This window comes from Stegostoma tigrinum, chromosome 43 (genome assembly GCF_030684315.1).
Source record: "Stegostoma tigrinum isolate sSteTig4 chromosome 43, sSteTig4.hap1, whole genome shotgun sequence".
Lineage (NCBI taxonomy): Eukaryota > Metazoa > Chordata > Chondrichthyes > Orectolobiformes > Stegostomatidae > Stegostoma > Stegostoma tigrinum.
The window spans coordinates 4,739,833-4,811,921 of NC_081396.1; the positions used below are offsets into that span (position 1 = coordinate 4,739,833).

Genomic DNA, 72,089 nt, shown 5'->3' on the forward strand with positions numbered 1-72,089 from the left:
AAGAAACACATTCGTTGGACAAAAGGAGATGTTATTCAGACGTTGGCCTCAAGTGATGGAGGAAAAGTTTTTCCGATGGATGGAGAGGGAACACACGGCGTCTGTCTCTCTCTCTCTCTCTCTCTCTCTCTCTCTCTCTCTCTCTCTCTCTCTCTCTCTCTCTCTCTCTCTTTCTCTCTCTCTCTCTCTCTCTCTCTCTCTCTCTCTCTCACACACACACACACACACACACACACACACACACACACACACACACACACACACACACGTGGAAGAGAGAATGAGAAAGAGACAGAAAAAGAAATCTTGGCTGTGTCAATGTACCTCAGAAGTATGTTTTCTATTCATAATAACTGAAATCACTCTGGTTCTGTAAATTTAAAACTTCACATTTAAAAAGGCCTCACATCAATGACAATTGGAATCCATTCAGTCATTTATATTTTTGGCGCGAATTTCTACTGTGTCTGTGGGCGAAAATAAATTGCATTTTTGCTGTTCTATAATCTATTCTGAGACATCTATTTCTGTGCTTATTTGCATCAATGCTCAGTTGGTTTCAAAGGAGAGTTGATGGTGACAAAGCCAGATGGCCGAAGTTATTTATTGATTCGTTTCAAATCAAAACAAGTTTATTTTTAGAATGTTAACAGTTCGCAGAAATGAATACCAATATTCTGAAAATCACATGCAACAGAGGTTACTTATTTCCAACATATACTCAAAAATTTAATGTTTAAATTTGGTTATGAATTAGTTCATGGAAATTCTGCAGTCACTGTAAATGACACATTTCTCTACAACTAGATGAAGTCAAAACGTCTAATTGTTTTATATGTTAACCCATTTTGATCAACTCAGCTCAAAATGCATTTTTGCATTTTCAAAAAAAAAACTTGAAACGGACATCAGGAACTGCCACAGCAATTTAAGTTAATTGTTATAGTTTCGTGAGTTTTAGTCACACTTATATCTTATTTTGTTCATTCATGGAATGTCGATGTTACTGGCTCGGGCAGCAATGAGTCACTGTCCCAAGTCGCCCATTCAGTAGGTAGCCAGTGCTACTCCAGAAGGCAGTCAATTACAATACATTGCGTAGGGAGTCCCATGAAGTTCAGACAAAGGAGAGCACACAGATTTCCTTTCCGAATGGACATGAACAAACCCTTGCTTTTGGATTTTCGATTGATTCTCGTCACACTGTCATTATGAGACTTGCTTTTTCCATTCCAGGTTTTATTTGAATTCAGATTTCACTCACAACAAAAAGCGGGATTCAATATCCGGTCAATTAAGCATCACGCTGGATTTTAGAATTATTGGGTCAGTGAAGTTACCACAGCGCTCTTGATTGCAAAAATGTCGTTGACATGCACAGAAAGCTGCCACAAACATAAGAGAAATAAATCTGACATTTTAAGTCTGAAGTAAATAATGGAATGGAACACATCATAAAATTCTTTCGTGTTTACACGATCACAGCTTACGTTGCATTCAATAATCGACCTAAAAACTATTTATGATTCTCTCTCTGCAGAACCTGAACTACCAACAGCGTGTTTCCAACGTTCCTATTCTGAATTTATTTCAAATTTCTATTCTCCAGCAAACTTCGCACTTTATGAATTCTTGCCTGAAATATGAACATGTTAATCACATATCACAAGAATGTGGTCATCGCTGACCGTTTTGCGATGCTGCTGTCTGGCAAGGTTAATATTGACAGATCGTTCTGCAGATGTTTTAATACAAATGATTGTCTTGATGTTCAGGTTCAGGATTCTAAAGGAACAGCCACGGTATTGTGGAACAAGTAGGCCAGGCCAGGTCGAAAGGACGGAATATCTCTTCTGAAGGCGAGTACAGAACCATATGGGCTTTCCCAAATCTTTGGTAAGTATGTGATTATCGCTGATTCAGCGAATATTTTTGTTTCAATTCCATGAACGAATTGAAGCTACCATGGCAGAAATTGAAATCCCACCTCTGGGAATTAAAATAAGCTTTTGAATGCCAATCAAATGCTCACAATGCCTCCTTAATCACGTGATCAAACTGTCAAGTTAGCTTCAAGGATCTTTTATGAAGTTGACTGGTTGAATACAGGGTTCATTATTTCCTGTCACTCGTTTCACTAAAACAGATGTTGCAGTGCTGCCTGTCCGAAATGCAGGTCCAAAATGTCCCTCAGGAAGGGAAATTCAGGTTTTTTTTATTCAGTCACTGTGATGAATCAGTGGTGAACTTCCAAGCCAGGATGGTGAGTGACACGGAGGGTAGCTTTCAGTTTTTGCTTTGCTGGGTATCTGGTGCTCTTATCCTTCGAGAAGGAAGTGATAGTGGGTTAGGAAGATGCTGTCTCAGGATATTGATAAATATCTTGTATCAGCTGCTTACACAAGCTGCTCAGTGCCAGCTTTGGAGAAACTGGATGCTCGTGGATGTACTGCCATTCAAATGAGCTGCTTTGTTCTGGTTGATGGCAAGCTTCTTGATTGCAACTGACGCAACACCCATTCAGGCACTTGGGAAGGCATGCCATTCCACTCACGGGTTTTGCCTTTTCGATGATGTATGGCTAAGGGAAGATACAAAGGTGGGCTACTGATCACAGTAACCCTGAGTACTTGTCTGTTCTTGTCACCACTACGTTTGTACGTTGTTTCCATTTCAGTTTCAATTGGATAAGAAACTCCAGAGTGTTGAGTTTGGAAAATTCAGTGACAGTAGCACCATTCAATGTCAAGTGGCTGTGGTTAGATTGTCTCTAATTGTCAATATTCATTGTCTACCAGTTTTGAGGTCTGAATGCTCCTTGTCAATTGTCAGTCCACGTCTGAATATTGTACAGATCTTGTATTAAAATGGAGATTTCCACTATATCTGCAGAGTTGTGAAAGATGGTGAGTATTCTGCCATCATCAATGGTGCCCATTTCACATCTCATCTAATGGTAGAGGGGAGATTATTAATTAAGTAGCTGAAGATAATTGGACCAGTGAAGCTACTGGAGATAATTGGGCCAATGAAACTGCCTTCACAACCTCTGATGGAGATGTGCTGGAGCTGAGACGAATTACCTCCAGCAACGGTATCAGTCTCCCTTTGTGCAAGTTGTGTCTCAAGGTAGCAGACAGTTTATCACCTGCCATGCATTGATTTCAGAGTTCCCAAAGAACAATCGATACCACACTCATTTGAATGGGACTTTGATGAGAAATGATATCACTCTCCCCTCTATTGTGAAGTTCAGTTTTTGGCCATCGTTGAACTAAGGCTGGTATTCAGTCAGGAGTTGACTGGCCCTTGAATAACCCACACATTGCGTCACTGAGCCAGAACTGCTTTCTCGCAATATCAATGGCAACTCAAACATCTTACTGATGGCTAAGAGTAACATGATAGGCAGTAATCAGCTGAGCTGGATTATTTTACTGTCTGGCCAATTTTCCACATTGTCCAGTTGGTACAAGTGTTGTAGGTTAATTGGAAGTGCTTGGCGAGTAAAGTGGCAGATCTGAGCTCATGTTATCAGTATTGGTGACAGAATTTTGTCATGTCCTATAACGTTTGCATAATCCAACACCTCCAATCGAATGTTAAGATCCTTGGAGAGAATCTAGTTGGCTGAAGACTGGTATCTAAAATGTTGCTAACCACCGGAGGAAGCCAAGATGGATCATCCATTTGGCACCTCCAGCTGATAATTGATGTTATTTCTTCAACTTTGACGTTTTCACAGATATATTCGGCTCTTGCATCTTGAGGATGGGAATATCTGCGGGGATTACTCCCCAAATGACATATTTATATTCCTTCTCAAGCCATGACTTGATGTGACACTACAGAACTGGTCTTGTCTGATTTGTTCACTATCAGTTCGCTTAGCTCTGTCTATCGCGTGCCATTTATGCTGTTTGGCATGACAATAGCCTCTTTGTGGCAGATTCACCACGTTGAATCCTCTTTTCCTGTGATGTTCCTGGGTTGGCATCCTGCACTTTCCATTAATTCAGCAGTGGTCCCTTCTCATGGTTGTAATGTTTGGAGAGAGAATATGCAGAACCATGAGCTTGGGACATTGAGCAGGAAAATATTTCTCACTATTTTGGTTGCAAATCACCTGATTAATGGCAGATTTTGAGTTACTTTATCTCAGCCATTAAGCGTACTCTCAGTGTCAAACAACACAATGGACAGTGTTCTTAATGTGAAGCTGAGGCTTCGTCTCCACAACATTTGACGGGTTGGTCACTGTCATTGATGTTGTCATTTACAGATGCATCTGTCGCCGGACTATTGGTTAGGATGAATTCAACTGCATAATATTCCATCTTGTTGCTTCCCTCAGCAGGCACTATAGACCCACCCTAACAGGTATGTCCTTCAGGACCCGACCAACTCGATCAGTAGTGTTTCTATGCCCAGTGGTAGACATAGAAATCCCCTCCAGAAGTACGTTTTTATCCTTTCCACCTTCAGTGCTTACTTCAAATTTTGTTCAGCATTGACCTGTACTTAATCATCAGCCGAGGAAAGGTGGTACATAATAATTAAAAGGTGTTTTCCTTTCCCGTGTTTAACGTGAATCCATCAGACTTCATGGGTCCAGAAAGAATATTGACGGCTATGAAAGTAAGTTCCTGCCCTCTGTCTATCACAGTGTTGCCACCTGTGGAGGATAAGCCCTGCTGAAGGAACATGGTGTATTCAGGTGCAGTGATGTTTGCGTTATTTTCGTTTAACCATGAATATATGACCAGGCTGTTGCTTGACCAATCTCTGAGAATGCTTTCCCAGGTTTGGCACTAGCTGCTCGATATTTTTAAACGGTTTTTTGCAAGCTTGACCAACCATGTTGCGCCAACATCTCCTCCGGAACCTTGGTCAATGTCAGATTGCCCATCTACTTTCACTGTATTTTTGCTATTTTTCAGCAATTGGAAAAACTGAGTGGCCTTCGAAGCCGTTTGAGAGTCAACCACTTTGCTTTGTGGCTGGAGTGACATTTGCCTCAGACGACATGAGTCTGGCCATCTTCCTTCCCTAAATGATATTTCGGATGTTTGTTTTCCTGACAATTGATAATGATGCCATTGTCTTCAGTAGACTCTTAGCTCCAAATATGTTTTCAAATTTAAATTCCACCATTATTTCTGACCTCAGAACAAATACAAAATTCATGAGGTGTTCGCTGCTACCTGAGGTTATTACTAAATGCAATTTTGTGGCATGGCATCAGATCCAGGAACTCTTTGCTCTTTCTGTCAGAAATTTACCTGTTACATTTAATCAAATAGACAATGTCTTTTTGCAACTCAAATACAACAATATCTTACTTCTGCTTGAAATCATGTGCGAATAGAAAAAAATTATTACCAGAGAAAATCAACGGCAAAAAGATCTGATCGCGAATGCAACCTCGCCTTAATTTTTACCAGACACAGCACCAAACTTTAAATTTTATATTTTTAAAACGAAGTTTTTGTCCGAAACACACTACCATTTCGCACCTTTTACCAGTGATAACGCTCAGCTTTTTTTTTCACTCACGGTCCACATTGCATGGTTTAAGTAATGGAATTTGTTTAATCTTGTACCCTTAAAAAAGGGAATGGTATTGCATAAAATGTTGAAACCAACAGCAATCTGCACGGTTGTTCCAAAGGCTTACAGTATACATTGTCCCTCAAAGGCAGGACGTTTGTTTGCGCTGACAACATGAAAATAACTCCCAATGTATAATTCTCATCTGACACACAACTTCCTCTTTCTCTGCGCAAGTGGCATGCCACACATGTCACATTTGAACAGAAAATAAAGCTAAACAACAATCTGGAGGAAACATCTGCCTTGGCGACGTATATCCGGACAGAAAGTGGGAAGTCATCGATCACCCTGAAGTGGCAAACACAAATCGACATTTTGTGTTCTGTTCAACGTTCGATTCCAGAATGTCGTTGGATGAGTCTCAGGACCATGTCCTGAAAGTATTCAATTATCTATATTTTGAGACACATGTTTTGCACTTTTAAAGTTTTGATCATCGTATTTTTTTAACTTTTTTTATAATTTAATATTCATTTCATCAGTTTTCGATTGGTATCCATCTTGTCCCCATCCAGACACATTCTGTTTGATATAATTCTGCGATTTTAATGAACTAGAAAAATGCAAAGAATACATTAATTTGCACAAACGGTTGTGGCCGTGCATCAGATCACAAAATTAATACACATGGAGTGCCCCTTTTCTGTAACTACTTTGAGCATCATTGTGTTCAAACAAAAGCCTCTGGGGAGGGACAGTGACTCAGTGGCTAACACTGCCAGTGGTGCCAGGGCCCAACATTCAATTCCATCTTCAGGCTACTGAGAGTGTAGAGTCTGTACGTTTTTGCCATTTCGACAGGTGCTCCAGTTTGATCTCGCAATTCAAAGACATGCAAGTTAGGTGGATCAGCCATTCAAACTTGCCCAGAGTGTCCAGGGATGTGTGGATTATCGTGTCAGCCATGGGAATATTCAGAGCGGTGCGCCGTTTGCACAGTTGTTGTGATCTCTGAGTGCCAAATAGCCTGGTTCCATGCTGTAAGGGTACTCCTGCAATCGAATTTCATAATTTGGAAATCCGATCTCTTTGAGCGAGTTTGTTCCGAAGGTTGATTATTGTCCGAATTCTTTCAGAAACCATAGCTACTTAAAAACCCTTACTTTGAACAAAGATTCAAATGTTATTCAAGTTTGTGGTAATGACATTTCCTTTGGTGAAATTCTTGTGTTTTTTCTTTGGTATACATTGCTTCTAGCCGAAGATTAAAACACTGATATCTCCGAGTTACCTGATGTGGCCCTTGCGTATCGATAAAAATTGCAAGCTGTTCATAAGAACCAGAATGAACAGATTGTTTTTGATTCCTGTGTCACTGGTTTTTTTTGAAATGGACATTTCTCTCTGGCCAGCATACTGCCCAAACTTAGTTGACTTTGAGAGAGAGATGGTGAGCTGCTTTTTTAAATCACTGCTGTCAAAAATGCCACTACCAAGGGTATTCTAGGGTATTGGCCCACTGGCATCAAATTAACGGTGATACATTTACAAGTCATGATGGTGAGTGGCTTGGTGGGGAAATTGGAGGTTGTGGTGTTCCTGCCCATGTCTTTCTTGTCGGAAATTGTTGAGGGTTTGGAAGGTGGTGTCTGAATGTTTTGTTCCTCTTGCAGATAGCACACACTGATGCGACTGAGCCTCAAAGGCGGTGGGAATGAAAGTTGGTGAATACAACATCAATCAAGAGTGTTGTTTTTGCCCTGGATTGTGTAAAACTTGTTGTTGAGGCTGCAGGCATTCAGGCAAATGGGGAGCATTCGGAAACACTTCTTAATTCAGCATTATTAATGTTGGAAAGGCTTTGAGAAGTAGGGAAGTGAGTTACTCGCTACTACATTCACATCTTCTCACTTGTCTTGGTATGATTATGATTCTATGGTCAGTTCAGATGTAACTCCTGGTCAATGATAAGACCCAGGATTTTGATTTGAGGTATTTAATGATGGTGACACCACTGAATGCCAGGTACCAGGAGATAGATCGTGTTTTATTCGTGATAATCACAAATTAATATTTGTGTGGTGCAAATGTTAATTGCAACTTATCTGCACACACCTGTATACTTTCAAATCTTGTTGCATTTGAACATGCCCTGCCTCAGTGCGTGAAGATTCCAGTTTGGAACTGAACATGTGCATTAATCTTTGAACATCCCCACTTCTGACTTTATGATGGAGGGAAGGTCATTGATGAAGCTGATGAAGATGTTTGTGCTCAGGATAATATCCTGAGGAACACGTGCATAGATGCCATGGAACTGAGATGACTGATCTTCAAAAACCATGATTATCTTCCGAAATGTCAGGTGGGCATCCAACTTCCGGAAATTTACCCAACTCATCTGCTTTCGTTTCAGTTTTGCCAGGGCTCTTTGCTGCCAAGTCCAGTCGAAAGCAGCCTTGACGTTAAAGGTGGTCACTTTCAGCTCACTTCTGGAATTCTTTCTTTTGCCCACATTTGGACCAATGTTGCAATGAGGTCAGGAGCAGAGTTGTCTTGGCAGAACCCAAACTGGGCAAAACTAACAAGTTTAGTACCGAGCAGGTGCTGCTTGATAGCATTGTCGATGCCACCTTACATCAATTTGCTGATGATCGACTGCAGACTGATGGGATGGTGATCGGCCAGACAGGTCTGTTTATGTGCATGACGTACTTGTTCAATTTTCCTCATGGCCTGAAAGCACAAATCTTTAGTTCTATTGCCCAAATGTTATCACATGGAGCTGAGGAAAAGGTGAGGATGGCAGATTTCCCTCCCAGCAGGGCATTAGTGAAACACAATGTTCTTTTTTTCGACAATCAGCAATTAATTCTGTTCTCAGTCGATTATCATTCCAGATTGTTTCAAATTCAATTCCATTTCTACCATATTTCGGGTCGGGAGATATTCTTAGATGTCATAAACACCAAGCCTCTGATTCGTTTTGCATCAATTGTAACAACATCAATTATGAGTCTCTCACCTAGTTTGGGCCATTTCATTTGACCTCTGATACTTACCACAAAACTGTGCTCGGCCTTAAACTGTCAAATCGTTCTTGCTCTTTAATTTCCTCCTAAAGTCGAATGTATGTAATGTTCACTGCTAACTGTATGTAACATCAGTGATGATTATTGACATTCCAGGTGCATTTGCACACTTTCTCAGGAAGTGCAGAGTTCTTTCACATCTCCACCAAGAGAAATAATGTCTTCTTCAGGAATTAGATGGTATTTTCAATGTTTTATCACACATAGGAAGTCACACATTTTTTGTATGGACATGCTGCAAAGAGAAGACCTGTCTTTCCTTCCGTTTCTCTTTCCTCACTGTGAAAGAAAATGCAAAACAAATCAATTCAGAATTAATTATATTATACCTTTCCACTGTGAAAATTTACCCGTTCAATGTACAATCAACATAATAATAAGCCTGTGGCATGACGATGGATTCAAATTCTCAAATACGCTCTGGCTGTTTCCACTTTTTCATAGCCTTGTTAAAGGGATACCTCACACACCTGCTGGAAAAAGTGAAATGTCAGAAACATATTTTTCCATTCAGTGACGCCAATTTTGATCAAGTGTCAGTGCTATGTTTCATTCAATGATGTTACCTGAACTGCAGGTTTAATTACAGTACTTTGTCTTTTCGAATTTCCGTTACTCGGGGCCTTAGGCGTGTTATTGAAAAGTAAACTTCAATTCATTAATGTTGAAACAGCATTTGTTTCTATTAAACGGAGCTTGGAAATATGATATTAATGGCCTTCACTCTCACACATAAATGTATCAGGCTGACACTTGACTTGATTGCACTAAATACTGACTTTGTCATCATCACACTATATACTGTGATCTGTTAAGTAATGCATTTAGGATTCTCTCTGTGATATTCAGAAGCAAATATTATGCTTATTCCAATCAACGTCACTGTCACATGTGTCCACTCTTCTTGTGTCAGAATCTGGTACTGCATTGGCGAGGATAAAGTCAAAACTTCCATTCAAATGTGACAAAAAATATGATGACTATAATGTTTGTCTTTATCAGATTGTAACAAGCAAGAAGTTTGAGGCAAAGATAAAATTTGACACTGCTTCTATTGCTCCTCCCCTTTGCTCCTCCCCAAGACATGTTTCAGTTGCAATTTGACACAACATGTCTTCAATTAAAATTGCATATTGACTTGTTGGTTCCAAATATATATCTGACTCTTGCTCTATTATTTCTGGTCGTAGCTGCATCCTTTATTTAACCCTTTTCTGCAGCTGTAATTTCATGACATTGCAGAACCAGTAAATATCTGTGGCTAATCAGCACCAGATCCTGCCGTAGCTCTTATTGTAGGAGTCAGCATCACTTGTTATAATAACCGAGATTCATTCTGGTTCAATACAGAATTCGCCTGTGTCTTCCTTGATATCAGACCACATTCTATTGTTTTATGAGTATGTTAGTAAACCTTTCTGTTCATATTGCAGTGGAGCCAGACCTGTTTAACCAACGATTGCACAGAACAGACAAAAAGAGTTAAGTCAATCATGAACACAAATGTGGAATACTTCTCGTTGATATTCTGAATACCTGGGTCATAATAACATAAACGGTACAGTGTAATGTAAAATCTGCCAAAAACAGCCAATAAGAGAAATAATGGAAGTAAAGCCTCTTGTAACAGAGCGTGATGGATATGACATACAAAAGGCAGAGGGTGACTCAGGTTAGATTACGGAACTTCATTGTGTAATATTAGCTACGACATGATTCAGCACAGTCTTACAAAAGGATGGTAAATCAAATGTAAAGATGAATTTGGTTCAACGCTGTCTGAACTGAGACTGAACTTATAACAGAAACAACTGAGAAATGACCAAGTCAAGGCCTTGTGGAATGCATTGTTTTTGTCAATGCTGTCAAAACCACCCATGTCAGTCATATCATGTGGCATTTGCGTTGCATGAATGGAATTACAGTGTGTTTGGAAAACATTATGAGACGTCCTGCCCTTCTTGTCTTCTTTTATCTTCTAAAGTCAATCGCTTTCATTTTTATTGAGATAATGAGCAAATTCCTTCTTGATATGTAAAGTTCCTGCTGCCAAAGCTATATTTTTGATCAGTAATGCCAGAACAGAGCTGCATACTGTCTTATATAGTTTAACTTCCTCATATACGCATTAGCTCTTTTGACACTGACTTTATTTTGGTGCATTGTACTTGCGATCTTGACAGAAAGGGGAATGGTTCCCATTTATCTCTTCGTTAAAGCCCCTCATTATTTTGAACATATCTATCAATCGCATCTCATACATTTCTCCCCCAAATAAAACTGCTCCAACGTCTACAGCACGCCAGTTCATGAATGCTCCTTCAGTTGGTGTGCAGTTTTGAATCTTGAAAGCATGCTCTATCCTTTGATTTGAATTTCGGCCCAAATATGAACCGTTGTTTCAAGTGAGGTCTAATCCATGTGCAAGATAGGTTTTAAATATCTTCCTTGCTTTTAAGTGATAATACATATATATTTGTGTACATTGTTATGTATTGTGTCTCCATGCTCTTCCTCCATAAATTAATCAGGGGATAAACCTCTGCGCTAAATTTCATTTGTCGCCCGTCGACACAATCCACAAAGCTCAATAGATCCTTCAAAAGCTATGAGCTGTCTTCCTTCAGTTCAGAATTGTTGCAAGATTCTTGTTGCAGCAAATTGTGAGGTAATGCACTTTACGCAACATCATATTCAAAAACATAAATGAAAACATTCACACGTCAAAGCATTGACACCTGCATAATAGCGCTTTGAACCTCCCTTGAATACAAAACACACATAACTGTCCCTTTTGATTCATGATTTCTTCAATTTACTCGGATGTTTTCAAATAAGTTTTGAAATACACATGGAAAAGAATAATCACATGAGGACAACAACTAGTGTGTTAATCCACAAGAAAAAGCAAACAAATTTGTTCACATGAGTGGCGCTGAGAAATCCATAAACGATAATTTAAACAAAATAATTTCCAATGATTTGAGGGATCATCCATTTTCTGTGCAGTGTTTTGAACCTTAGGTTACACTTAATTCCCGATGAACCGAGCTTGCTTGTGTCAAAATAAGTTGAATACTATTAACTTTGCGAATACCTTTTGGCTCTTCATCGCTGAATAAAGGGATGTTGCCCTGGGCATCACCTGGGGAACATTAGATAATGATTCCCTGAATGGTCAGATTTTAATTTTGTTGAAATATTATATGATTGAAACGAAATGTAGGGACATTTCCGATATCAATCAGATGAAATAGAGCCTCTGAATTTGACAAGCATGGATTTAGAATTATGGAAGATGGCACCACAGCGAAAAATCACTCTTCCCATTGAGTGTCTATAACCGAAAAACAAGACCTTCAAGCTTACGCATGTTGTGTTGCGTATTGTCCATAACAATGAATATTATAGCACTTGAAGTACATCTTCAAATACATTTTTCTGTCCCTGTCTTCACCATTCCTTCAGCAACTAAGTTTCTTGAATATGCCCTGCCATTTCACTGCCAATCACTGATACGTAAAGGCATTATTTACCCAGCTCTCCCCTCTGTCATTGAGGTTTTTCTCATTTATTTTATCCAGCATGAAATCGGTGTACCTCTCAAGAAAAATCTACCCGAAAATTCCTGTTTTCAACCACGAGCAAATCCAACTAAACTAAAATTTCCTATGTGTTGCTCTTTTTTCACAGTCTTCGCATAATCGTCCTAATCTCAGCAAACATAAAATGACGTGCGGTCCATGATGTTTCTGGCTGTGCGTATGGTCACACAATGTCTGTGTTGGTGCGTTAATTTACTTCAATTGTTATTGTTCTTTCTTGTTCTGGTAAACATAAATTGATAGATCATTGACGAATCCTTCATCAGGATTGGTGGCAATGATTCGATGTACCCGGGTATTTTTGTCAAAATATAACTCAAACATGGAAGAGGCAATGAACAAACATTGCAGTTAGAACAAAATAAAGTGCATTGGGCCCAATCCATTTTACATCACAGGTATTATCTCCATTGCTGGAAATGCTAGTTTATGGTTAAAATGTGGGGGCGATCATTGCTTGTGATAAAATAGACAGATATTCCAAACAGTTCATGTAGCCCTGGGAAACTGAATGGCCAATCTCTAAACTTGGCGTTTCGAGCCATCCGAACTATTCCAGACTTACTTATCAAAGTCACCTGACATAGAAATTAATCTTCGTACATTACGCAGATGCACCACCAGCAATGTTTGTTTATTCAACCAAAATCAGCCTCATAAATTAAGAAAGATAAGTACACATGTCTTTCAGTGATTTATTGCTGACAACGAAGTTTTCTTGTAGTACAGATCAATTTGAATGTTACACCGTTCTCTGGTGTCACCTTGTTCTTGTGAGCAAGAGATGCTTTGCAAATTATATTCAGTATGTCACTGCAGGTATTTCAAAAGGCACTGTGTACTCAAGGATCTCCCAAAAAATAAAAATCAACAATGTGGTCTTGACACGGTCATCTACTCCCAAAAAATAAAAATGAACAATGTGGTCCTGACACGGTCATCTACTTTTGTGATCGTGTCAGAAACAAAATCAAATTGGCCATCAACGGAAGGGCAATTCCCTTTCAGTTCTTTGGAATAGTACGACCGGATACTTTATGTGCATGTGGGATGGCAGAGGATATTCAGTTTAACACCACCAGAGAACATCAGTGGACAGAGTCACAGATGGAAATCCAGATAATTACTGTCATTGCACATGCGCATTGATATAACATCGATCAATTGAACATTCGATAGTCAATGTCTGAACTGTAACTTGTGGATGCCTTGGCAACTCAGACTGACTGTGCATCTCCTTGGGATCACCCTTGTGAAACCTTACTGATCGTATAGGGAGGATGTTCCCAGTGTTGAGTGTGTCCAGAAGCAGGCTTCAATATCTTACAACTCTGGGCAGAGAATGAGGGATGGAAATGATAGGAAATTTCTGCATCTGAAGAGTGGTGAGACTTTGGGATTCACTACAAAAGGAAGGGGTTGATTCCAAAACGTTGAATGTATTAACGAGTTGGCCGGATATTGCACTTATGGCCACTGGGATCAAAGGTTATGGAGAGAAAGCACGATTGGACGACTTCATTGGTTGATTAACCACGATCATGATGAATAGCTGAGCAAGCTCAAACGGGAGATTGGACTTCTCCTGTTCGAATTTTCCAAGCTTCTCAAGGAGCTAACTGTGAACCTGGCCTTGAAATCAACTCCAAATTATCTTTAATGTTCTTGAATTCCATGATAAAAATCAAAACATGTCATGGGTCTCACCTAGAACTGTACAGTAATTCAATGGAATTTTCATCAAACTGCTTTATCTTCTTTAAATAAGCATTGCTTTTTATCAGACTACTGACTGGAGGACAAAAATTGATTGTGATGCACCAATCAAATTGAAGTGATGGCAATGTTAACAATCATTAATCGAATGGGAGAAAACAATAAGTTCCACGGTACCAATTGTTTTAGAAAATGGAGAGCTGTGGAACTCTGCATGGAGGGATTTGGCGCATGATTAAAGAAATGCTAATTTCTTATTGATACTTAGTCCGGGTGAAAATCTGGAGAAGCGTGAATTGCTTTGTAATATGGTAGACTGTGAAATAATGATGAACTGGAATTGTGTCTTTGCTCGTATTTCCCACCCGCTACTATTCATTTGTTGCCAAAACAGTTATTGCTGGCAGTTGCTTTATGAAGGCAAATTAAACTGCACATAAATTGATTTGACAATCTCAGGATGTGGGAGAGAGCCTCTGAAAGTGAGGAGCAATTAGTATTGATTAGGTTTGCAGCTGTTCACTAAAAGAAAACCCTTCATAAGATACTGATCAAGAAAAAAATGTTTATTTTCTTTGCCCTGAAACATTCAAAAGGATGGCCTATTTTCAATGAAATTAAACAGAAATCTGCCGAACAGGTTGTTCCTCAATATTTTCGTGTGGATGCTCTGTTGGAGGCATGCCCCATTATCATACCAGGCGTGCGATGATCAAACAAATCTCAAAACAGAGGGGCAATTGCATGAAAAGAGGCAAATTGATCACACGTATGCCACAGCATCAGTACAAGTATAACAAGCATTGTCCTAATGATGTGCACTATTTTTGCTGTGAGAAGCAAAGTGGGTGAAGATATGTTGAGTGTTCTGTTCTATACAATGGAACCACATATTCGAAATATTTACATGGGTCCTTCTGAATCCAGGCAAGTGCTCGATTTGTATCTCTCAGATGACGATTTACAATCAGCAGTGAGCAATCATGAGTGCCATTTGGCAATATTTCAGTTTCTATGAATAAATTCCTTTTTGTCACTTCCAGAGTAGAACAAACTGACACATTTTTGATAATTGACCTGCCTCAAATCGTGAAGCCAGCAAACAAAAATTTGAATTTTGGCGAATATTTCTTTTTCAGGTTTCCATGAATCATTAAATCTCTCTATTCATGCTGTCTGTCTGTCTCAAATTCTATTCGTCTATCTAATCACATGGCATTCAGGATGCCAATTCGATGCACAATTGGGTAAACGGCAAGGGACAGAGAGTGGTGATGGAGTGTTCTTTTTTTCGACTGGTGGCTTGTTTCCGTTCATGTTCCACAGGGATTGTTCCTGGGTGCACTTTTGTTTAACATTTATGTGAAAGACTTCGATGAGAAACTCACAGGCCTTGTTAACATGTTAATCGTTTCTAACAGAATTGCAGGGATAATGGGCAATGAAGAACATTATTTAAGATTGCAGACTGATCAATAGGGTGATCTATTGACTGGATCAATAGGGTGAGGAGTGCAGAGGGAGTTCAATAGAACAGGCAGGCCTCGTGGTTTAGGAACATGATACTTCGGCAGTGGCATCATCAGATGTTGAAGAAGGTGTGTCGTACGCTTGCCTTCATTGATCAATCATTTGAGTAGCAGAGTTGGGAAGTCATATTCAGGACATTGTCGAAGCCTCACCTGAACTAATGCATCCAGTTCTGGCCTACTTGTTATTGGAAAATATATTATTTAGTTGGAGAGATTTGAGAAACTATTTCCCAGGATTTTGCTCGGAATGGAGGACTTGAGTCATCAGGTGCGACTTGTGCATAACTAAATAAATCAGAAAAGTTTGGAAGGATATGGGCCAAGCACAGGCAGGTGGATCTCATTCAGTTTTGAATTATGTTCAGCATGGACTGGTTCGGCCTATGTGCCTGTTCCTTTACTCTTTTATTATCTGAATATCTATCTCTCTGTCTGCCTGTCTGTCTATCTGTCTGTCTGTCTTTCTGCCTGTCTATCTATCCATCTGTCTGTCTATCTATCTGTCTATCTGTCTGTCTGTCTGTCTATCTATCTATCTATCTATCTATCTATCTAACTATCTATCTATCTATCTATCTGTCTCTCTCTCTGTATGTCTGTCTGTCTGTCTGTCTGTCTGTCTATCTGTCTATCTATCTATCTTTCTATCTATCTGTCTGTCTATCTGCCTGCTGATCCATCTCAAAATGACAATGTGCTGTCGCAATCCTCCAGTGAATTCATATTTCCATAGTGTCTGAAACTCTGCAAATGCTTCCTTTCACGATAAAGGTACACAACTGAAAAATAAACCTGAATCTAACAATGTTGCGAGGCATATTTGTTGATGCACGGGTGATGGTTTTGTTTTGAAGCCAAGCGGTCAACAGCGAGGAGAAGCATTTTTGATTTACTGCTGACACTATCAATGTTTCCGGTACATGAACATTTGAAGTCCAGGATATTTTCTGCAATTGGCTTGATTGCTGTCGGACATTGTGCCTCACAGATTAAAGGCATATGAATCAATTAAAATGGAGCTTCACCAAAGTCACTTTTTTATTTCTTTTCCAATTGCAGGCAAAGGATATACATCACTTGACATGTCTTCCTTGAAAGACTTCACCGAGTTCAGCGCTGACTGTGTGACTTTGAAAAAGACTGGAAATTTACTTTGCACCAGTTATTTCTAATACTTCCAAATAAAAGTCATTCTCGTTCGTTGTTTATAAACTAATTTGCTGTCATGGACTATTTCAAAGCTCAAGAACGTGAAGCCAACTGATCCACATTTGCATTGCAGGGGCATTTGTGATCACCTCAAACTAAATTTACAAAATTTAATTTGTTTGAACTCGCATGGATTGTTGCCACATTCTCTTATCATTTAAACTGTGTGAGCAATTTATATATGGCTGGCGCTGATTTCGTGTCATGCTTAATTTCTGCCGGTGTCTCTTTTTTGACAGTGCCTGTCAGAGCTACCAAGGAACGGAAGAATGATCAGTTTATGACCTGCGTCAGTGGCAATCATTAGAATACTCTCGAACTGACCATACACTCATGATGTACCTGCACAGTTACCTACAATTATTTGGTTGCTGGGGCAATTTTGTGTTTTTATTTAGCTTGTCGACTGACCTGTTCTGATTCATTAGATTCTCTTTCAAAAGCTGATTTGAATGTTGCTTTTAACTGTCAATTCGCTGTTTATTTATTAGTCATGCAGTTTTCCATTATTGTGTATTTCCAAATGATTATGTTGAGGCAAACCAATTTGAAAAATATTAAATGAGAGACGTTGTTTAAATTAACAATCTTTTTCTCATCCTTGAGTTCAGAAACTTGGAGTGTCTGTAAAAAGCAATTTTATTGGCTGATAATGTTATTGAATATTTTACTCGATTTCTCTGTTTGTCAATGAAGTTCAAGAAATAAAGTGAGTTCATTTCGAATTGGGAATTTTACTGTCTTAAGTAAAATAATGAAAACTGTCATCTGATCAATACCTCACGCTGCTTAACTGCACATTCGCCATTAAAAATATGCGAATACGTCTCATCAATCTGTACAACAAAACAAATAACACAAGACAGAAAAATGTCCATGTTAAGAGTAACCTTTCATAAATTTATTAGCCCATCTGTGAGAGCTGTAGCAGGTCATATGAGGATTCAGTCTCAGCCTCCAGCAGAAATCCAATGGGCGGAGCCTGTGAAACGTCCCCCTCTGATGGGCATATAAATTCTGGTCACTGCACCGTCATTCAACACTCCTCAATCTGGGGTTTGTTTCGAAAGCTCTTGACAGAAACATTGTTCCCAAGTTATCAGAATGGTGACGACGACAATTTTTCTGAATTTGTTACTGACCTTCTTATCCTGTAAGTACTTATTCTTCAAGTTTCTGTTTGTTGTTGTCCCAATGTCAGTTTACCACTGTCATGTAAAAGATTCAGGAATCAGTTCAGCAGTTAAAATGATGATTTTTTTTTTGCTTTATTTCTGAAGGTGTCCAGTCGGAGGTTACATTGGTTCAACCACAGGCAGAGACTGTCCGTCCTGGAGGCGCCATAAGACTGTCCTGTAAAACCAGCGGATTCGATCTTGGCAGCTCTGGCATGAGTTGGATCCGACAGGTGCCTGGCAAGGGGCTGGAGTGGATCGTTTACTACTATAGTTCATCGTACAGTAATTATGCGCCAGCGATTAGAGACCGATTTACTGCGTCCAAAGATATTTCAAAAAACATCTTCGCGTTGGAAATGATGAGCCTGAGGATCGAAGACACTGCCATCTATTACTGTGCAAGAGACCACAAAGCGAGAAACAGCGGCTGGACAACTACAAAAACAGCTCGAAGAGAATCTTTGTACATTCCAAAGTAAAATGACGATTAGTACATGGTTTTCACGACTGTATTGTAAAGTAGACCTCAAACTGCTTCTGACAACACAATCGCAAAGGAAATGAGCCATTCAAACGAACAAACCAATCAATAAAACAGGGAAATGTTTCGGACATGTCTGAAAGCTCCATTACTTAAAGAGTTGGACACAATGTTAAATTTAATATATCTGACGCTTCAATAAATCTCGGTCAATTGTTTTATGTAAACGATAGCATTAATTCCACAATGATCAGTACTAAATATCTATTTCACATCAAAATTGAGAGAGAATTTTGAACAGAGATTAAGCGCAGCTTCTGTGTGGATTTACATCACTGTGATACTACAGTGGGTCACAGTGATGTGCACACCGACATCCGCATTCAAAAAACACTGACAAGTGTTTCATTCAAATTGGCAAATACGGCCGTAGCAGGAGAGAAAAATAATGTGAGACTTCAATAAAATGCAGTCCATTCACGTTCATTTCTGGAAATGTATAAACTTATTCTACTTTTTTTCGTGTTGGCAGTCAAGTTAAATGTACACCAAACTTTAAATAATCTTCCAAGCGACTTTAAACACATAAATGGGGAGTACACGCTGAAATACTGCACTGAATCATTCTTCAAGGAGTTCAAACCAGCATTTTGTTTTATTTGTTTGTTTTTATTTGAGGAAGCAATGAAATTAAGTATCTGCATTTTACAGATCCACAATAGTATTTGATACAATGTTTCTCAACGTGACATACTGGGATGCACTGCAGTTATGATCAATACAAAAGCCCGTCCAGCTCTAATTGTCCGAAACTAAGTTAGTGCTTACGATCACAAAACTTCTAAACGCGCTGTGCAGTATTATTTGTGTTGCGTATTACTCACTTATCACGATTTAATTTGTAATAACGAAATAATTATTGATAACCAGTTGGTGGTTTTGACAATCAGTTAATGTATTATTCTGTGAAGTGTAAATCATTAGAATCATTTGTGACGAATGAGCAGAATGCACTTGCACAATCTCAACAGACTGAAAATTAGCCTTGATTTTATTTTACCTCTGGTTGGGAATATTAAAATAATGACAGCTTTTATTTGTTTTGTGCAGAGCCGTTTATTGCGTGACCCCGTCCAGGGAATGTAACATTGTGTCTACTTTGCTGACTGGGGACAAGGAACCATGGTGACCGTGAATTTAGGTAAGAAATTTGAATGTTCTCAGCAACCGGTATATTTGTTTTACTGACTTAAGTAATTCATGAGTTAAATGAAACTCGGATTCTGGGATGTGTTTAGTTTGGTTCCAATTGACTTTTCTGCAAAGTGATGATAAGCTACATTTAAGTCTCAGCAAATAAATAAAGTGCTGGTGAGGGATTCAGTTACTCAGGGTTTCTCTCATTTTCATTAAACAGTGAAACTGTCTCTTCAATTCTATGACGTTGAGACAATGTTTAATGCCATTGACGCCCAATATCTTCGAGATAGTATCCACAACAGACGTTCAGAATTTGAAGATGTTAAAATATTCCCAAGCATGAACAAAATGTGCTAAAATATTATTAACAATTTCTTGATAATATTCCACGTGCAAAATTCTGATCTTGTCGTGGCTGCATTTTGTGGTGTAGTATGTTATTTTAGTTGATGACAAGTACGTTCATATCTGTATTGAATTTTCCTTGCCGTGCCCCAGTTCACTCTGTTGATTTCAGTTGAGCAGTTTGATTAACACAAAGGATTTTCCATCATTTCAATCGATTGATTCAAACTGTTTGGATTCTGAGTTTGTTTTACTTGACACTGTTGAATTTTTTTGCTTTCATTCTGAATTTGTTTCATTTGATTTTGTTGAATTCAGTTGATTGAATTCTGTTTCTCTGTTGAGGAGACTGTCCATATGCATTACTTTTAATTATTAATATTGTTTGAAGTTCTTTGCTTTCACTGCATCGTTTCTGCACTTGCTGAACTCAATTGGCGACATTCAGCTTACTGATTGATTTAAAACATTATATCCGTTTGCAATTGTCTGAATAACTGACTTAATGCAGAAACACAAAAGATTTGAGGATTAAAACAAAAATGCAGCATTTTCGTGCATTGTTTTGATTTAAAGTCAATTGTAGTAATAAAGTAAGTTAAGTCTGATCTTACCATCCTCAATCAAAATACAATTTGGTTCCAACATCTCAAAATGCCGAAATGATTAGCCTTCATGACTGATTGTAAAGTTATTATTAGTACAATTATAACGCGGTAATAGGTGGACATTGACCTAATTTTGTTTCTAACTGAAAGTGATTAATCAATGTATGCATCTGATCGGTCTACTGTAAAGTGCTCGCAATTGGCATGAACGGGAAGGAAATACAGATTGGAATAAATTGAATGTCTGCTAAAAGCGTGCTCAAATTTGTATCTTGTTAAGTTAGTCAACTTTCAATTAAGCCTGCTGTTTTGACTTCTCATTTCAATATAATTTACTAATTAGCGTGTTTGATGGTGCGCAGCTTTCATGGATTCTAGTTTGAGATTTCATTCACGATGTTACAGTTCTGATGAAAATGCGTGCAGAGTCAATTCAGCTGCAAACACATTCCTGTCCCTCACTGTTGTGATTTGGTGATTTCTGCTCTCTTGAGAAGATAATTCGTCCGGGGGTATCAAAGTTCTGACATTTGTGAAGCGGTTTCTGGTCTCGACAACGTTTTACCATTGTTTACATGATTGGTGACAGTAAAACGGTCGAGTTTTCTCATTGAATGCAAACAAAATGCAAGTTTGCTCGCTGAGTGAAAAGGATGGTTTTCAGACGTTTCATCACCATTCTAGGTAACATCATCAGTGAGCCTCCGACGGGCTTCGTCGAAGGCTCACTGATGATGTTACCTAGAATGGTGACGAAACGTCTGAAGGCTTCGTCGGAGGCTCACTGATGATGTTACCTATAATGGTGACGAAACTTCTGAAGGCTTCATCGGAGGCTCACTGATGATGTTACCTAGAATGGTGACAAAACGTCTGAAAACTAAGCTTCCAGCTCAGCGAGCAAACTCACATCCCGAACCTCAACCTGAGCTACAAATCTTCTCAAAACTCGCCAACAAAATGCGAGTTGAAGTTTCCTGAGGCCTATTATTAGGAGAAAGGCAGACGGCAATGGTTTGGAAACTGAGGAGAAACAGATAACCTAAGGAACAATGATTACTTTGATGTCAGTGTGGCTGATTAAATATAAACGATGACTTGCAATCAACTCTTTCGATCACAGGATCTTTCATTATATAATTCAAAAGTCACCGAGGAATACGAATCGAATTTCAAAATTTTAATGTTCCAATCTTGGTTGTGAGCAACAAAAACCGTAACGGTGATCAAGAATCAGCTCCCCACTCCGTCATGTATTCCAAACATATTTTCTGGATCGGAAAGTTAATTGGCAAAGGATAATTAGCAATTCTTCTGAAATACTGAGATGAAGAACAGACCTATTTCAATGCTTTGAACAGTTTTACAAATAACTGATATTATTTAATCGTTATATCCCTGATTCAACAAGATTTGTAGGAATAAAAACAAAACTTTAACTGAGTGATTTCATCTGCACAGCTGTCTACTTTTTCCGAATCCATGTAGTTAAAATGTACCCAGTTGTAACTTACAACGTCATGTCAACTCAAGGGTCACTCATTCAGATTCAACTGATGTCGTGGATTATATGACCAAGGCTAGAGTTTGTATTAATTACACTTATCCAAGCATGAACGCATCATGTGAAAGCTTGAGCAAATGCATAAAATGCCTTGTATATCAATGTGTTGAGACATGTGCAGAGTTTACTATTTTCCGGAAGCAATAAGTACAGAGTGTGAGAACACATTGCTTATTTCAAACAGTAAAATTGAACGTTATTTCCTTCAATTAATGTACTAGAGAAATTGTTGCAACTTAGCCATCTGAAGGATATTGTTCGCATTAGTTGAATGCAATTATCATTTATTTAGAGAGCAGGTAAAGTGGGCAACTCCCAGCAGAAACACCTTTTAAATTCATACATTTTTTTTAAAAAAACGTATCCTTCACTGAAAAGCAGCTCATCAGACAATTAACTCGGCATTGCGAAACGAACCTAACAGCAAATATTTTTTCTTCGTTTTTCAACAGAAATTGTTTTCCACAATATAACGCAATTTGTTTCTGTGCAGTGTGTGCAAAATCTCCAAATTTAAAGAACTGTGTCAAGAAAATACGAAATTAATTTCGATAATTAATCATTTCCTCTTGACTTTTGCTTAAATTAGTCAAATGTCCCGTCTCAATAATTTGGTTTATCATAATGTCTTATGAAATGTATTGAAGGAGTAGGTAATCTCTATTCAATGTGAAAGCATTCCCTTTCCTGTTAATACTTATCTGCGGACCAGTTTCTTTTAACAAAGTTAAATTAGAGTTAATCTGTAATATTTGACATGGATTAAATAGATTTATTAACGAGGTTCAAAACTGTTGGATGGTTTGTGCATGTGCTATTTCTGACCAACTTGATAAGTGGCCTTAACCTTTGTCAATCTTCTGGTTTGGTCTCCAGTAACTGAAGCAATTCGTTTTCATCTGGTGCTTCAAAACTTCTTTTATCTGCCATTAATATCATATTTACTTGGCCCCTCGGAAATGAAAACCCTGACCAAATCACTAAAATTAGAGCGAACAATACAGAAATGAAAGACAGACTGCAGGTGTTTTGAAATCGTTTGTTAGAAATAATATAACTGCCTTTTGAGTTACCTTTAACTGAGCGAGGCAGTTGAAATGGCATGTGATTTATTTCATTCCTCCCTCAGTTTTCTGTTCCCTGTTTGGGGGCACAATGTAGAATCAGCATTCATTGTGCATCTTATTATTGGAGTACATATCATTGGCTGTTCATGTTACTGGTAAAGGTTAAATTAGGCTTCAAAGGATTTTACTGCATTTGCATTCGAGCAGATCATTTGATGCAAAAACGCAAATTATTCTATTGGAAAGGGACTTCCCCAGGTTTGAAATCTAATAAAACTGATTTTATAGCAATGGAATTGTTAGTGTTAGATTAGATTCCCTACAGATTCCCTACAGTGTGGAAACAGGCCCTTTGGCCCAACAAGTCCACACCGCCCCTTGAAGAATCCCACCCAGACCCATCCCCCTATAACCCACACACCCCTGAACACTATGGGCAATTTAGCATGGCCAATCCACCTAGCCTGCACATCTTTGGACTGTGGGAGGAAACCGGAGCACCCGGAGGAAACCCACGCAGACACGGGGAGAATGTACAAACTCCACACAGGCAGTCGCCCGAGGCTGGAATTGAACCCGGGTCCCTGGCGCTGTGAGGCTGCAGTGCTAACCACTGAGCCACCGTGCCGCCCCATATGTTATTCCATAGTAGCTCCTCAACAGTTTGTCTGATTCAAGAGGACTATCAAAGTGCATTTAATTAATTTGTGAAATATTATTTCTACCGTGAAATGACTCTACAACTATTCGTGGTTGCTGAAAGGTGTTAATAGTTAACATGGTTTGTGTACTGTCAAACAGTTGGTCTGTATTGTCCTCGTTAGTGTCGAGCTGATGGTATTCTGCTGCCTTGTGGTGTGGAGGTGGTGTCCCTGAGTTTGAGATATGTGGCCCGTGTTCAATTCCAAACTGTTGCAGTGGTACATAATGCCATCTAAATAACAATTTAAATTGGAAATTAAAAACACTTCGATTTCTTTGAGTGTTGACGGAATTCCAAAAACAGATGCCTGCTTCAATCGCTGACTTACACAGTAGATGGAATTTGGGTGGGGAGGGGGAATGGGGGTGATAGTTTTATATTAAATAAAAACAATGTTTGGCCATGGGATTTGAGCGTCACGAGTGGGGTTAATTCAGTTCTGCCCCACAGAAATACCAGCTTCCGGCTTGCTCTTCTATCAACAGCATTAGTAAGAATCCCACTGTTAATGGTCTCAAAGAATACTTGAGGTGATAATATTGAGCTTATCTTAATTTTATTCAATCGAGCATTCTATCTGAACAGGAGAGTTAGATTGTTCAGGAGGATAAGGTTTCCACTGTATCCATCACTTGCAGCGAATAGTCGCAGATATTCAGTTAATCTTCAGATTATGCCTCAGTTCGTCCAGTACCTTTCCTTCGAACACTTTTTTTACAGCAGAAACCATGTTAACACATTCAGAGTCGAACCCAGTCGGTGTGAGTTCCCATGCCAGGAAAAAATGAAAACGTTTTGCTGAAGCAAGGTGTACTGGGCTCGAAAGTGTATCTTTTTGTTCTCTCTTTAGGAGCTGCGGGAACTGCTGAGTTTCATCAGCAATTTGCTATCTTCATTTTGTTTCAGATGTCGAGCATTTTTGTTTCTTTTTCAAGAAAAAATTCTCTGTTGTCAGTGAAACGGTGTAAGTTGTTCACAGAGAAAATATGACAATAAACTAAGCATTTTCAGTGATATTTCATATCTGATAATCATTGAATTTAAGTAACCTAATCGGGAACCGTAGTTTCAGAAGAAATATTGTCAAAAAATAGCAGAGGTTGGCGGCTGCTATAATTGTGCAGAAGTTATTTTGACCACTTAAATGGGGAATGTCGATGCTTCTATTCCAAATAATCAACGAGAATTTTTTTTTAACAAAATGTTTTCAAGCATTGTTTTGCTGAATATTTTTCGCAAAGATTCTGACTGCCAGTGACAACCTGACATTTGGCACAATGATAGGAGGATAGTGACAGACGTAGGGCAAACAAACTCTCAAACACGTCCACTATTTAATCAAATCTTGTTGGACTTGTGTCCAAACTCCATGTGCCTGCATTTTGCCAAAAAAATTAACATTTGATCATCAAAGAAAATCCATCCAAAACTTATTGATTAGATTGCATTTAACAAAGTGTCGCGCCATTTCTGAATGACATTTCTCTGATTATTTAATTTTCCATAATGAGGCTCTGTTGAATTGCTTATGAGAAGAAACTTTAAATTTCTGACAATTTCCGATTTTAACATCACAGTCAAGTTCGTCAGAATATTTTAATTAAACATTGTATTTATATATTACTGGCAAGAGTACTGTATGGTTACAAGGCCAGAAATGAGGAAACATTCATTCCCATTAAAGAATGAAGAAACTATTCTGTTCCTTCAGTAAAAACATGGTGAAACCACACAGAAGGAAACCGACTAGCGTGTCATCCTTGAATGGGCGTTCAACAAGTCCCTCAAATTCGTTTCAGTCCTGACAATGGGTATTTCTGTCTCTCGAGAGATGGGCAAGTGTCAGAACTCTTACATCTCCTTGAGAAGTTTGAAGTCAACAGCCTACACAGAATTGCTACTCTTGATATGACAACAGTCTGTCTGCAGCATTTTAGAAAGCGAGGTCAATAATTGTGATCCTGAAATAGGAAATGTCAGAGAAATAATTGCAAGCGAGTTATGAGAAGATTTGTAGTTCAGGTTGAGGTCCTGGATGTAAGTTTGCTCGCTGAGCTAGAAGTTTCGTTTTCAGACGTTTCGTCACCATTCTAGGCAACATCATCAGTGAGCCTCCGGTGAAGCACTGGTGTTATGTCCCGCATTCTATTTCTGTGTTGAAGTTTCGTTGGTTTGGTGATGTGATGTCCGGTGTTGATGTCATTTCCTGTGTTGGTAAAGAACAGGAAATGACATCACCAACACAGGAGATGGCACCAACACAGGAAATTACGTCACCAACTCAAGGAAGCCGAAACACACAAATAGAAAGTGGGACATCACACCAGCGCTTCACTGGAGCCTCAGTGATGTGACCAAGAATGGTGACGAATCATCTGAAACCGAAACTTCCAGCACAGCAAGCAAATTTACATACAAATATTTGCAAGTTAAATCAAGTGTGATTTCGAACTAAACTTTCAAGTAAGCACTTGCTTGCTCGTGCGCTCTTGTCCTCAACATTTGCAGCTTTGAGACGTGCTGCCAAAAGAATATGTGGAGATACTAATTAGAAGTCGATGAAGGTCTCTTAGATACTTTAGAATTCCAATCATTTCATAAGACTATGATACTTCTTGTGCTCCACAGTCCTTCTAACGCCCCATAAAATTTAAAGTAGCTGTTTACCATACGAATATAGTATGGTGAACCTCTGGAGTTTTCTGCCACAGAAAGTGTTTGAGGCAAAAAAAATGAAATACTTTCAAGAACGAACTTTTTTTTCAGAGATGAAAGAAACAGTGGGTCTCAGCTCAAATATGAACAGAGCATAATGTTCAATAACGAAACTTGAAAACATTGAATGATGTGGAAGCTTGGAATGACAGCAAAATTAGGCGTCAGGTCGGGCGTGAAAAGTTCTCTAAAAGCTCAACAGGATTATGATTAGCAGGATCAATAAGCAGAAGAATGACAGGCAGAGATTACCTTAAATGAATGCGTGGTGTCGTATTTTGGACATGAATAACACAGTTAATGGTTGGGTACTGAGGAGTGCAGTCGAAAACCGGGAGCGAAGAGTTCAGGTACATCGTTCCTTTGAAGTGTTGCTACCAATGGACTGCTGATGAAGGCGCTTTGCACGCTTGTATTGATTGATCAGAGCATTGACTGTCAGACTCGATGCGTCAAGTTCCTGCTTTACCCGACATTCGTGAGGCCACGTTTAGAGGACTGCATTTCGGTCTTGTCACCGTGCTGCACGAAAATTCTTGGTAATTGAGAAAAAGTGCAGAAATGTTTTGCCAAATGTTACTTGAGGTTTTGAGAGATGGGATGAGGTTGTTCACGCTGGATGTTTCTTTTAATCCATTGATTTTAGAAAAATAATTTGTGAGTCGAGAGACGTTTGTATCATCACCGGAGAAGCAGATAATCAGAATAACAAAGGTTTCCTATTCTCCTATTTCAAAGGAGATCAAAATTACATGCCTTTGCTTTAAGTTGGAAAAGGAAGTTTTAAAAGGGACCTGTGGGAAACCTTTTTCAAGCAGAGGCTGGTACGTATATGAATGAACTGGTAGAGGAAATGGTAGATACAGGTTCAGTTACAACTTTGAAAAAAAAACATTTCAACAATACATGCACCAAATGCAGGCGAATGGAATACCTTTAATTTGTGAATGCTGTCGGCATGCGTGATTTGGACTGAAGGGTCGGTTGTTATACTGTATAACTCGATAATTCTCTGACTCAGTTATAGAACAGGCTCGACATTCGAAACTGATGAGTCAGTGAAGGGATAGAGTGTGAGCTGGTCGGCTTTGATGTGTTGAGTTGCTACTGCATGAGCTGGCACGCAAATAGCTTGGCAGTTCAGAATCCAGGCAAACGACTATGATTATGAGGAAACGGTTTCACTGAGACGTGCTAGTAAGTGAGTGTGTCAATTTACTGGAAAACTAGTCACTGTTTAAGGTGCCAAGCTAGTTTGTTGACAGACCAGCAGTATGTGGGATTGTTTGGATGATAGATGATGACAATAATGAAATGGTAGGAGGTCATCATGCACAATGTGAAGCTCGCAGTTTGTCAAAGTGTCAGGCGGTAAACAACGGATGAGAAGAGAGGTGGGATGGAATGTTCGCGGCTAAGATTGGAGTTAAATTTTCGAGGTTTTGAGATCATGCATAAAGAAGTTGTGTCCTCACTTCGGTGAAAGGTACCTGACAGGGGCAGATACAAATGGACCATGTGCAGAGTGGCAGAAGGGGAATTAAGGAATCGTGTGTACATGTCCAGCTGGAATAACGATTATCTTGGAATGCGTGGTGTTGCGTGGAAAGGATTTCATGCATGGCAGAGCGAGTGGATTTGTGACAGTATGGGGGTTATCAGTGCCAGGGGAGGTTCAAGACAGAGTGAGAGAGAGTGGTGATCTGACTGAGAAATTCAGAGCTTTGCAGTGAATTGAGTGTCAATTGAATCATTCCTTGCGAAATGTTTCACAGTAAACCATAGTTCACCAAAGACTCTGATCATGAATGGAGGAACACATGTTTTCAGAGGCCTCCAGAATTCAGATAATTGCCCATGATCACTTTGAACTTCTATTCAATTGGCATGAGGTCAACTTTGACACATATTCTCAGAATTCGCATGCTCCGCTCCTCTTGGCGCTGCTGCAGCAACGTTCTTCTGTGATAAAAATATTCTGACTTGCATTGACAGTAGAAAGAGAGTTTCCCAACGCACTTGTGCCAAGGATATTCACTCTCCCAGAAGAGTGACTTTTAATATTTCTCTTCATAATGTTATTGTCACTGCTGAATCCTGCATCGTCAAAATACTAAGGGCTGTCATTTTAAAAAAAGACATGAATTCCCATGCAGAAGCTTTGGCGAAAAGAGCAAAATATGTGCTAGACATTTTCAGCAAGTCATTTTTCTGCTGTCTACAAATGCCTGCACACCATCGACAAGACACTGGACAGTAATGAGTCGGAATAATGTCTACTCCTGTGGATGAGTGGAACTTGAATAGTGTTTAATAAACGTGCAACATTCAGAACAATGGAATGCACTTGTTTGCAAGCCCATTTATCATGTGCAATATTCACTTCTTTTCTTCAAATGCAGTGGGACCGTTGTGGGATATCTACGAGCTAGACTGTAGAAAATCAGCTAGTTTCCTTCCCTTGCAGATTTTGATCCCACCACCTATAACACCGTGAGGAATGGGGCAGCAAATGAAAGACATCACAACCAACTGTAACTCATTCTCTCCGTGTAACAATATTGGGGCTTCTTCACAACTGTTAGGCCAAATATTCTACCACTCCCGTCCAAGGAATACCATGAGTACCTGCTTTGTAAGGTCTATAATGGTGGAAGAAAGCAACTGCCCTGCACATCCCCATGGATAAAAAGAAACATGCAAAGAATGTGACTGGAGACAGCAATGCCGACATCACATGCACAAAACTAATCAAACAATATAAGGGCCAAATATTTTCTTTTACAAACTCGGCAGTTGTCTGTCCTTCACTGCTTGTCTGGTGTTGCACTTTGAAGTCTCTACCATGAGGGCATATACTGCCAACACAATATTCTCTATCTATTCCACTTGGTGTTCAAACTGGAAGAACGTTAAATTATCAGTCAAGATTCTGTGGCATGGCAGCATCAAACAACAGAAAGAGCGCGGCATCACTGATTTACTTCCTTAATCCAAGACACTTAATGGAGTCAGGAGTCATTGTTGATCGCTGCCTTGCAACTCTACCCCAACTGGCTGGCAATGCCCTGCCACTTCAGATGGATATGTCTGGCAGATGGAATGGGTTTTTTTTAAATGGTAAAACAGATCAAAGTTGTTGGCTTGCAAACACCTAATTTCCTTGCAGACAAATCACTTTTCTGTAATGTTAGACAGGAATTAGTTGGAATGGGTTCACTGTGAGTCACACAACACAGGAAATGATAAAAGTTGCTTCAAAGTCTTACGTCATCAGGTTTTTATGATTGTTTCATTGTGATCCTGTAGTGGGGATTACCCAGTCACTTGTCAAGTTTCGTCAATTTAAAGATCTTTGGGCGCATGGGGAAACTGATGTCGTATGAGAGGCAGTGCTCAATTTTAACAAAATGCTCACACAAGCACAGTCATAGAAAGGACAAGACAATTTAACTTTCACAGAACTCGCTTGATTGAGAACTCTCTCTCTCTCTCTCTCTCTCTCTCTCACACACACACACACACACACACACACACACACACACACACACACACACACACACACACACACACACACACACACACACACACACACACACACACACAAACACACACACACACACACACACTATGGAGAGTAATCAGCGTTCTGAGGAAGGATCACCGAACCAGAAAATTTAAGAACTCTCTCCTTGGATGTTGCCAGAGCTGCTGAGTTTTTCCAGAAATTTCTCTTTTGGTTTCTCATTTGCAGCACTTGTTGTATTTTAGGTTTTATTCAATTGAACTCCTCCTCTATTCAGTTGTAGTCCCAACTGAAATATCAAACTTGTTCTTGAGAAATTATTTTAAAACTGAATGGTGATGGGATTCAAGTGTTTTTATTCCTTCGTTAAAACAGATAAGACGTGCTCCTGGAGAGCAAAGTAACAGATCATGACCAACAAATGACATAAAGCAAAACTAAGCTGAATTTATGCTGCTCAAGAGAACCAGTCTCCCTTTCATCCTTGGGCGTCTGTCTGTGCTGATTTTGCACATTCTCCCCATGTCTGCGTGTGTTTCTGCCGGGTGTTCCCGTTTCCATCCACAGTCCAAAGTGTCCAGGTTAGCTGGAACGGCCATTCAATATTCCTCAAAGTGCAAAGGGGTATGTATGTTCGGTGGCTTAGTCATGAGAAATTCAGTGTTAGTGGGGAGGTGACTGGTTCTAGTTGTGCTGCTGTTCGGAGCGGCAGTGCGGGCGTGCTGCACTGAATGATCTGTTTGCACACTGCAAGGATCCTATGAATTAACAGAGTCTAACTTGCTTAATCCGACATTCTTTCCCAGTGACTCCATCTTCCCCGACGCTTTATGGTCTAGTCTCCTGTCGTGAACACAGCACTGATAACTCTGTGATTTTTGGTTGTTTGGCGATGGACTATTCCCCCGACGTCACTACTGTGACCTGGAAGAAAGATGGGACGCAGATCACGACTGGATTTAAGACATACCCATCGGTGAGAAACAAGAAGGGAACTTATACCCTGAGCAGCCAGTTAGCACTGACTGGTGCAGACGCGCATTGTGGAAAAGTCTACTGTGAGGTTCGACACAGTGGGTCCGACAAGAGCACTGAAATACAATGTAAGTATTGTGGGAAAGTGGTAGACAGATATGTGTGCTTTACGCAAATATGGTCTTATTCATAACACTTTTAACAGAATCCTAGGATCTATACAGCAGAGAGGATGGCCCCTCGGCCTATCTCGTACATACAAAAGAAAACTACCCATCTATTCCAGCCCATTTGCCCACACAGAATGTATTGCCTTGTTGAATTAGCATTGCAAGTGTAGGCTTCAATATTTCTGACATGATATGAGGGTTTCAGCTTCAACATGACTCACAGGCAATAGCTCCAATTGCAACATTGTCTGGATGATTTATTCCATTCAAAACATCTTGCCTTTATCTCAAAACTATGTGGCTTATTGTGAAGTTTGGATAATTTAAGTTACTGGGAAAGGCTCAGTTCGATCCATTAATTTCCCAACAGATGTTAAGTCTGGAGACCTGACAGAAGATTTTTTTTAAATCATTAGCAATATAGACAGGGTGAACAGTCAAAGTTTTTTTCGCCACGGTCGGGAAATCCAAAACTAGAAGGCATAGGCTTAAGTTCAGAAAGCAAAGATTTAGCAGGGACCATGCAAACAGTGATATGTGAATGGATTGAGGTGCCAGAGGAATTCGTGGAGTGCAATGAGATAATTTAAAAGCTATCTGGATGGGAACATGAATAGGAAGCATTTAGATGAACATATGCCAAATGCTGGCAAATGTTACTAGATTACTTTGGGATATTTGGTCACAATAGATGTGGTACACTGACGTGTCTGTTCCCATGCGATACATGTCTCCGATTCTGTGACTTTTTGAGAAGTCATAGAGCTCCAAACGGTAGGTGGGCATGCACACAAAAGAATCTCAGGCATCTCAGGATTCCACTCTTTGTAGTGTTAAACATTGCATGTTCTTTTTAAGGATGCATGGATCACCTCAACCTTAGCCAGAATGATTTCCAGTTTCCATAAGCAGCCCTTCGTGCCAGTCCTTCTTTATTCTACTATACCGCACAATCTTTGAATTCACTACTTACAGCTCAACATTTTTTATTTCATCTGTGAAACTTCTGATCAACACTTCTAGATTCAAGTCTAAGTATTTTATAGACATCACACACAGTAAGAATATTTATACTGATCCTCACAGAGGATCATTCGTCACAGAGCTCCAGTCGCATAAACACACCACGACCATCGGCCTCCAATTCCTTCCACTCAGCCAGTTCTGGAACCAATTAGACATTTCCTTTTCAGCTTCCATTTGCTCTGAGCTTTGCTGTCATCTTCCCACTTGGCATCTCCTTGAAAGCTCCTTTCGAGTTCGTTCGGCATGATTTCCCTTGAATTAAAAAAAAGCCGAAAATGTTTGATTAAACTCTTCCAAATGAAGATTTATTGTGTTCTGAGGAATTGCTTCCGATATTTTCCTCACAACTGAGTTGAGTTTGACTGTCCTCTGGTTCCATGCTTTATTCTTTGTTTCATCTTGCTCCATGGTATACCTTTGAATGACTGACAGTCATTTCGGATATACCCCGTGGCTAAAGAGGAAATCAAACATAATGCTATCACCTCATGCACTACCTTTTGTTCCTCACAAAACAGCCCTGGATATTTTTAATCTGCCCTGTAATACAAAAAAAATGAGCATTCACTCATCGAATGCAGATTTTTGTAAGCAAATCACGACTGTTCCCCATGATGTTCAGGGCTCATTGCGTTTTTCATCACATGTCATTTCATTGTTGGAACAGGTTGGCCTTTTCGTCTTTCTGTTTCCTCCCTGAATGCGTCCAACTGTTTTGACTCAAATTTAAAATTAAGTGTCGATCTTAGTTCACTCTGGTCAAATTGTACCCTATCATATTAAATTTGGCCTTCCCATATTTCATAACTTTGGTTCGGATCTTTGCCTATTGCTTTCTAGGACAATTATGAATCCAATGGGTTTGTCATCATTCACTGGAAAATGTTTCTCCTTTCATACATTGAGCACTTCGTCAGCCTCAATGCCTAAAGTTAAGCGGAGGTGCAGTGTCTCTTGCAAGGCGTTTTACAGGCTGAGTTTAAAATCTCAATTTCTCAATTCTGCACCTTCTGGACATTTGAAATGATGAATTTCAAGAAGTTGAAATCCTTACAATGATTACCCTATTTACGTACACCTGTCTGAAAATATGCTGGAGGTATCCATACTCATATCTCTCGGACCAGTCGAGGAGCCTTTCTTGCACTCCTCATCGACATTTTGCTTTATTTTGGTTTTTAAGTACTTTTCATTTGTCTTCATTTGAGGATGTATCTACGATTTCATTCCTCTTTACTACTGAAAACATCCTGCTCAATATTGCAACAGACACCACCACCTCACCACCGCTCCCCACCCCGCGTCCATTTTATAACTTCCCACAATTCGTCTGAAGGAGACATCTCCTGGAATAATGTGCCCTCTCCCTCTCTCAACATATCTCCATGATGTCACTACTTAATTTCCTCATTGTTCTCTTAAACTCGTCGGAATCTTTTCATTGATTTGACTGATGTATAATTTCTGCACCATATTTCGGACTTGCTATTTCTTCAAATTTTGGTACTTCCTATCAACTTTCTTCTCTTTCTGACTGAATTCCAGATATTGCCGTCTGTTTTCTGCATAATTCGTATCTTTGTAACGTTTAGGCGAACACCGAAAGAAAATTGTTGACTCTATTTTTTCCCAAATCAGATAACTTGCACGATCTGTTTTCTTAAGGTCCAAACGGTGGTGTCCCTCCGAGTGTTCTCCTTACTGTGAGTTCCAGTGAAGAAATCGAGAGCAGGAAAGTTGCAACCTTAGTCTGCTCAATCTTTCACTTCAATAAAAAGGATATCTCCGTGGTTTGGTTGAAGAATGGAAGAGTGGTAAATTCTGGTGTCTTTACTTCTCCTGCGTGTGAAGCGAACGGAAACTTCTCAACGACCAGTCAGCTGAGAGTGTCTTCTCGTGAATGGTTCGACAGAGCAGTCTACACATGCCAGGTCGAACATGAAGGGCACAGTCAAAGTCACAACATCACCGGACCTCAGGGTAAGAGATGCATTCCGACAGAAATGATACTAATTGTGACCGCTGATGCAAAACAAAACACTTAATTTATCAAGCGGTGTGAAAAGCATGAAACAAGTTCGAATTGAGATCATGCAGTGTGTAACTCAATTCATTGTGAGTTTTACGGAAGCATTGTTCATAATTCAAATCAGAGAAAGGTGCTTCCCTCTATATTGACAACATATGAGAGTTTACGAGATTCATTTGTTGTTTGACAATACTTGGAGAGGGAGTGGAAATGCAGAATCCATTGCTGGTAACGGCCTCAAGGATAAGGAGATTGTGGGGAGGGGAGCCATCGAGAAGTGATCTCATTGAAACTTAGGAAACACTGACAGACCGAGACAGGGTGTATGTGGAGAAGCTGTTTTCACGAATATGTTGACTAGGACCCGACGACAAACCCTCAGCCATAGGGAGGACCATATAGAGCGGAACCAAAGAGGATAATCTTTGCCCAGGAAGTGATGAATCCATGGATATCTCTACCCCAGGGAGCTGTGGAGGTAAAGTCATTGAAATCATTTAAGATAGGGGTAGATTGGCTGGTGCTCAGTACCGGGAGAAGGCGGGACAATGGGTTTGAGAAACACATCAGCCATGATCGAATGACACAGCAGACTTGATTGAACCTTCTGATTCTGCTCCGAAATCTTTCGGTTTTGTGGTCGGAAGATGACTTCGTAATATGTGGTGTAAATAATATTTGAAAATAAAACATAATGTGTTTGGTACTTTGTTCCAAGATCAGGAATTACCCGTTGACCTTGAGCATTGGGCTACAATTTTATGCGTGTTATGGGGCTCTTTACCTTCAATCATGGCACCAAAACAGAGATCAAGTGAGAATAAAATTTGATTAACAGAGATAAACTTGATCTCATCGAGCCGACTTTAGACGATTTCTGCCATTAATTGATGTGGCAGCACGATAAATTCTGGTGGGAATGCCGGAAATAAAATGAATTATCTAAGCAGTAGAGCGACAATAAGTTAGCCTGGATTCAGGATGGATATGTTTAAGCAGTGAGCTGTGGGTGTATGAAAATTACCAGTGCAAATATCACGTGAGTTTGCACCGTAATAGAAACTCTCCCTCTTGATTTTTTTTTTGTTCTGTGAAGACATTTAAAATTGCAGTTAGATGAATAAATTGGAACTAGAGCCCATTCATTATCTCAGTGAATAACGCATGGTGGAGGGAAGGCTTGAGGGGACACGGGTCCTCCTCTATTTCCGCTGTTGAATTCTGTGTCTCGTTTTCAGGTCAACTGCAACTTTGCACAATGAGGAATAATATTTCATGAGGTACTTTAGAAACGATCTCACACCAATAATGCAACTTATTTTCCATCGTGTTAAACTACATTGAGCAGCATTTCCGTGAAAGTTCACCACTCGTAAAACATAGGAAAATATCCATAATTACGAAACGAATAAGAGAATGACTACTTTTGATTACAGGTTTACTGAAATTGTTATTTTTCTCCGCACTCACCAAGACCAGCAAAATTTACACACATGCCTCATGAAAGTAAAAATGAATTCATTATATTGATTGGAGATTAGTTCAAAAATATCAATAGTTGGCCTTATGTGATGGAAGAACCGTGAAAGGAAATAACTCCATGAGTTAAATCATGGTACCATTGATTCTTATTTTTCACACACGATTCACTTGTTTCAAAGCTTGTTTGCTTTGGTAATAATTATACAGGAAATTTTATAGGTAATCAACAATGTTTTCACAAGTCAAAATATATAGACAACACTAAATATCGTTGCAGGAATAGTTGGAAGTTGACCTCTCAAAAGTGTTTTTCTATGCATTGTGAGTCAATAGACTGAACACTGATGTTTTATTACTCAAGAAGCATTTCTTCATTGATTCTGATTTCTGCTCCATTGTAGTTTCAGAGTGCCATGATTACACAGCTAAAATACTACCGCCACCAGTTGAACAGGTCTTACTGGAGGCCACGGTGACATTAACCTGCGTTGTGTCCAATCTTCATTTTGAAGCCAACTTCACCTGGATACACGACAAGAAGACTCTGAAATCAGAACTTGTTGACCAGTCCGGAGAGCATTCCGAAGGTGTGATCAGCAATTTAGATATTTCTACTGAAGCCTGGCTGAGTGGGGATACATTTGAATGCGTAGTGAACAATCAGTATCTACCGACTCCACTGAGAGACTCCATCCACAAGGAGAAATGTGAGTTAAGAAATGAATGCACAAAGCATTTATAATTTAGATCCAGTTTCATCGATGGTCTGTATTGATTGGTATTAACGTAGCTCCCTTGATGGCATTGATGATACATTTCCTGACAAGAAAGATAAATAAAGAATGAGGGAAAAATAAAAACTCGATTAACGGATATTCTGTCGTGATTATATTAAAAATGGGAAGCGAACTGGAGTTTTGTGATATAAACTCCAGTAATGACAAATGTATAAAATTTCCGAGTTCTGGGCTAATGGCATGCAGATGACATTTGAACTTTTTTTTGTAATGAATAGAACGGATACTATTCTGCTCCTTTTCAAAAAATGAAAGTGAATAAATCCCAAATTAAACATGGAATCGATGAATATTGGGTAAAATTCCAATCCTGTTTCCTAAAGATTTAAACGTAATTCCTTTTTTGTTCAAACATTTTGTAGTAATAAATCCTCTGGAGCCATCGGTGTCGATCCTCCTGCCAACGACAGAAGAAGTCTCCGCACAGAGATTTCTTTCCCTCACCTGTTTAGTGAGAGGCTTCAGGCCGCGAGAGATCTTTGTCAAGTGGACAACAAATGACAAGCCAATTAATCCCAGTAACTACAAGAACACCGCGGTGACGGCAGAGAGCGACAACACTTCATTCTTTTTGTACAGCCTATTAACAATTGCAGCGGAGGAGTGGGCCAGCGGTGCTTCTTACTCCTGTGTGGTGGGACATGAAGCGATTCCATTGAAGATCATCAACAGAACGGTTGATAAAACCAGCGGTAAACCGAGTTTTGTGAATATTTCGCTTGCACTGATGGACCCCATCAATTCATGCCAATGAAATTTTGAGGTTACAGTAAAGAATTAAATAAAAGTAATAAAGTGTTTTCTTTCATCAAATTGTCATTTAAATAGACAATCGTTTAATTTATGGTATTTCCCACTTTTCATAATATTCCGCCCTTCCAGTAAAAGTCGATAGTTAGCAAGACTCGGACTCGTGTCTTGTGCAGTTAATGCTCCTTGCTCAGACCAGTCCTTGGTCAGTGACAGACAAAAGCTCAATCATTACACGATTCGGCAAAGCACCTTCCCCATCTTAAATGTTACTGCGACAAAATTTGACAAAGTCTATTCCATCACAAATGAGCATCACGGATTTTGATCTTGGTTTCCCTGATTCCACAATCGCCCATGTCTTGAAAATTCATGCCAGCTTTTAAATGCCCCATTGTACCCGCTTGGAGTATACCCTTTCGTGGCATTTCAAACAATGTTTGATTGTGGCACACCAAGAAGGAAGTATTGCTTTGGTTCCCAATCATATTGAGTTCAGAGTAACTTGAATTTCTCCTTTTATCGGTGCTATGCCAGGGATCTCACACCAGTGCATCAGTTAACAGAATGCATTTTCAAGTCCATACCAAACAGAAGAGAAAGAAATGTCGTTATGTCGAACATCGGGAGAAGCGGGTAGAATGATTAATGGATGATATGCGGACTCCTCTTGCCTAGAGTTCTCGTTATATGCCCTCTGTAATGTGATTTGTAGATGACAGGAATCGTCAGCTCATTGCTTACTGGCCAGTGATTCAAATTTTCCATGCAATATAATTCATTTGAAGCGTATTCTATTCCCTTGATCCCGTTAATCATCTGTTAACATTGTTTCTGCGTCATCCAAACCAAACTGGCATTGTTCCAGTTTATTTTCAACAGTTCTGACTCAAATTCCTGGAACCCGTGGGATCAGTTCTGGGATACAAACACGGGACATCATTATCTTTCACTTGCTGTGGACATATTTTACATACAATTTTCTCAGAAATGTAATTCTCCATCTCTAGAATGGTCGGAATTTGATCTGATGAATTTCATTTCAGAGACAGAAATTCTGTCTTTGCTACAAAAGTTATTCACGTAGCGCTTATCTGTTCACAACAGTGACAAATGTTCCCTTCACCATCAGGGGCAGAGCTAATCATTGGCAATTGATGATAGTTACAAAACAGTAAAAAAAACACAGTCCGGTAGAAGAGCAGAAACAAACACAAATGCTCACAAACGCTCTCACGACACAGATATACAAGCTCTCACCAAAAGGGGCGTAATTATGTACAAACATAACTACGCATACACATAAGTTGTCACACATACATACATATAGAAAGGCATATTTCAATTTAATGTATAAGCTGTCACATAAACTCTGACAAAAAGACAAGTGCATTGAAAGCAACACACCCAAATAAACATGGTTCACCATGAAAAATCATGAAAAACATAGACACAAATTAGCACACAAATGCTCTTTAATGCATATCCATTTATAACCATGATACGCACAGATATGCATGTGTAAACACACACATACAATATCCAAGATGTATCCTCCCATGTAGCCACTCACACACACAGACATATGAGTGCAGAGACAAACTTTAATTTCATCATTATCCCACTTGCAGAAATATAGACATCTGAGGGAAGAGGCAGCTTAGTTACTTATTTTACAAAACACTTTAATGAACACAACAGGACGGCCACGCATGAACACAATTTCTGAGTCTCACAGGCAGACACGGAAGTGCATTGATCAATGCACGGTGGGGTATTTGCAATAAAGGTGAAAAGCACAATATCAAGAAACATTCACACCTAATAGCACAAAAAAATCATATCAGGAGATGGTTTAGAATGCATTGACATGCAAATAATAACATCACATAAATATAAACATTAATCAATACATGAAGTTACATACGAACATAACATGTTTATGGAGCACAAACATGAAAATAATTTCAATCTGGCAGACTCTACAATCGATACATAAACACACATTTTCAATAGCACGATACAAAAAAACCACAACGTCATTAAAAATATGGTAGGTATCAAAAAATGAAGTAGCATATTAACATAGTGTTGATTACACGTTGTGAAATGAATACAATTTACCGACAAAAGCACAAAGATGTTAATGAGCATACCGGCACCCAAGCAACATGAATATGCTTGCCCATGCATAATCTCCAAAGAGAATACGTGTGAAGGAAGAGACACTGATAACCACATACCCAAACAATAAAGGGAAAAAAAATACACACCAAGCTGCAGACAGAAAGATAACTAAGGGAGAGTTCACAAAATAAAAAAAACTTAGCGTGGACAGATAATGCAAACAAATATATGAAACAATGATCGTACTCTAGATCCAATTTATATTCATGATTTGTCGAGCAATTAATAACACATAAAAATGAAAGATCAGTAGTCACATTTGAACTCATATTCACTGATGAGCACAATTTTCAACTGAACAGCTGCCACTGCCTATATTGGAAATGCAATGCTATAATTAATATAATCGTTCCTAATCAGTGAAATGACAACAGAGATTATATTCTCCATTAATATTTTAAATAATGAAATGCGTCAAAATGTTCAGACATGGCTAAGAATGGAAGAACATGTCCAAATGGTTTTCGCAAGTCATTGCTGGCAAGAAATAACACTACAATAGGTGGAGATCAAAAGTCAAATTTGAGAATTACCTGAGAGCTTGAAGAAGGTGTAACAGTTCCCAATGACAATATTTGGAGAAAGATATATCAGACTGGATCAATGAACAACCTCAACTCGTTGTCTTGCCTTTATATTCATAGACTCAAGAGATCATAATTGGATTGAAGACTCTGAGGATGATAACGGCAACATGTGGACAACTGCTTCTACATTCATTACCTTGTTCTTCCTGAGCATTTTCTACAGTGCTGCTGTCACACTGGTCAAGGTAAGACAAATGAAATCATTCGCACCTCAAACAGGCCATTGTGCTTTGTGAAATCTGGTTGTGTGTCAATAAATTAAATTTAAAACCTGAATGCCCTGAGCATAAATATTTACATCTTTACCTTATCACTCTTTTTCAGGTCACGTGAATGAATTTTGCACCCTGTAGAATTTCCTCATCTGTTCATCCAGGCCACTGAACTGCAAATGTACCATCAGTCATGTTGTTGAAAGTAGCAGTGACATAAATTCAGTTTATGAGTCTGTAAATGAGAAAATCATTGTTGGGTTTTCAATTTCCCTTGCTTGATAACGTCAAGACAATTAGTGTTCAATAATTTGTAGCTTCCGAATAGGTGAAGTCAATTTGTGTTGTTGTTGTTGCTATTCCTTATTCAGAATTGTTGTTCGTCTTTTATGTTGCGCCTGTATTTTTTTTTCTGATGACTGTCACTGATGAGAATGAAATTCAGAGCTCAGATGGTATGTGTCATTGACTGAATGTGGCATCAAATCATTATGTTCACTTTTGGTAATTTTAACACAAATATTTCAACAAAAATGCTGTCTGAATCAGGAAATATACCGAGACTGAATATGTACAAACCTTGAGTTTGCTTTATTCTTTCTTCAAAGGCCATCAGGAATGACAGTTGAACAATGGTCGTGATTTTTATAATGACTGGGCAAATAGGTGTGACCTGTGTGCATAACAGGATGCAACAATGGACTGTTTGCGCTGAAATCAATCTGCCTCTGGATTATGCCATAAGACAGATCGAGAGAAAAATGGGTTTACATTCATGGGCTGCAAGATGGAGAAGCTGAAGATGGAGAATTTTCCCAAGTTTTAACGTCCCGCCCCGATTCCAGTCAAATGCTTCAGGGTTATATCTGATTGTGTTTCCTGTCATCATTAGGTTCAAGTTTCTCCATCTTGTGGCCCATTTTTCACTCGATCTGTCGAATGACAAAATCCAGATACAGAATGATGACAGCACAAGCAGGCCATTGTTGTATCCTGTTATGCACACAGGTCACACCCGTTTGTCCAGGCATCATAAAAATCACAGCCGTTGTTCTATTGCGAACCTGCTGAAGGCAGGCAATGGAGTTAGGAAGTTTACTCTGTTCTGACTAAAAGCACAAAACCTCCAGGATCGGTAGACCTTGAGTTACTCACAGATAAATTTCCACCTAACATGCCCAATTAAACGTTCATCAGCCAGGGATATCACATTCAGTCGCGAATACAGACTCATTGAGACCTGTCAGACCCATGACAGAATTCGGTACCAATAAAATGAACCATTCTCAGCATCTGAAACCTGTCCATTCTGGACACACTGAAGCTTCCTCTGCTAGTCAGATTTTATTTATTCTGGGGGCTACTCAAGTCATATGAATCCCTTGTGATAACAGCTGTTTCAAAACACCAACCAATTAAAATGATCCTTGGCCAAATCTGATAAATTGGTCAGCCTGGAGCACCAAAAAACTACGTACATATGTCAGGTATTTTCTTTATTTTCTCAATTTACCATTTAATACTTAAACGTGAATGTTATACCTCAACAAGAGACTGATGATCAACTTAAATGCATGCAACCATTACACATGTGAAAATTCACAAAATTAAAATGAATTGCACGCTAAATTAAATTGGGCACACACGGAGAATCTTCCAAAGTATTGGAGCAAGAGTCGCATTCTTTCACCACTGCTGGAATTCTTCAACGGGCAAAGTGTCTGAAAGAAACACACAGGCAGATTTACAGTGTGGAAATCTAAACGACAACAGAAATTGATAGTGTACAAGACATTACGTTCATACTGACTATAGAGGCAGTGCTGTTAAATGTGCGAGATGCTCAGACAAATTTCTGTGCCTACTCTGTGACAGACACCGAAATTAATCTCGATCCATCACAACATTTCTTTCGAAGCATCTCGCCAGGGTCGTATTTTTTGGAATGTCCCGAATAATCCCGAGGTCACAGCACAGTTTACAGGAAATTTAATCGATTGAACCACTCGCTACTTTAAAATGAGCTTCATTTTATCTAATTTTGAGTTGTTTCAATTGTCAATTATATTTGACCAGCGTCTGAAAGTTTTCAAATCCTTCCTCAGTGGAAGTAATTTCTCACTATCCAATTCTACTAAAACCATCAGGATTTTAAGAAAATCAGCCATATTGAAAATTGCTGTTCAACAGAGGAGAACAGTCCTGACTTTGCAATATCGGTGAGGTGCATCATCCGAGGAAACGTGCTGTGATATTGACATGCCGCTGTCTCCAGACTTCGTATTCATCAAAAAAAAATGTCCTCTGAAACTGGACGCAGTTTTCCAGGTGAGCTGAGCGACTGTTTTATTTAAGTTTATCGTAATTCTTTTCACTTTTACCTCCAACAGTATTAATGAAGAAATGTATTTTCTGCACTTCCCCCCACATGTCATGGCACATTCCTTGATTTGTGCACATAGCCAGGGAGGATCCTCAGCAGATCGGATGGCTGGGAGACTCTTTCCCACACGCTGAATGTTGAATGGCTTCTCCCCAGTATCAGATCACTGCTGTGTAATGAATTTACAAGACTGCCTGAATATCCTTCCACAGGTATGGCAGCAGAATTGTTTCTCTTCATTATGAGATGGAACGTATGACAGGGGGATGATGGGCTTAAAAAAATTCCTTCCCACACATGAAGCTAGTCAATGACTACACCCACATAGAGCTGTGCTGATGTTTTCCCAGAAAGGAAAGAATTGAATTCTGCAGTGCCCACATATCCATGGATATTCTGTGGTGCTGGTCTCCTTATGAATGTGGTCATGCTTTGTAAGCCTGGGTGGATAATTAAATACTCTGCCACAATTCTGACATCGCCACAGTTTCTTCATTTTGGTCGTGTTCTCTTGTGTCTGCAGTTTGAATGATCAGTTGAAGTCTCATATACACACAGAACACTTAGTTTTGTGTCAATGTGAATATTGCACTTGTTGTAATATCACCAATTAAAACCCTTCCCATATTCAGTGAGGTTGAAAACTGTCACAAAAATGCATATGTGCCTCAGAGAATTTGCAGTCACATTGATTTTTGAACTGTTAGAACACAGACAGGGCAGGCAAATATTTCACATATCATATTTAGAGATCAATTACAGTCAGATCCAGATAATTCAGGCGATTGACAAATTTTAGTGCATTGTTTTGTTTGCATTTCCCATCTGAAACTTGCAACACTCTGAAATGAGTTTACCAAAGACAACAATATAATGCTGTGGCTGGAAGAACACAGCAGGCCAGGCAGCATCTGAGGAGCACAAAAGCTGTCGTTTCAGGCGTAGAATGAAGGATCTGGGCCCGAAACGTCAGCTTTTGGGCTCCTAAAATGCTGTTTGGCCTGCTGTGTTCATCCAGGTCCACAATTTGTTATCGCGGATTCTGCAGCAACTGCAGTTCCCATTATGTCTTGAAATAAGACTAGTTTTTTTTCGGTTGACATCCAAACTCATTCTAATCATTTCTTTCCTCAAATCTTAGTGTTTTCCCATCATATACCATGGTGTTTTTTAATCAATTCCATCCCCTATTCCCAATTCCTCCACCTCCGTCACATCTTCTCCCAGGATGAGGCATTCCACTCCCGCACATCCCAGATGTTCACATTCTACAAGGACGCAAAACTCCCCCCACAGTGGTCGAGAACGGCCTTGACTGCGTCTCCCGCATTTCCCGCAACACATCCCTCACACCCCGCCCCCGCCACAACCGCCGCAAGAGGATCCCCCTCGTTCTCACAGACAACGCCACCAACCTCCGGATACAACGCATCATCCTCTGGCACTTCCGTCATCTACAATCCGAACCCACCACCCAGGCCATTTTTCCATCCCCACTCTTGTCTGCCTTCCGGAGAGACCACTCTCTCCGTGACTCCCTTGTCCACCTCACACTCCCCTCCAATCCCACCACGCCCGGCACCTTCCCCTCCAACCGCAGGAAGTGCTACACTTGCCCCCACACCTCCTCCCTCACCCCCACCCCAGGCCCCAAGATGACCTTCCATATTAAGCAGATGTTCACCTACACATCTGCTAATGTGTTATACTGTACCTATTGTACCCGGTGTGGCTTCCTCTACATTGGGGAAGCCAAGAAGAGGCTTGGGAGCCACTTTGCAGAACACCTCCGCTCATTTCTCAATAAATAACTGCACCTCCCAGTCGCGAACCATTTTAACTCCCCCTCCCATTCCTCAGACGACATGTCCACCATGGGCCTCCTGCAGTGCCACAATGATGCCACCCGAAGGGTGCAAGAACAGCAACTCATATTCCGCTTGGGAACTCTGCAGCCCAATGGTATCAGTGTGGACTTCACAGGCTTCAAAATCTCCCCTTCCCCCACTGCATCCCTAAACCAGCCCAGTTCTTCCCCTCTCCCCACTGCATCACAAAACCAGCCCAGCTCGTCCCCCCCACCCACTGCATCCCAAAACCAGCCCAGCCTGTCTCTGCTACCCTAACCTGTTCTTCCTCTCACCCACCCCTTCCTCCCACGTCAGGCCGCACCTCAATTTCCTACCTACTACCACATCCTGACTCCTTGACCTGTCCGTCTTCACCAGATTGACCGACCTGTCGCCTCCCTACCTCCCTACCTGTACTCTCCTCTCCACCTATCTTCTTTTCTCTCCATCTTCGGTCCGCCTCCCCCTCTCTCCCTATTTATTCCAGAACCCTCTACCCATCCCCCTCTCTGATGAAGGGTCTAGGCCCGAAACGTCAGCTTTTCTGCTCCTGAGATGCTGCTTGGCCTGCTGTGCTCATCCAGTTCCACACTTTGTTACTATGGTTTCAGTTCCCCAGCTTGTGGACACACGGAAAAGTAACTCAATAAGCAAATGATTTTCTTGTCAGTTGACTGACATCTGAATTGTCTCTTCTCCAGCTCTACAAACGGACACATTCAAATGGCTCAATTTACAGAATTTTTTTTTTGTCTGTATGCCCCTCTCACTCCCTGTTCCTATTTTCACAGCACATAGTCTAAACTCAGAGTCAGTGTCTCAGATTGCTGTTAGGAAACTCTCACTGTTGCACCAGCTGTCACAAAGTCATCATGCTGTCAGGGAAATGACATTTGACGTTGTTCTCAAACAAGATAGCTGCCAGTTAGCCCCGTGGGCGATACCCGTGACCTGAGACCCACTTATTCTGGTGCATTCGCCTCAAATAAGTGTTTTCAGTCCTACTTTCTTTGACAGCGGAATCTTGTCATTCAGGCCCACCGAGCTCGCCGGGATATTACTGAAACTTCCCGCTCACCTGATAATGTCATTCCTCCCCAAAATTCGGACGCATGATCTGCAACCCGCTGCGCATAGTCCAGGTCACTGTGGGGCTTGGATGATGGATGGCAGCACCATGCCAAGACGAAAACCACAGAGGGAAGAGGGCTGAGAGTCAGAGGCTCTTTTGAACCCAATCGTGTGCATGAAGGGTGAAGCTCAGTCTGTGTATCGTTCATTGATTGCAATTTTGCCTCATTTGGAGACCTAATTTGCCTGACACTCCACGATAAAATTGGATCTTTCTGTTGGTGGATTTAGAAAGATGAATGCTGGTAGGGATGAAGCTAGCATTTCGACAAATGTTATTAAAATGAGGGAACACAGCGGAATAATTTACGAAGAATTGGATTGCTGCCTAAAAGAAATAAGCACACAGATAACAGTGTTACATCATTCCAACAGAAATCAAAAATTCAGAAGCAAAAATTGGACAAACTGTCGTGTCAGCGAGCTGCAGACACAAGATCGATGAAGTGGGGATTTTCGTTCTGATTTCAAGTGCTGCGGACCAAAGAGCTTTTGCGCAATTAGTTTTACCTTAATTAGCACTGATATATTTTATCAGTGTAAACTTGTTGAAAACAATTAAAACAATTGATGTTTTGTGCGTTGTCACTGATAGAATATAAAGGGAGTGTTTTTCCATCTAGTTTAACTTTCCAGCAGAGGAGTGGAGTGGCATAATCTTCAAACGTCAGATCTGAAGAACATGGTTTAATGGTTTAGACCTGCTCACTTTAACAATGCGGGCATGAATAGATTTTTTTTCAAATTAAAACGAAAATAAACGAACTGGGATTCTACTTATCTGTCAGAAATAATCCATTAACAAACTTCCCAGCACAGCGGAGAGACCATTCAGTGCTGTGCTGTATTTGAGACATTGCGAAATGGAACACAGTCAGTGCCAGTCGAGGAAAAATAATTGATAAGGTGAATAAGAATTAAATCGTTAATACCAGTGTTTAACTTTGCACGAGTGCTGACTGTGCCAGCTACAGAATGTATACTATGAGAAGTGAATATTTTATTGTCGACATCAACTAATGGAACAAGCTGCCGTTGTATGTTGTTTGTCTATTTCAACGCCAAATGGTCGTGATCATTGGTAAAATCAATTATTGAACGGTCAGATAGAAACATGGAGGTCAATTATATCCAAATCATCACACCACCTCCCCCGCCACACCCCAACCAACAGTCCAAAATCAAGAGAGACATATATCATTTTGAACAAAAATAGAGTACAATGTCAATCTCACATTCAACATGTTATTGGAAAAAGCGATCACAGATGATTAGTGCAATTTAACACACTGTTCTTCTATTATCTCTGCTATATCTTTTTGTCTGAATTCAATAAAATGATTCTTTTCTTTTCTTTGTTCTCTGGTCGTGTTTCATCGCTTTCGAAATTGCCATGCCGTCAGTGAACAGTTAATGCCAAATTGAAATATTTGAAATTTCTCTCTTACAAGCTGCTGTTAATGTCAGTCCGGAAACTGTGTTAAATTTCTATAATATTGAGCCATTCGTTGTTCACTTCAGATCGCAGATTATGTGCAACAGTCATTATCCATTCAACATCCTGGCTTAGAAATATATCACCATCCTTCATTGTTGTAGGGTTTTAATCCTGGAAATCTCTCTTGAATGGCATTGAGGGACGAACTGCAACATTTGTCCACCAGCTGTCAAAGAAGGCAGATAGCACCATCATCCAAAGGTGCAATGAGAGACAGGCAATAGATGCTGACTCTGCCAGCTGCATCCACCTTCCAAGAATTCATTGAAAAAAATAAATAATCAATGATGACAGAGAATGGACAGAAGTTGCGCAGAAAAATAGGGAAATGCCTGGCAATTACAGACCAGTAAGTCTCACGTCTGTCGTCTGCAAGGTGTTAGAAAGAATTCTGAGGGATAGCATTTATGACCATCTGGAAGAGCATGCCTTGATTAAATGCAGTCAACACGGCTTTGTGAGGGGCAGGTTATGCCTCACAAACCTTATCGAGTTCTTTCAGGATGTGACTAGAAAGGTTGATGAGGGTCGAGCTGTGGATGTGGTGTATATGGACTTCAGTAAGGCATTTGATAAGTTTCCCCATGGTAGGCTCATTCAGAAGGTCAGGAGGAATGAGATACAGGGGAACTTAGCTGTCTGGATACAGGACTGGATGACCAACAGAAGGCAGCGAGTGGTAGTAGAAGGAAAATATTCTGCCTGGAAGTCAGTGGTGAGTGGGGTTCCACAGGGCTCTGTCCTTGGGCCTCTGCTGTATGTAATTTTTATTAATGACTTGGATGAGGGCATTGAAGGATGGGTCAGCAAGATTGCAGACGACACAAATGTTGGACATGTCGTTGACAGTATAGAGGGCTGTTGTAGGCTGCAGCGGGACATTGACAGGATGCAGAGATGGGCTTAGAGGTGGCAGATGGAGTTCAACCTGGATCAGTGCGAGGTGATGCATTTTGGAAGGTCGAATTTGAAAGCTGAGTACAGGATTAAGGATAGGATTCTTGGCAGTGTGGAGGAACAGAGGGATCTTGATGTGCAGATACACAAATCCCTTAAAATGGCCACCCAAGTGGACAGGGTTGTTAAGAACGCATATGGTGTTTTGGCTTTCATTAACAGGGGGATTGAGTTTAAGAGTCGTGAGATCTTGTTGCAGCTCTATAAAACTTTGGTTAGACCGCACTTGGAATACTGCATCCAGTTCTGGTCGCCCTATTATAGGAAAGATGTAGATGCTTTGGAGAGGTTTCAGATAGGTTTACCAGGATGCTGCCTGGACTGGAGGACTTATCTTATGAAGAGAGATTGACTGAGCTCGGACTTTTTTCATTGGAGAAAAGGAGGAGGAGAGGGGACCGAATTGAGGTATACAAGATAATGACAGGCATAGATAGAGATGATAGCCAGAGACTATTTCCCAGGGCAGAAACGGCTACCACGAAGGGTCATAGTTTTAAGCTGGTTGGGGGAAAGTATAGAGGGGATGTCAGAGGCAGGTTCTTTACACAGAGAGTTGTGAGAGTATGGAATGCGTTGCCAGCTGCAGTTGTGGAAGCAAGGTCATTGGGGTCATTTAAGAGACTACTGGACATGCATATGGTCACAGAAATTTGAGGGTGCATACATGAGGATCAATGGTCGGCACAACATCGTGGGCTGAAGGGCCGGTTCTGTGCTGTACTGTTCTATGTTCGATGTTCTAAAACGAAATTTTGGCAGAATCATCAGGACTCTAGGGATATGTCTCATTTGGATCAGTGACGAGTGGGGAGACAGGGAAAGTGTCATTCCCACAGTGACGGGATGTTTGAATAGTTACCATCATGGAGTTTAAGAGCACTGAATTAACTGTCATATGCATTGGAGCCACAGTTGTGAATACTGGTTTCGGAGCATTGTGATATGTTTATTTAATATGGAAAACAGAGATAATGTGAGTGAGTAAAGCTGGAAGAAGAACAATCGTCTTGTCGAATCAGAGAGCTGTAAGACGTCGATTTGCAAGTAAATAATTTTGTCTGTTTTCCGATTATAGAGGTAGAGAGGGAAAAACATTAAAACGTATGAATAGAGGGACAGATACAAAAAAACAAGACAGGGACGAAGTGAGAGAGAGAGAGGAACAGTACTTAATTTATTTCCTCAATAGTAGATGAGATGAATTTGTTCAGAAATTTTGAAACCTTCAGGAAGTTAAAGTTCTGCTGTGGCAGAGACTGATATTAATGCATCAAAAACATTCAGATTAGAAAGACTTAACATTCCAGAATTTAACAGAGCAGAACAGAAAATATGGAAGAAGTATGTGGTCATTTCGGACTTCGAGACGGATCTTCCATTCCATAATGGTCCAAAATGAAACTTTCCAACAATTTTCATTTGCCTCAGTGATATTGCAGTCAACTACAGTGACCCGTCGAAATTGGAAAAAAAATACTTTGCAAAGTATAAACGTTTCCACTTTCAATCTACAGAATGTTAGAGCACAAAAGGAGATCACTGTGCCTGTTGTACCTTCGCCAGGTCCCGATAAGAATGAATGAGCTACCTCTATCGCCCACTGAAATCATCACTTTCAAAAGTATCCCCATTTCTCTTTCTTATTGAACCTCCAAAGGAATCTGACTCCCCGAAACACTCACGACAGCATATTCCAAATCTTAACAACTCTCTGAGTTAAAAAAACCCTCGTTCTCATGCTGACAATTTTGCAACTATGAGCCATGATTGCTCAACTACTCTCCTCAGAGTTTGAGAGCAATGCATCTGTCAACGTATTTTCTCTATTCAGTAATTCATTTGGGCAAAAAAACCGATGAACATGTGTTTCTTTTTTTGTAATGTAGCTGCTTAAAGTTCTATATCATTTGATTCTGAAAACTCGTGGCCATTTCTATTCGAATCGCAAAGGAGGAGAAGAGCTTTTTTTTAAGCGGAATCAGAAGCGTTTTTTTCCTTTCACTCACTCTCTTTTCCTCATAATTTTTGCACTTCCTCACTTTGTCTATTTCTCTCCGTCTCTTTCTGGGTGTCAAATGTTCTCTTTCAGAAAACTGTATTAATCCTTGCAGGGATTGTACTGCCGATTCATGTCTTACAGAATTTTGCTGCCCCTGTCATCCTCAGTATTTATAATTGCTTTCTTTTATCCTGTTTTTTTTTCCGGACATTACTGAATGTTGTATGATTAAAGGTGTCTTTCAGCATCGGTTGACCTATTACTTTTGATGCAATTGCAGGCTAGAAACTGGCGTTTTCAAATTCCAGTGAAACCAGGACTGAAATGCACTCTTCATGAATCGATTTACTCCCAAAACGGTTATAATCCAATCAGTGACAATTTGTACATGCAGTCTGCACAACTTGTTTCATTGTGAATATTCGGCTCAAAACAGTCTTGCTAATCTGTACATTTTACAGATTTAACCGTAAGAAACAATCTGATGCCAGACATATTGAAGATAATCTGCTCCGAACTCTTTATGTTCTCTGCCCTTCTCCTTCAGAGTTACAGTTGATTGCATGCGATAGCAACTCACTTTTATTTGACAAGACCAGAGGACATCATGTCAGCAACTGTCTTTGGACAGTGCTCAGGGAATGAGAATGCATTCTTTCTCCAAGCACGAAAAAGCTGTTGCAGTTTGCTGAAATAAACCAGAATAAGCATGCATTTCAATTTAGATTAAGAAAACAAAGCGTTTTAGATGAGGAAGTCTTTTTTTTAATTGCCTTCCTCTGCACTTCTCCGAAGCGTTGAGCATGCATTTCCTACGCTTGTTCAATAATTTCATTCAAACAATCAGATTTAGGACGAAATGCTTTAATATATGTTAAGAGTTGGAGCAGAGCGTACAATGTCAGCCGCCTTCATGCCATCATTTAGCAACATAATTGCTAATATATTTATGTTTCAAGTTCCACAAACTCATTTACTAGTAACAGCTTTTGTTTTGTGTCACTTAGATTTACTAAAGACTTTTGCATGGGTTTCAGAGTGATCTTGCCATTTGCGTACGTAGTTAGCTTAATTGCAGAAAATGGAATAAATGGGAGATGTTTTATTTCGGACTCGAGGTTTGTGAATGGCAGTGTTCCACAGCGGTTGGTTTCGGGTCTTCTTCTGGTTGTCATTTATATAAATGATTTGTATGAGAAATATAGGAGGCACAGTTGGTAAGTTTGTGGATGACATCAAATTTGTTGTTTTTGTGGATTGTGAAGAAGACTTTCGAATATCACAAAGGGAGCTTGGTCAAATGGATCAATGAGCTGAAAATGACAGATAGATTTCAGTCCATATGTATGTGAGGAATCGTGTTTCGTTAAAGCAAACAAGGACATAGCTTATACAATTAATGGTCGGACAATACAGGGGAGAAATCTCAATATAGGGAAGAAAGCATGGAAATAGACCCCCCGGCCCAACCAATCCAGTGACGAGGCACGTAATTCGTGAAAGTTTGTGTCACATGCACAGGATAGTTTAAAAAGGCGTTTGGCACACTTGCCTTCATTATTTAATCCTTTGAACATAGGGTTTGAGATGTTGTACAGGACATTGGTGAGCCCCCTTCTTGAAAAGGGTCTCCAGTTCTCGTCACCCAGTGATAAGAGGATGTTATGAAGCTGGCGAGGCTTCAGAAAAGATTTATCAGGATGTTGCCGGGTGTAGATTTTTTAAATTATTATTCTTCACTGGAGCAGACGAGGTTGAAAGGTGCCATGATAGAAGCTCATAAGATAATGAGAGGCATAGGCAGAGTCTTTGGCAGTTCTCTTTTCCAAAAGAATTGGAATTTTGAGACGTGGCAGCACATTTTCAAAGTGAGACGGGAGATCTTCAAAAAACCGAAGCTTTTTTCATACATGAGCTTGTTCTCATGTGGAATGAAATTCCAGATAAAGTGGTGAATGAGGATACAATTACAACGCTTAAAATACATTTGGATGGGAATGAAAACAAGAAAGTTTCGAAGAGATATGGTCCAGGAGCAGGAAGGTGGGACTCGTTCAGCTTAAAATTATTTATGACATGGATTGGCTGGGCTGGAGGGTCTATTTCCATGCTTTATGGCTTTACTAATCTATGAGTCGCCAGAGCACAAAAACATCTGCCTACCTACTTCTTTAAGCATTTAATGTTCCTTATTCCACTGTCTTCTGAATCAATGTTCCAAACGTGAAAAACTACCTTGCCTCACTGCTGCAGCAATAGCTGCCAATTTGAAAACCATTATCCATATTTGTGGATTGATGAAGCAGACAAAATGTGTTTTCTGTGCAACCCTTATCAAGAGCATTCTGAAATGTGCAAACTTTAATCAAGTCACTGCTCATTTGTATCAGCTTCAATCCAACCTATCTTGCTCAGACACTCCACTTTGTTAAGGTCAAAATCTCTCCTGAAGCATTTATACTTACATCCTATGTTAAAGCTGAAAGCAAAGCTCCGCATAGTTTGTGTGTCATAGCATCATCAATGCCCTCTGGAATTAAAGCACGTCATTGTTACCTTTATGTTCAACTCACCTGGCAACAAAAATTAGCATCTCATTTGTCTTCTTGACAGCTATCTGTGCCAGAATACTAACTGTTTATGATTCGTGCACATGAACAATTAAATTCTTCTAAAACTACGCATTTTGCAGTTGTTCTCCGTTTTGTAACTTCCGGGTGTTTTCAAATCTTATATTGTTGCACATTTTGCTGTTGTCTGCAAACTGAACTACAATGCCTCCGTCCAACTCACCAACGTCATTTATTCACATTTTCAATATTTGAGCATCCAACAAAGTCAGATGCAGCTCGTCACATCATTCCAACTGGGAATAAAATGCCCCTTGATGATATGCTCTATTTTCCCCCGTCAACCAATCTTGTATTCAACATAGTATCTATTCTCAACTGCAAAAGCTTTAATATGATTTACCACGAAATACTTGCCAATAACCTCTGAATGTCGAAGTGCAGTAGCCTTTAGGTTTTCCTTTTCTTCACTATTCATGTTGTTTCTTCATGAAGTCCAACAAATTGGTTAAACATCATGTCCCCTTGAAGAAGCCACGTTGAATCTTCCCAAGCACTACGGATATTGTCCAAGTGTTCAGTAAGAACAAAATGGAGAAATGCAGGTGCTGGACATCTGAATCAGATTCAAAGATTAAAGGAGAAACTTAGCATGCCTGGCTGAATTTGTGGGGAGAAAGCAGAATTAACAATTCAAGTCAAGTGACTCTTCAGAAAACTGAGCTTTGAGAAAGAATAAATAGACTGGAATTTTTAACACCGCTTTCCACCAACAAATTCACAAAAACAGTGTCAAACTTATTGTTATTGATGTTGTCAGGACATCAGATTAAGACCTGCTTAATTTTCAGTAAGTGATATCAAATTGTAGTCAGTTCAAACTGTCAACATTTTTCTTCTGGATGAAATGTAGATTTTAGAGGTGCAGACATATTATTTGAATGCTTTAGCAGCAGCGTTGTTTGTTCTGTCTGTGTAATGGGTAATTTCCATGGTTAGTTCGGCATTTGTAGTTTAAAAGAGTGTTTAATGGGTCGAGGAATAAATTTGCAAAACATAATCAAGCGTTTGACAAATATTGGAGCTGGATTGCAGCACACTTGGCAATGTGTATAATTCTGGTCTCCTTTCTTCAGAAAATGCAGGAATGTAAAGCACAACATCAGAAAGGTTTTGCAGGTGTGACCAGAATTGAGAGATTATAACCCACAGAAAGAAATATGTAGACTTGTGTTCCTTTCTCTACTAATGAGAAGACTAACAGTTAACTAGACTGATGTCTTTACAATGGTAATAAGATCTTATGTTGCGGACACAGAGGAGAACGTTGCACTTGAGGAAGATACCAGAACTATAAATTTTTAAAAACCAGTGGCACACAACACTCGAATGAAGATTTCAGTGGAAAAATTGTTTCGCCTTAGAACAGGAAAAATATTAATCTTAATGCAACACTGATGATTTGAATTGAAGAACAAAGATGTGTTTTAAAGCAAACCATGTAAACAGTGGAGGGAGACAATGATGGAAGTTTTTGCGAGTAAAATTGAGGAAGAAGTAGGAAGGATGTTTGTGGTCATTTCAGACACAGGCATGAGCCACTTGATACAAACGAACTTTGTCTGTTCTAACTTCCACCTATTTTGGATAACATCAAGAATTTCTGAATTGACTTTACTTTGCTCGAACGTTTAAGTCACTGAATTTGGCTGCGTTCACCTTGTGATCCACAGCTGAGTGATATGGTTTCTGTAGATCTGTAGGATTCCTTGTTCATACAGATGGAGCTGTGCCACTGACGATGGTTATTATTTGTTCTGATACCAACAGTACCTCAGCAGACAGCCCGAGTTCGCAGTCTGAATGTTCAAGTGCTGCGATACTGAAACGAAATGGCTTTCATGAAAATCCGCTTTTCTTATGTCGTCCAGCACTCGGACAAGTTATAACAATTGACAGTCCCACAGCACCTGTTGTCTGACTCCACAGTCTATGACTGTTTAATAAGTGTGACCATGATTGGACTGAGTGAAAGCCTTGTACATTAGCCAGCTGAGGTTTCTGGGTCATATCTACTGCCTGTTGATGGCGACAATAACCACAGGCCATACGCTGAAGATGCAGCAGATGATCGTGAGGGAAAAGTCCCTGAAGACAACTCAGACAAAGAGCATTTAAAGTTGGACACAATGAATATCAATTCTTATTATTACATTGGAAACGAGGAGTGAAATGGTTGTTGTTTGTTTCGGAATCTTTCCAAACTTTCCTTTCATTTTGGTTGAGAAATCAGACTCTGCAACCTGGCCATCACGAGCTGTAACCAGGTAGCACAGATTTTTGAGGGTGAAAACATTAATTTCGATGCGAAATTCCAGAAAGTCTCATGGACAATAGACTGCCAGGTGAAGGAATTTCCAATAACTGCAGTAACCTGATTAAACAACGCTCAAAGTTAAGGGTGCACATGGTAAAGACACTGAATTTATTGCATAACAAGGTAAAATAGACAAGTTTTCAGTATATGACGCGATGATAATGTTCAATGATATAAATGGTGATAATCTTAAAGGATTAGCTTGGGAGTTCCTTCGAAAACCTCGTCAGAAAACCGACTAAATATTAAAATCTATCGGAGGGCTTTTACAAATCTGAATTTTAAGTATTTGCTTTATTTAAGTGTTACTCATCCCACACCGCTGTCTTGTTTCAGTCAAAATGAACGACTGGAAGACAATGCCCACAGATATTTTGGAAGCCAGTCTTTCTGAAAAGATTAATTTGTAATTTGGCATAAATTTCCTCATCAGATGTTTGAATGATGTTTGCAATGCACCGACATAAATGGAGCAAATGCAACCTTCTTCAATCAGCACCTATTAATCTCTGTTGTTGAATGTTCGATTTTATCTCAATTCAGACCTTAACAAGAAAACGTTCAAGAAGTCCTGGTTTCTGTACAGGTCACACGGCCTGTGCATGTCCCACTGTCCACTCCACTTACTTTCTTTTCCCAATGACAAAATGTTTTCTTTCGTCCAAGATTTCTCTGGGTCCTGCAACAGTATATCTCAGTCAACAGAAATACACAACGCTGTCAGACCGCTGCAGCTCACTCATAGTGGAACTGTCCAGAAATAGCAAAAATCAAGCAACAATGTCAACATTCTGACAACATTCCCATATTTCGGGATGTAGAATCTTAAGTCTGGCGACATTCCGGAGTCCTGAAGGTACAATTGCAAGTAATATGTACAGCCTCTTGTCAAACAAATGAAATAAATCGCTAGTGCATTACCTTAAAACTGTACCACTGCAACTGGCTCCAGTGAAATCGAATCTGCACAATTAATGCCGACAGAAATATCGAAAGAAAATGTCATTAAAATGACTATGATACCCAATGTAACCACATGATGGCTTACATTGACATATGGAGAAAGAAAACCAAAGTGAAGATTGCAATAGCCATACTACCAAGATATATGCAATTTAAATCACCATAACTTGCAAGTCACGAGAGTTACAGGAGTGAGGAAAGAGCAAATCTCAAGAGCCAACATGTTTGCAGAATGTATGGTTGGTTTCAAAAATAAATCTAATTGAATTTAAATTGTTTCAGCAAAGAGTCAACAATGTGTCTTATCACGTCTCTGTACCCATTGGGTTAGTTTCGGGCCGAGTCACCATGTTTCAAACCATCAGCTTTTATCTTCCCTCTTCTCCAACCAATGACATCAAAGTGCTGGTCAGTTGAACTCCGCGTGGGAGCTTGAGGAGATCGCTTGACCCATCAAACCGACTCGAACATGAATAAACTCGTGTTTGACCGAATTCAATTCAGGCAGAATCATTGTATCATTTCAATGTTTCAAGATTCATTCATCTGTCAACAGTGGCTTAAAATATAATCAAAGCCACGGCAATAAGCACTTTCTGAACCCAATAAAGCCGAAAGGAGCATTTTTTGTCTTCAACGGAGATAAGTTGTATACATCAGTTCGTGATTAATGTTGTTGTTGGACCTCCTCCATTAGGTGCAATGCTCACTGATCATGTGCAATTCGCACAGCAATGTGCTGAAGTGCCAATGTGAGACCCTATTGTAAACTGTCCTCAACAGACAGCAGCTGGGACACAGAGACCTGAAATAGTTATTGTACGATGGTTTAACTCATTCCCATCACAGTGAGACCAGATTACACAGTAATAGTCAGTGGTGACATCAGCATCTCCGAGATGTTCAATTGATACAATCTGTTTATCGGTTGGAGGGTATCAGAAAAGCATGCCTCAGAGAAATCTGCCCTAACTTCAGCAGAAGGTCCTGAGTGTCTCCAGACTTTAAATTCAGGCTGTCTGCCTGGGTACGGACGGCGCCAGTTTAAGGAATCAGCATAATCAGAGTCGGTGCAGTTTCAAGTGACATCTTCTCCATCTGTCTTTGTGGTTGTTGAGTAACAGAAGCTCCATCGCTCAGTCCTGGAACACAACGTTATAGAAAGACAGTGATTAAATATTACATTGAACTGAATTGCAGGTGGGAGTACACGGCACTACGAAAACAAACTGGGGATTGAAAGGAGAAAAAAGCCCATTACGTGCACCAGGCCTGTGTCGGGGTGAGTATTACAACTACAAACATCCTGTCTACATCAGCCTTTAATTTGATTAACAAATCTCCCATTTCCCTTTCTCCCATGCACGTTTGTCTTGTCTCATTTTAATTTGCTATTTGTTATTCACTCCAAATGGTCACGGCCATGACAACCACATTTTACTTGATCTCTTGATGAATGAAATTCTCCAAAAAACCTTCATGGATCATTCGATGGGAAACAATGTGTTCATTTAAATTTATCGACGTGGATTTTTTCTCAGGGAGGATAGGGTTCTCTTTTCCCAGAACCGAAGATATGTCACCATTGAAATGTCACCAGTCTAGTTCCTCGTTCGGCTTCTCGCCAGCTCAGAAACTCGGGGGTTCAATATGACTGGCTTTATGAACAGCAGATATGAAATGGTAAACTGTGAAAGCTAGCCTGATCTGTCAGACCAAATTCACACGTTGATGTTCACAATGAATTAATTGTTCTTAAATCCGTTTATAGTAAACTACAACAGGTATTTCATTGAATTTCAAATGACGCTACCTCCTGCTGAAGCACATGCTGCTATTGGCGCGATTGGAGAGAGTACAGACATTCTAGGAACGATTGCATGGTGACTGAACAATTTCTAAATAGAGAGGGAGTAGGTTGAAAAGTTGTTAGTTGATTTCTGTAGTTTGATAATGTGTAGATTTTATAATGAGTTAGTTGTTATGAGATCTGCAGTTGTAAATAATAAATTTAGAGTAACTGTCATGTTTTTCGGAAGTGAATGTGGCTTGAACAAAGTATCCTGACATTGAAGTTGTTAAAATGAAGAATTGTATTAATGTTGAATAACATCCGAAGTCTCCATAGATTGGTTCATTGTTGAACATCGTCAGCAGGTGAACTCCAACAGCCTACTGTTCGTTTCTGCACCAGATTCTGACATAAGATGTGCAGCAGTGAATGGAACAAGGACTGAGCCAAGAATTAAACCCAATGTTATTCTTTGAATAGTTTCCATCTTCGAGCTGGATGGTCTTAAGCGAATCAGCTCACGTTGCCCTGGTATCAGTACCGAATATTCCCTTTACAATATCTGTGCAATGACCTTTGACCTCCCTACAGGTGACGTAATGTGGAGAATAGGCCAACAGTGCGGTGATAACTGTTCACACTCAGGGGTTTAATATGAATAGCTTTATGCGCAGCAGATATGAAATGATAAACTGTGACAGCTGTATTGTTCTGAAAAACCAAAATCTCATGTTAATATTTACAACGAATTAATTATTCATAAACGCATTTATAATAAAATAAGACAGGTATTTTATTGAATTTCAAATGAGGCTGCCACCTGTGGGAGCATCGGCTGCGACTGAAGAGAGTGCTGACCTTCTACTAAGTGTTTACTGGGAACGAGAAGAAATCTGTTCTTAAGGACAAAACTTTCCTATAGAAAATATCCACCTAAATTAAAATCTCTGCAAGTTACACCTTCTTTCATTGCATTTTCTGAGTTTATGATCACGGAGGTCAGGAATATTGTCTTCTATCAATATGTTTGAGTGTTTGGAGAAGTGTTTGGTCAGATTTTGACACTTCACTCGATGTAAACCTGTTGCAATGCAGGGGCATGTGCATGCCCTTTGTCTGTTCAGTCTAACATGTCAGAATCCTGCCATTGTTCTGTATTTCCTTCTACAGGAGGAACAAGCGCTAAATCTTAGAATGCAATGGTAAAAATGTAATAATGTTTCCCTGCTTCAAAGAAATAGTATGGATCACAATGCAGTCTTGTAAACGAAAGGATACTTGCTTGTTTCTACATCAGAGGTAGCACAGGACAGAAAATGATTGAGACTCAGGGAGAAAAATTAAGGGGTGTCAGCAGACAAAAAGCTGATTTATGTACAGGGAAGTAAAAAAAATTGAAAGGTAGTCGGGAAAAGATGAGGAGATTAATCATATTAACATGGAGGGAATCAGTTGACGAGCAATTGAGAGAAACACATGAAGTGTCAGGGAGCCATGGAAACTGACAACGACGGAGAAGCAACGAAAAACACTGTGCATGAATAGGAGAGGGGGAAAGGGTGAGTCACAAGGGACATACTGAGAGAAACGTTGATTGAAATGTCAACATGAATTTCAGGAAACGCAATAAAATAAAATGTAACATGGAAGTTGTGTCAATTCTGAGAGAAATTAGAATTTCTCTTGTAGACATAACAAGAGTGATCCTGTGTTCACATCAAGAAATCATGAATGTCAGCGTTTTACTACAATTCGGGATCGATCTGGGATCGATCTGCTTCTACTTCATACAAGTTATTGGACAATTCGAATGGACAGATGATGAAATCACAGAATCGGTTTGGAAATATTTTAAAAATGTGTGTGTGTGTGTGTGTGTGTGTGTATGTGTGTGTATGTGTGTGTGTGTGTGTGTGTGTGTGTGTGTGTGTGTGTGTGTTTCTGTGTGTGTTTGGGAAGAATTATTGCACATTGAAACTTTTTTTTCTGTTTAGCCGAAGTTTTCTGTGTCAATCTTCATTTCAAGGCTGTTGTGGGAGGTGGAAGATCTTTTTCTCTCTTGCACATTAACGAAGCATATGGTATATTCTGACACTTCCTGTGATTTAATGGTCACCACTTCAGCTTCGATTCCTCGTGATTGCAGACTGACTAAAATCAAATTTGCATGTTGCTACGGGCAGACTTTAAATCATGATGAATACCCAAATTTTCCTGAATGAATGGCTTGGGTGCTTGATCACAATGTTACAGAATTCATAACCGATGGCGGGAATGTGCAAACACAATGTCAGAGCTATGTATTTTGAGGATAAGAGACACGTGATCGTTTATTTCTGCAAATACATTGAATTCTCAAATAATCGACAGATTTTGTTGCCTGTTTATGTGAACTATTCTTATCATCACTGTTCCTCGCATAATACATTTTAAGCAGATGAACGTATGTTCCAGGATTTCTTATCAACTTCAGCTTGAATCATCTTCATTCATTTTTTTTCTCTCAGCATTTCAAAAGCATTTAGCGTATGCATTCAAACTAATGTAAATCCACAGTGATTGCCACAAGTTGACATGTTCACACACGTAAAGAAGATCGACAAAATTCTGTTTAAAATATGTCCTAAATACCGTGGGACTTCAGTGAGTTCATATCGATGTGAAGCTTTCCCTCGTGTTGAGTGGATTGTTTCTTTTGTGTCAATTGTAACTGCTCGCATGACCTGACTTTGGCATCGAAAACTGGGAGATTAGTGCAAGAAACTGAAAATTGATAAACTGGAAAGGATTGTCAGTGCCTCATAGATTGAGGTTAGAACAGAATTATCGAGAAACTTTCTGATTCCAAGTAAACAGCATGTTTGGTTAATAGCTTGTTCTGAGTATTGAAAAATGCTACTGCTTTTGATATTTTTTTTCCCACTGATTGTCATGTTGGAATGTACTAGATACAGATTCATAAACATTCAGTGTGAGATGCCTTATACACTCCGGGCAAAGGACAAGTGCACATGGAATTCTGGGTCATGCACGATCACAAGGCGAAGTGTCAGCTCCCGTTATAACCAAAACAAATGGTGAAGAACAGTAAGCTGCGACATTTCGTGTGATGAACGGCTAAGGATCCTGGGATTGTACTCATTCGCGTTTGGAAGGATGAGGGGAGATCTAATAGAAACTCACAAGATAATGTATGGTTTAGAACGGGTGGACGCTAGGAAGTTGTTTCCGTTAAGCGGGGAGACTAGGACTCGTGGGCACAGCCTTAAAATTAGAGGGGGTAAATTTTAAACAGAAATGACGTGGCATTTCTTCAGCCAGAGAGTGGTGGGCTTGTGGAATTCATTGCCATGGAGTGCAGTGGAGGCCGTGCCGTTGGATGCCTTCAAGGCAGAGATCGACAAATTCTTGATCTCAGAAGGAATCAAGGGCTACGGGGAGAGTGCAGGGAAGTGGAGTTGAAATGCCCATCAGCCATGATTTAAATGGTGGAGTGGACTTGATGGGCCGAATGGCCTTACATCCACTCCTATGTCTTATAGTATTATGGTCTTATCTCATAAACTCATTAATGCTGCTGCGATCTGTCATGGAACATTCCTTTCGATATTCTGTATCTTGCTTGAAACTTTTTAAAGCGACGTTAAAACTCGGGGGCATCCTTGGCATCTCATCTTAAAAGCAGTTTCTACTGATTAATAATCAAAGGCACCACATAATGATCAGCTCTCAAACCTCATCTACCATTTCGCAGGAAGATTTATTTTCTCCACGCGCCCCTTTGTGTAGACAACATTTTGTTGAACCCGAAATCCAGGTTCTTGTTTTCTTTTGCTCTGATGAAATGAATGTGCATAGGATTAGCTTTTTAGTATGTGATTTTTGAGATGTATTTTCGCCACCAAAAGTGATGGCAACTCCTCCATTTGTGGTGGAATGTTTATACTACTTTTGACCAACTTTTGGAAAATCAGTCTGTTCCACTCGAGGCAACAGCACTTCACAGAAGATGAGCTGCCTTGTAAAAGCATCCTCCTTGGAGAAACACCTCATTTTCTTCTATTTGTTTCTCCTGACACACAATATCCAAATTCCACTCAGCTGAAGAACTGGATTAATTAATTTGCTTCAGCCATGTCGTTCACTGAAGGAAATATGCCTTCACTGCAAGATAACAAAGTGTGAAGCTGGAAGAACACAGCAGGCCAAGCAGCATCTCAGGAGCACAAAAGCTGACGATGAAGGCTCTAGGCCCGAAACGTCAGCTTTTGTGCTCCTGAGATGCTGCTTGGCCTGCTGTGTTCATCCAGCTTCACACTTTGTTATCTTGGATTCTCCAGCATCTGCAGTTCCCATTATCACTGCCTTCACTGCAGGTGTGTTTTGCACATGAGTCCAGACGCACAGCCGCGCAGTTGATACAGATTTGCTTTGTGATATGGCATCGCAGCGACTCAGTTAAAATTGTGTTTGTTAACAAACCTTGCTCTTGTCCATGATTTCAACATCCATGAAGAAACAAGTAAATTCATAATTTGAGTAATTTGCCCGCCAAAAATCTCAGCAGTGAAATCTATCGCAGTTATTTTTTTCGGGTAAGCTGCAAATACTCAACAGTGACATGTAATCTTTTTGTTTGTTTCCAAACTAATTGTTGTTTATTTTACGATGTAAGTATTTTCTATCCTTTTTTCGTATATTTACGTTATACTTTTATTCCCTTGCTTCTTCGTTACTTTGTTGTGTTTTTGATTATTCCTCTTTTTCTCCCTTTATGTTCTGTTGGAAATTTTTACAGAATTTTGTTGGGCAGACTTCATTTTTCAGGAGAATAAATGTTTTTAACAACAGCAACAATTTTCCAAGCATAAAATGCGATTCACTCAAGGTTAAATGTTTCACAAAATTTCTCCGACAATATGACCTCGCTGTGAATTGAAATGCGAACTTACTAGTTCTTCCAAGTTCTCAAACAGATTGCCTCAGTCTTTTTTTTACCATCTCTTACGCATAACATAGTCGTGATTTTGATCCATTCTCAGAGAATGTGTGGTCTGGCTCGTTGTATCAGTTATTAATTGATCATCGTGGCGTCGACAGTTCTGCTGTCAGTGGCCACACTGGTGTAATATTCATCGGTGTAATTTAAATGCCGTTCAGTTTCCTGTCAATCACACCGATGTGCTGTCTCTGTTTTGTCTTGGCCTCCATCGCTGAAGACAGTCTCCCTGGTTAACAGTTGATTTCACCTTTGACCAACACGTGCCCATTTCTGGTCAGACCTGAAAATAAAATATTGCACTTTGAAAGCAGCATCACGTTCATGTCCGCACACACACTAACATCGAAATTGTACTGTTATATTCTATATATGAACCCTGGAATAAACATTTTAGCATGTGGTTCTGCAGAGTAAAACTGATGTTAGATTTGATACCTGAATAGGCTGCCTATGATTGCATCTATATCATTTTAATCCCTTCTGTCCCATTGATTTTGATCTTACTGACCAATGTATTTCCGTTGCATATATTTCAGTGATACAGAAATTATCCGAAAGACTCCAGCACCACAACAATAACGAGTGTCAACCTGTTCCAGAGGCTGAGAAGCCGAGAAAGTGCATTATTCCACTCTTATGATCTCGTTAATTTTAACCTGCTCCTTTTTTTAACAATCAAGATGCTCTCACCTCCCTGTCTTGTGCTTCCACTTCTCCTGTGAGAACGGAAAGGGGAGCTGTTTCTTTTTTTAAGTCAATGGAAAGCGCCAATGCTGGGCCGTACTATTTGTTTGAAAATATACTCGCACAATTTGAGCAATAAGTTTGGCTTTTTGTGCAACTGTTTCTGACTTTCAGAATATAACGCCTGCACTCAGGCATACCTTCATAAAAAGACTTATTGATGCTCCATACAATAGACGCAGAGTCCAGCCAAACATCAGACTAAGGATGGGTATTTGATGAACGAGATAGATGGATCCACACCTCGATATTTTAAACAAAATTTGATATTGCAATATATTTATTCAACTTCAATTTGAATTTTACTCGTCAGCTATTTATTCAGGTCCCAGTATGGCCACGGTTTCAACTTCAACATTAATTTATTTAACAAAAACAAAGGAATTCCGATTTTTATCGATATCCTACATTGATCAAAAGTAGGAAAACATTTTTCTTTCAGTGTAAGTTATGAAAACAATTTCAATCCAACTCTAGAGAAAGAAATCCCTATGTTACTCTTGTATGACGGGAGCTCAAGCTCATTCAGAAGGAAAAAAATGGACCTCAGTCTCATTCAAAGAGATTACATTTCTAATCGTGCCAGACTGCTGCAGAACTGGCTACCAGAATTGGATTGTAGGATAAGGACCCGAATGATGCAGTTTACATTTTTGAATTTGAATTGACGCCTCTGGTTTAAAGTTCAGATGCGCAACATTTGTTTCCACATGGTGAGCGACCTGGATAGAGGAGAAACAAAATCACGAAGTGGTAAATGGCACGAGGTTTGCACGGAGGGCGATGAATATATTATGTATTTCCCACTGTTTAAAAGAAGCAATGTCAGTGACGGTGGAGCACAGCAGAAGGCTCCTCACTTCCTCTCAAAAACTTTTCTGGGTCACCACATAGATGCAGATGCTGTGGTAGGATTTGAATATTAGGGACATGCTCGTCATCTCTGAAAGAATGCACTGTGGCTATTGAAATCCACACCACTGAAATAGAATCTGTCCGTAGAGGAAATGCACAAAACATGTGGTCTACTGAAGGAGGAAGCTGAGCGAAACAATGAAGAGGAGGACAATTGACTTCTTGCTGATTGACGTCTCCAGGGCTTTTTGTTTACTTTATCACAGAGCCTCCTTCGGTCTTGGCTGGCTGCAATGTTGTGTCTGGCGGTCAGGACATTGAGAAGCAGAATGAAATGGTATCAGGCAATGGAATAAAGATATATTCCAGCTAATGGTCAGCCTGCCAGGCGAGTGAGTTGTAAAATGTAGACCTGATGCCACAGAATGAAGGCACACCATCCAGTATACGCATGGGCTGGTAGCTGAATTCCAACAATGTTCTTAATACAGATCAGCAGACAAACTATTCCTAGGGCCAGAAGTGCAATTTGCTCAGGCCAGTATCTGTTCTTCAGGCTCTGGAAGCAGATGGCCACAAAATGTACACTGATAAAGACCACAATCCACCAGTTTGAGCAATCCTGGGAGGCAAAGGCCAGGACATTATTGAACTTGAAAGAGGGAGTTGTTACAGGACACACTCATGAAAGTTGCTCCCAACGATCTGGCTGATAATGATGACAGGGATGTTGACAAGGAAATCAGGCACTGCAATCACCATCAGATAGTAGCTAATGAAAAACGAAATGCCACTCCGTCCTGGGGTTAAGATCATAATCGCCAACATACTGACTTTGTGAAAAATATTACTCAGTAGCCATCAGTAAAAAAACAAAAAAATCCTCTTCCAAATTTGATTGAAACCTTCTTGATTCCTCCCCTAGTCACATCCTAACTCTGATTATTATGAAGCACAGATAATTTCTCACCTTCCAATGTTGGATGAAGGAATTGTCATGGAGTCTTTGCATTCAGTGTCTGAAATAAATTCGGCTCTCTGGCAACTGAGTCAAATCCGTGATAAACTGTGACATGTACCCCGATCTTAAAAAAAAATTGTGTCCAGTCCTGTACTCGTATCAAGACCCATTCTGCTCACATCCTCTCTTAGCTGATCGGAAGTTACTTCTTGCCTGGCAATCTCTGGGTTTCAATAATCACTTCCATTGAATTTCCAAATAAGCTGATTGTCCTGAAATTCCTGTCCTTAATCATTGTTCAATGATCACCGATTTCGGGGATCTGTTTTTTTTTTAACATTCCTGATATTACCTGTTCCAAAGGTGCCGGTTATGCCCTGAGATATCGATGTCCTGATGCCTTTAATTTCACTCCTTCATGGCTCAGCATTCCCTAATTTCTTCAGGATTCTTCTATTGTCATAACTCGTTGATCAAACTTTGAATCAAATACCTCTTGATATTTTTTCTTTATGAAATTTCTTGATCTTCCTGCTCTGAAATATCCACACGATGTGAAATGCAAAGACTGAACAAGAAGACAGAACTGGCACAGGTAGAAATTAGCAATAAAATGCAATATGAACACACAAACTAAATGTACAAATGACACATTCAGCAAGTCAACTTTTATTTACTCGTGCTCCAGCTCGCTCATAGTGAAAAGGATGTCCAATACTCTTGTACCCGTTGACCATCGTTCCCTGATTAGATCAGGTTTACAACCTCCATCAGGGAGCTCATGTTCTACAAGGCCCATGACCTGGCTTCGTTACAGTCATTACTCCCCAATCTAATCTTACCTCTTTTTTCTTTGCATCAGGGGACACAACCACAGCCTAGACAACCATTCCTCCGAGTTGTCACGTTCCAGTCCAGTCAAATATCCTCTCACCAATGCAGTCACATATTTCCAATGAATATGTCTGTATGGATATGAGATGACACATCTCCATGGCAGATAGTGCTTGACCACAATGTGTGGCAAGGCAGCATCACTGATTGGGCCAGCATTTATTGCCCACCTCAGGTTTCCATCGAGAAGGTGGTGATAAGCTGCTTTCCTGAACTGCTGAAGTCCCTCTGCACTCGGTAGACCAACGATGCCCTGAGGCAGGGAATTCCAGCATTTTAACCCTTTGGAAGTATTGCTGAGATTGAGTACACCTGCATACTTTCTGTTATAGAATGATTAGTCTGAAGACAGGATTTGAGTGCTGGCCTCATGAATGACATACATACATCGGCTTTTTTTTCTGTCTCACATCAATGGACTGCTTGTTTAAGGCGCAGCGATTGTCAGTGTTCCAATGAATCTCTGGAAAATTGAAACCAAAGGAGCTACTCTCTGAAAATCAGTTTTTAAAATCTGTGAATGGATTGGAACTTTTTTGGCAAGGGTGTCTCTTGTAATTTCGTCAACTTGATTTCTTCTGTCTTTGCTCATAATGATTTCTTTAACTTCTACGTTTTGTCAAGCAATTGGCAACTCATTATTTTCAGAGATGTTTTTGTTTTCTACAACGAGAAAATTATTGCATTGACAGGTTGCCATCTGAACACAAAGTGAACTTGTGCGAGACCATGCTCACTCAAGATGCAGAAAGCTCATCTTGTGTACTTCTGTTCTGGATTGATGGACAGAGAATTTAGAAAGTCTTCTTACAGGGGAGTGAAGGGGATGACGAACACATTGAAAACTCAAACCAAGGGAAATACTTGTCTCCTCGAAAGTTCTGTCAGTTCCTGACGCTCATGACCTTTGCGATACAATTTTCTGGGGAATTAAACGATTTGACAACTGAGAGATTTTTTCTGATTTCCCCCAAGAATATGGATCCAGCCAGAGTGCTTAAAATTGAAGGCAGTGAAATTGTTTTTAGAGTTTAGAATTATTAAGCTTTAGTTTGCAATTTGAAGCCTTTGTTCTACTCTCTTCCTCCATGTTTCTGAAGCTGGTGAGGCTCCTTTACTGTGACAGAAAGAATTCAACACATCATCTAAAGTCACTGTGCACCAAAAATTTACAATTTGGAACAGACTGTTAAATGCAGTGTTTGGTCATCACACTTCAGAATACACAAGCTAGTTCAATCTGATGACAGACGTTTTAATTGTTCAATTTGCAGGAATTGCTTTAAAAGTTCTCAAGAAGTGATGACGTATCAATGTGTTCACACTGAGGAGAGACAGTTCAGAAGCTCTTACTATGGGACTCGGTCCAAGAATTCAACTCAACTCACCAGCGAAATCACACTGTGGAGTGGCCGTTCACCTGCACTGAGTGTGCAAAAGGATTCACCTTGAAAGTCCACCTGCTGACTCACCAGCGAGTTTACATGTAACGACAGGAGTTGGTCTTTGCTGTTCGTTGCATCCAGAATTGAACATTGTTCATTGTTTAATAAACTCCAGCTCAATTTTAGCTGTTAATATTGTGTATAAAACTAAATTACACCAGCTTTGTATGTGAGCACAGCTCTGGAAATGATTTTATAATCTCTCACACATTTGTTCTGAGTGAGCTAGTTTGGAAGTGCTGACATTCTCCCCATTTCTTCCATCCTCATCAGCAACATCAAGTGGGTGGAGATTATGGAGCTACTTTCTCACTGAATTTGAGAAAATATGCTTGGCTGTTTCTGCTGCCTCCCTTCCTGCCACTACCACCCTGGGTAAAAAACATTCCTCCACAATTCCTCCCTGTCTGAACCCTGAAGTCTCACCTTTCTCCAGATTCTCCCTGACAAAACTCATTGTGCCTGTGAGAACCACCATGTCGTCCCTTAACTCTAGTCCCACTAATCTGATGACCATTCAAGTTCTCTGTGTTTACCATTCTTGTTGAAGATTGTCTCTTATTCTCTCTCTCCCTCACCTTGAAATCAACAGCATCACCGACCCTAGAATTCCCCTTCACCATAATGGCTGAACGAATTACCACACAATCCCCCAACTTCGTTCTTTAAACTTGATGTTCCCGAGTATCATGAAATACTTACACATTAGAAATAAACCATTCAGCCCATTGAGTCTGCAACAACCCAAAGAAAGCTGCATCCAAAATCATTCCATCCCAGTCGCCCCTCTTGGGATTTTACAGGGTCAACCAACCTAACTTTCACATAATAAGGATTTAATTTTTTTTAGCAATGTCAATCCACGTAAACTGCAGATTTTCGATTATGTGGAAACAAGCACAGTCACAGGGAGATATCCAAACTCCACAAAGACCATCGCCCAAATTTGGAATCAAGCCGGGATCCTTGGCATTCTGAAGCAGCCGTACTAAACAATGAGCCACTCTGGATTATTCCTTCACGCCTAATATTTCAGCTTACAACTCTGTTACATCATCTGGAAGTACTGTTTTCTCATCTACACTGACTACACCAAGCTCCACCTCAATACCATCAATCTCCCTTCCTTCATTGTCACTAAACAATCTGACTGATTATCCCACATCCAGTCTTAGAGGAGAGGAAACATAATCCAATTAAAAACTGCTGAGATCAAAGTCACTGTCTTGGATTGTCATTACAAAAATATGATTCTCAATTGACTCACTCTCTCCTTGGAACTATGACACTTAAACACATGGTTCACAATCTCTGGCACATACTCAGTCACAAGATGACCTTCTGACCATGTGTGATTCAAACAGCAGTCCCAGATATTTCAATTCTGTGATGTTGTCCATTGCTATTTGAACACAGTTCATGTGCAGTTGAAACCCACATCGAAGCCAGTGTTAGCTTCTGGCTTGATCTTTGCTTTGCATTTCTGGCTAGCGTCTCACCTGGCTGCATGGGATCATTCAAAAACCTGTTTGCCGTGTGTTATTCCATACCCAGTCCTCCACCCACCATCCCTGTGATTTGATATTTCTGAAATTTATCTGGGGACACTTTTCAAACTGAAGGTGTGATGTAAAATAATTAAAAGTGAAATCAGATTGTAACAGACTGTAAAGAATGGTATAACAATAAATACCCAGGTGAGTGAGTTGGATCACATGACCCTGAATTACAGAAGAGATCTGAGTGACAGAATGGCTTCCTCCTGTAACCATATTCCACTGAAACTTTGGTTCCAAACACAAAGGACCAAGCCCCTTAAAGAATGCAAAGTTGCCCTGACTGTCACTGCTCATTTTGGCACGTTCACCCTTCGATTTCCACTGATTCCAGCTGCAAATGATATTCACAAAGCTCAACACTAAATCTTGTGTTTCGGTTCCTTTCCACTTCCTGGAGCAGAGTGATTTCCTCAGTGTGTTTGGGAAACTGAAAGCTCACCACGAGAAGTTTGTTGGATTATTCCACCTTCCCATTCTCAGTTAATGCTGGGAGATTGAAGCTGATATTCGCGTGGACATGAACTGATCTGAGGCATCAGCAATTCAAGACTTATCCCAGCTTCATGGAAATCAGAAAACTTTGTACAGAAGAATGGAAAACTTGAAAAGAACACCGGAACCATGTCGGATTTGAATCTGCAATCTGCTGACCTGTCACCTGCGCCATCATCGCTTGCAATAGTACCCGACAAATATCCAGCTTATACCTACTGCGGAGTTGTGGTGTGATCGGGAAAAGGAGCATTCACAAGGTGAGAAAGAAGCAAGCGTAATAATTGAATGGTCCCCATGTTGTAAAGTGGTGACTATCACTGGCAAAGGAAACACATTTGTCACAGTCGTCAGTTGTCTGCTTCAGTGTCGACTCTCTCTGCGAGAAATTTCGATCATTTTATTCAAAGTAACTTTGCGATTTTATGACTCACCCCCGTGAATCTATTTTCACATTTTGAGCCATGGCCTGTTCCAGGTGAGGCCCCAAACAAATTCAACGACAAACTTTTGGTTCTTTCTCGACTGGGATCTGGAATGAGACAATTGCATGACGCCTTTGATGGTGCTACTCTTCAATGTAGCTCAGCACCTCAGAGCAGATCCCTGTTATCATCAGCTTGTTTTGAACCTTGCTAAAGTATGTTTGCCGAACATCAGATTTTCACAACTCCTCATTCTTCACAGTGAAATAAAGTGTGATCATATGAACAGGTTCAAAAATTAGAGAGAGGCACTCTATACTGCTGACGTTGGCTTTGACATAATAAATAGACACAAGTGTGTGTAGAATTTAGTTTGCAAGGGTTCGTCTCAGCATCACAGATGTTAACTGGCTACGACTCATCGTTTACATCACCCATGTCTGGACACAACTCCAAGTCAAGAAATGAAGATTTATTGCAAATTATCTGAATGAAAATTAATCCCTCATGACAAACAGAACACTGATCCAGAATCTGCTCGAATCAGTCCAATGAGAGTTTGTTTCCATCCCGAAGGACAATGACAGTAAACATACGGGAAACTATCATCCATCAATCCCCTCAAAGCACTCACCACTTCGAGTTTGAATACATTACTGTTACTTCACAGCCGCTCGGTCTAAAACCTTAAACATCGTACCTAGTAGCATCAATGTTGCACCTACGGGCCAACGAATTCAATGGTTCAAGAAAGTCACTGGTCCCCTCCATATCTAGGTTAAATAGGCATTGGCAATAAATGCTATCCCTTTGAGTGACGTCCATATCCAAGATTTAATTTTCAGAAGTTGGACTTACTAATCAGAGACTTGCAATTACAACATGTCCCAAGTCAAAGCGAGGGAGTGAAAAAAAAAGTGAAAATCAATGATGACTGGGAGGGACGGAGTAAGAAGAGAATATGGAGCTGATGGTGCAAGGTTCAGTGTTGGTGCTCATTGCGGCTCACATTTCACTCCCGGTCAATTCACCACAATGACGCTGATCCTCTTCTGATGTCTCACTTTGCATATTAACACAGTTTATGGTCGTGGATAGAATGAACATATCCCCTTCTTACCGTTAGTTTTCAGATGAATATATCAGTTTTAAACGACTTCCAGAGGAGATTGACTACTTCTGTGCATTTTCGTTGGATAATATTCACCTGAGAACTTCCCGCAAAAGCAAGAGTTTTGAAATTCTTGGTGAGCAAAATGGAAGCAAAAAAAAATACACTGCACTACTGTGAGCTAGTTGTTAACAAAGAGGGCAAACGGTTGGATCCAGGCCAAGAGTATTGTGGTGTAGTTGATTAAAGCCTTTCCTGAGGAAACAGAAAATCCTGGGTTCAAGCACCCTTCAGTATGTATACCTTAAATTAATGATTCCTTGCGCAAGCTTCTTTCAACTGCCCTGTGTTGAGCCAATTTCGTGATGTGAAACCAGACACCTATAGACTAAATGTGTTTCCTGTGTTTGAATTAAACCTGTTTTTAGTCTCACTCCTATCGCTTGGATTTGACCCCTTTCAAATGTTCCTCATTACTTAGCGAACCATAACAATTGATTGATTTTTTGCTCAGTTTCACAAACCCTATGCTCATATTTATAACTCATTCATTGCCTTTTTGATAGGAATAACGAGGAAAGTCAAGATAAAATGCAGAGTGAATGAGGAATTTAATGGTAATGGCACACAGTACGACCTTATCAACCAATTTCTCTGCCGTCATCATTCACTATTTTGCATCAGCACAAAGATGTCATTGTACATTTTGCAACTGTTGAGGCTTGTTTTCTTTTCTGATGGTAATCAATTGCAATTACAATTGGCAAGA

General features: G+C 39.9%; 1 gene segment (V, D, J or C); it reads left to right on the forward strand.

Moving 5' to 3' along the window:
* Positions 1-17,756: 17,756 nt before the first annotated feature.
* On the forward strand, positions 17,757-40,596 carry LOC125448918 (Ig heavy chain C region, membrane-bound form-like). The segment is given in 9 exon segments: positions 17,757-17,860; positions 17,988-18,314; positions 19,532-19,567; positions 30,901-31,197; positions 33,931-34,245; positions 36,178-36,483; positions 36,936-37,265; positions 40,155-40,282; positions 40,422-40,596. Coding segments are annotated over 9 exon segments (1,797 nt in total).
* Positions 40,597-72,089: the final 31,493 nt, after the last annotated feature.